Here is a 72,089-nt window from a genome sequence, read left to right on the forward strand (position 1 = left end):
CACATTGCCTTGGAGGACATGGGACTCAACCACATTACAGTCCACCACATTTACATTTCTACCCAAGAGAAACTGAGTCACAGTGAACATCAGAGACAGTCATGGATAGAAAAATAAGTCACAAAAGTACAACCTGGGGAGTGAGGCAACGTCAGTACTATCCATGCTATCTTGGTGATGGTGGTGGTGGTGGTGGTGATGGCATATATACACGCTGAATCTGTTTTATATATTTATATTTTTGGTCTGTTTTTAAAGCACAAGCTGAAATCCTACTCCTCTTTCCCATCAACTTCTTCTTTCTAATAGTTGAACATCCAACAGCAACTCTTGGCTCCCCCAAAGCACAAGGTCTGTAGCAATATTACCATTTCATCATATATGAGAGATGGATTCAGTTCTAACATTCTACGAATTTATGAGCGATAGGTAGAAGTTCTAGGGAGGCAGATTTTTATCTGAATCCAGGTAAGCTAGTTAAGAAACTTCCTAACAGAGCTTCCCAGAACTGGAACAATCACATAAAGTCATGAATCCCTCCTCATTTGTGCTATTCTCAAGATCGCAGCTTCCATAGCTAATAAACTACAGAGCCTCAGGAAGTATTCAAGCATTTGGTTAGTTGTCATGTGGAAAAGGCATTAGATTTATCTTATTTGCCCCCAGAAGGAAGAATCAGGAGCAATAAATGGGCCAAAGTTAGAAGGAGGCCAATTTCGACTTGATGTCAGGACAAAAAAAAATCCTTTCTAGCAATTATTTCTGTCCAAAAGTGGAATAGGATGCTTCAAGAGGAGGTGGGTTTACCCTCCATGGAGGTCTTCAAACACAGTTTGATAACTACTTTATGGATTTATTATAGTGAGGATACTTTGTGTATATGTTGGACCAGATGACAGCTGAAGAGCCTCTCAACCCTCATATTCTAGTAGTCTGTGATTCTGGGAAGATTGACCACTAGGCGGTAGAAATTGTTGACCATAGCCACTTGTGAAATTTTCTATTAGGGCCCATGAGAATCTCTGTTAGGGTCAATAATATCCACAACTATGGTATGATGGATATTTTAATGTATTAAGGAAGTGAAAAAGTTTATTTTCTCAAAGGCAGAAGGGTAGAGGAAGCATGAGAGTGCAACAGTGAGGAAATACCAGGAAAAGAAAAAAGGAGCACAAAAGGCGCAATAGATGCCAGAGACAACCAAACTATGCCCACGTTCATTGTTTGAAAGGTCAACTCTACCTGAAACCTCTTGACAAGTCAGCCTCATTCTCCTAACTTCCTCATTTCCAAACTCCCCACATCTCAGCTATAAATCTCTCCCTTCTCTTTAACCTCATTCATGCATCTCTTTTCCCATATAAACCACAGTTCCACAGATGAAAGCCCATTATGGTGAACCCCAAGAGACAGTCTCCATTCTTTGGCTGCTATGGAAGGTTGGGGTAGCAAATTTGGCTTGTAACAACTGGGCCATTGTGTGAGCCCTTACAATCTCTTTATTACAGAGGACTGTGATGATGGGATAGTCTAGAATGGATTTGGCACCATATAAGATTTTGGGGGACCTGGTTTTAGGGGTTGGTCTATTCTTTCGATATGTAAAATTCTACAGATCCTTCTGGCATTCTCGCCATAAAGAAAAAAAATGCCAAAATGTGAACCAACTGTTTGAATGCCCCAGCATCCTTTCCTGCATTGCTCAAGTGCCTATATCTTGATTATGAAGTTGACAACACATGTCACTTTTTTCCCCCATTTAATAGTTATTACAACACTACATCTGTTGTAAGCAAAGTGGAGCTGTTTACAGACATTATCATATAAGCATTTTAACAAGAACAAATTACTATAAAAACAAGCATTTACTTGACTTTTTTCCCAACTGCTTGTACATTATAATGGCCAAATGTAGATAACCAGTAACAAAGTTGCAAAAGCTATAACCTTTAATTCATTCAGGTTTCCCTCAAATAAAATAGTTAAGCAAGATAAAAGTAAAAATAGAGCTACTGCTTACCATTTATGCAGATTTTCTTTATTCAGATCTTGTCCTGTTCATTTTATCCATGAATCCTTACAGCTTCAATTCAATCACAAGAAGCAAACTGCTGGACAAGTGTCATTTTCCCCCATGAAAAATGTTTCTTGTCTTGCAAGGTGTCCCTCTGCCTTCAACTTCCTTAACAGTTCTCTATCATGGTCTTGGTCACAATCCTGATGTCTTTCTTGTTCTCTGCTTCTCTTTCATGACTATCTCTACTACAGGATTTGTGACATTGGCTGGATTTACTGTAGTCCCTCTCTTGATTGTTCACCTCTTGATCCAGAACTGTAAGATTTGGACTCAATTCCATGAAGGCAATCCTACAAGGAACTAATAAGCACTTTTCAATGATCATCAGCAGAAATTGTTTAATTAAGTAAATAGCAGTTACCAATGTCTCAATAGCACTCCCATAATCACCAGCACTGGTATCAGACACAGCTCCTGAAATGGTACTGCTCAAAACTGTCCTGTTTCTATTCATGACTTCTTTAAACTCTGCTTCACTTAAAAGCATTCTTGTAGCATCCATTTCTCTTCCAGGTGGCCCATAGTAACCTCTATCATATAGAGGAGGCCAGCCATGTGGGCTGGCAGGTGGCAGACCCCAGCTGTCTGATATTGGCATGCCACTTTGGGTTGGTGGGGGAAAGAAAGTTGGGTTCACGTGTGGAGCTGGTGGAGGGAGAGCACTTGGAGGTGGTCTAGGAAGATGTGAACTAGGAGTAGGCATGAGGGGTGGCCCCAAAGGGCCAGGTAGGTGGGTGGGAAAGAGGCTGGAGGCAGAGGTGGTCTGCCCCTAGGTCCTCCAGGCCCTCCCAGTCCACCAGGCCCTCTACCTCCTGGTCAGGTTCTTTTCCTCCATTAACTGGAACTCCTAATCGAGGTGATTACCCTTCACCACCAGTTCTTTTTCCAGAACAGCCTTTGGGTGGCCTCCATTGGGTCTACTTTCTTCTGGTCTTCCACCTCCAGTGGACAAGATTTGGTGCTGATCCTTTATCTACATCATTGCCAACAGATGGTGGGAGAGCATCCATGTAATCGAGATCTTCTGGGGCATCTCCATTATTTGCAGTTGGAGAGATGGCAATATCATACAAATTAATCTGATCATGCCCACCGTCTTTAGCCTTCTGGGTTGAACTCCCCCACATCCATGTGAATGTCTCCATGATCCACACCATCCACCATTTTTCCTTGGCTGTTGCAGTCACCTCCAACAATTTGGTCCACAGCAGCCCACATGTCACTTTAGCATCTAGAACAGGTAGGAGGAGGAGTGGTGAAATACGCTCTTTTATGTTTTATTTGTTTTTCCCCCAAATACTACAATGAAAATGCTGAAATGGAATAAAAAACTCTTCTATGGTTGGCTACCTGATTAATCCATATAAACACTGATATATTCGCATCTTTGCAGTTAATATACTTTAGATTTATGGTCTTATTTGATCCTCATAATGTTCCTGTGAGGAGGCTTGTATACTTACTCTGAAACAAATTTCATCAAAACAGAAACACTGTTCTCCAAAGAATTCCTTCCTTTGTTCCATAATCAAATGACTAATTCATTTTTTGTCCTGCCATTTTAGGATTTTGGATTTCTTAGGATATACTTGCTATGTGAGCCAAATGAAGCCAAATATGGTATGGATCATTTGTTTTTCAGAGAGCCTCCATCTATGAAACCCCACCTCCTCCAGGACATTTTCCCAGATTAAGTGAAGGAAAATGGCATGAGATCCCTCCATTCTGTCCATCACTCACTGCCTCCCCAGGGCAATCCTGACTCAAGCTTTCATCTCAGACACTTGGGCATGTGCTTTCATTCGTAGACGCCCTCTCTGCAAGTATTTGTGCAAATATGTCCTTCAGCATAAAGGGCAGGCAGGGGTCAGCAACTTTTTTTTTTCTTTTGGAGACTGGGATTCTGTATCTTGATCAGGCTGGAAGTACATGGCCATTCCTGGGCCGAATCCCAGTACTGATTATCACAGAAATTTTAACCGGTGTTTTTCTGACTTGAGCTGGGTAGCTCCTCTTCAGGTTGTCTGGTGGCATCTCACCACATTGACATCAGACTGAGCGTGAAAACCCAATTGGCTTCAGCTCTGCTGCAGCTCAGAACTCCTGAAACCAAGGGGAGTCAGCAGCTTTAACCTCACCTAGTAGCAGGGCTCACAGACATTTGTCATTGTGCCTGGTCATGTTAGCAACCTTCTGAAGCATCAGTCCAAGGATACCATCCCTGTGATGACTGAAGAGGAAGTGATATATATCCTCTTTCTGTTATCCGCAGTCCTCATGCTAGTGCCTTGCCCATTATAGATGCTCAAAAAATATGTCCTTATGATAGAGTAGGGTGGATGCTTGCACCAATACCCAATAACCTGAGAGGCTATTTTAAACCCATCTTCCCTTTTTACAACATTTGTAGACAATGTTTCTCACAGAGAGTAGAAGTGTCTTGCCTAGGGTCATACCACCTAGTACATCCGATGAAGATATCTAGTATCTTGTTTAATCCTTAAAACATATCTCTGAGGTAAGTAACAGCAGAAATAAATGTGCTAATTTCACAGATAAAGAAACTGAGAATCAAAATTTATGTGGCTTCCCCAAGACCACATTTGCCTGAAGAATTCAAATGATGGTAAGCCTCTCCATATCCTGAAGAACTACTGTTAGAAAAGTTCTCCATTAAAGCCAAAGAAAGGGTAAGGTCTAGACTAGGGAGTGTCTCTCATTCAGTGGAACCCCACCCACATATACCCAAAACCAGGAGGAAGAAGTCTGAGAAATTATTTGGGTATTATGCATTCAGCCATGCACTCACTTTCAAGTGGAGTGAGGTCAAGAGGACAAAGGTTCGAATCCCACCTTTGACAATTTATTACCTGTGTGATTTTGGGCAAGTCATTTAACATCCTTGGGCCTCACTTGCCTCATCTGTAAAATTGGGGGAAGGGATGTGTTTGATAGATTCTGAGGTCCTTTCCAACTCCAGATTTATGATCCATCCATTCAACAAATATGTTCCCACGCAAAGAACTGTGCCAGGCACTTTTTAGGTTATCAAGATGAATCAGAACTAGGTCACTATTGTCTTCAAGGACATTATGTTCTATAGTCTAATGGGGAAGTTAATATATGTATACTAACTGTAATACTCCTCCTAAAGGAGAAACTAAGACATGTACAAATTACTGTAGTACAAGGTAAGAGGTAATAAATGTCAATCAATAAGCCTTAATTAACTATCTACTATGTGCCAGATTCTGGGAGTATAAACACCAAAATGAAAGAGCACTCACTCTAAAGGAATTTCCATTTGAATGGGAAAAGAACATGAAAACAGAAATACATCCAAAGTAAACAAAAGTTAGTATGGGGGAGGGTAGAGCTGGAGCTGAGATTTGAAAGAAGTTTGGGATTCTAAGGTCATAATAGAAGTATGAGCAAGGTACTTTGGTAGTTCAGAGGAGAGAAAGATCACATCAATTTCAGAAATTGGGAAAGGCTTCTTGGTGGAGGTGACGTTTAGCCTGGGCTGAAGGTTGGGGTAGGATTTTAATAAGCAAAATGAAGCCAGAAGAATATGCCAAGTATGGTAAATGATAAGATAAAAGATCCAGAGGTAAGAGTGGACCTGAGGTGTTCAGGGTTAATAAGCAGACTAGATGACTGGAGTGAGGGTCGATGTAAGGGAATAATCAGCAAAAAAGAAATCCTGAATGAATGATTGATGCCAGATTGTAAAATTTCCTTGAATGATAGATTTAGGAAGTTATACTCTGTTAGGAAATAATGGAGGGTTTTCAGATAGGCTATGCTGTGTGCAGGATACCATAATAATGATTTGTATATACAATCATCTTTAGTAAAGGTTTCAAGGTTATCTTAAAAGATGTTTCCCATCTTCCCAATACTATGGAAAAACCCCAAATGATTCTCAATAGTTTATTTAAACATTTAAAAATCACTAAATTTATTTTTAACTCCTAAAAGTCAACCACTGCTTCTTTGACTATATGTGTGTATGTGTGCATGTATTGAGAAAGAAGAATCAAAATAAATATATATGTATAGATGATATACAGAAGCACCACAGATGGTTTATCAAATGCTTTGTACTTAGATATTGGGTTTTTTCACACTGTTTGGAAAACATGTATAAACTTGTACTTTTTACAGTGCATAAATGCAAGGTACATACAATGATGTCTGAAAATGGTGTTCTTGTTACTTTATTGATATGTTGCTGTGCCATCCAAATCTTCTTCTTTTGATCTGGGAAGCTTAATGTGATGGAGTCATATATGTATAGAATGCCAGAGCTGGGAGAGACCTTAGAAATGTCCTTATGTGCTCTCATTTTGTTGTTGTTTGTTGTTGTTAACCTTTCACTCTCTGAAAGGACCAACGACATCATGAGGATGATGTCTTGACTTGCACCTGACTTGGATTTAAGTGAGGCAGAGCTGTCCAAATTCATCAGCTTCACTATCTCCTCCAGAGTCATCTGAGTCTAGTGGAAAACAAAAGACAACTGGCAATGGCCCAGGATGCAGGTAGTGACCTTCTAAGGTCTTTTCCAGGTCTCAGTTTGTCTGAAGCAAGGCCCATTCAGTGACTATGAGCTAGGTAAAAATTGAAACAAAAGATAGCCTTGTATGCCGTCACAAAGGAATTAGTCTGGGAGGGGAAGACCTTAGTTTCTGGCCAGAACAGGAATAAAATTGCTATTTACATTCATTCTGAGCTATCAAAATCTAAACAGTGACTCTCTCATTTTACCAGAGAGGAAACAAAAAACCAAGAAAAGTGTTTTGCCTCAGATTGCTACAGTTAGAGGCAACCAGGACTTGAAGCAATATCTGCTGGTGTTAGGTCCAATGCAGTTTCCGCTAATTTTCTCTATGATGACTGTACCAGTTATGCTATCTACCTCATCCTCAGATTCAGAGCTGACATCTAAGCTGAGCTCTCCATTTGAATCAGAATCACTCATTTGAACGAAGGCTAAGTTGACCCCCATAATTCCTTCCTGCCCCCAGAATTAACTCATTTTCTGAGCTTTTCATTGTCCCATGCCATCTTTTAAGAGCCAAAGGGTCTACTTCCTCCAGTCTACTTGAAAGAAAAATGGTCTGGCATATTGGAGATGGATTGGTTTCCCTCCTATCCTGAAACTTGCTGAGAAGCGATATGAGTAAATTTCTTTACCTTTCCATGGACTCTTGTTGCTAGATTGAGAACTCTAGAGAAAGAAATGTTCAGGGGAGATGCCACATTTGTGTGCCTCTATAAAGCATAAATTACCTCCTGGGTCTCAAAAGAAATCAAGATATTCTCATTGCTAGTGAACAGTTTTTGGCCTGATAGTAAGTTCATTCCCAGGGTATGATAAGGACAGATTATTGAATAAGTTAAGTAGAACAGTGTAAGAGAATGAAATTTAGATGCATTTAGTAAAGCACTAGGGTATAGGGATCAAAGTGAGGAGCTTTGGATCCAATTCTATGTTGGGTAAATGCAGAATGGGTTCTAAACCTGGGTAGAGGAATGACAATCTTTGCCTATGTAGCTAACTAATTTAGGATCAAGAATTGTTTATCTGGAAGCAGACTTAAAGGTCCCTAAGTCTAATATCTTCATTTTATAAATGATGAAACTGAGGCCTAGAGAATCTAAATGTTCAGCTTGGATTCACACAGAGAGTAAGTATAAGAAAAGGGATTCAAACTCAGACCTTCGTAACTCTAAGTCTAGGACTTTATCTCCTATACTGTCATGATTCTCTATTTACTCTCTCCATAAATTGAAAGCCAGTAATCTTTGACCCTCACAGCCTCACCTGAATGAATAAGGCCAAATGAGATAATGGTTGAGTAGGCTTATTTTTTTTAAAAAAATGGTACAAACAAAAATACTTACTACTTATATGTGTTTACATCATATTCATTCAAGAAGCACTTATTAAGTGCCTATGATATGCCTAACTCTCTCTCTATATAAATATGTCTAGAGAGTAAAAACATATATTATGTGTGTCAACGTATATGTGTAGTCTATAGTACACATACCTATAGATACATATGTTGTGTGTATGTTTTTCTGTTTGTGTATATGCAAATATTATGCCTACATATACATTATGCATATAATAGGTTTATTTCTGAAGCAACAAATTCCCTATGTCTCCCTTCCCCCTCTCCTCCACCCACCATCTTTCTAGTTCAGGACAAAGGCAGGCACTCTCAATCAAATAAGATTCTTCAGAACTCCATAGGCTGGAAATGGGATAAAACGTTGGTATATAGAGATAATTCAAGTGTGTGTACATGCATATATACACATATATGTGCACATACCATTTATATATATATGCACATTTGCATGTGCATACAAATGCACATGCAGTTACATGTGTAATACACATACACATGCATATAGAACATTATGTTTATATCTATACACATGTTATGTATATACACTATTATGGTATTATATATGCATGCATATATGTTTGTATATGTTTATGCACAAATACATACATGTATATATTTATGCGCACATACATGCATGTATATTTATGCATACATGTCTGCATATATGTACATGTGTATGTTTATGATATATACCCCAAATTCTATCCCATTTCTAATATGCAGAAATATTAAGAATCTTATTTTGTTAGGAGCCTTTGTCTCTACCTAGAACTAGAATGATGTAGGATAGAATGGAAGAAGAGAAGTCCTTTAAAGCTTAAAAAGACAGCCTTAGTCCTACTTTAAAGAGTAAGGATTAAATATGGGGAACCCATTACTCCAGAAACAAATATTTGTTGAGCACCCACTACGTGTAAACACTACTAGGAAGTGGTACGCAGAAAAATATAAATAAGTTCAAGAAAAGTCAAAAAATATTCATGGCCAACAAGAAATCTATGTTTTGGTTCTGATTTTGTACTAACTTGCTTCATTTCTCTAGGCTTTACCACTTAATCACTCCATATATCAGTTATGTTATTTGTATATGTCTCTGTGATAGCTCTATAATTGATTTAAGGGAATCTAGAGATACTTGAGGGCAGCTAGGTGACACAGTGGATAGGGTTCCCATCCTGGAGTCAGGAAGACTCATCTCCCTAAGTTCAAATCTGGCCTCAAGACACTTAATCAGCTGTGTGATCTTGGGCAAGTCACTTAACCCAGTTTGCCTTAGTTTCTTCATCTGTAAAATGAACTAGAAAAGAAAATGGCAAACTGCTCCAGTATTTTTTCCAAGAAAACCCCAAATGGCGTCACAAAGAGTCAGATACAACCAAAAAATGGCTGAACAATAACCACCACCACAACAAGAGATGCTTAAATTATGAACTTAACCATTCGATGTTGATGTCAGGAAAGATAACCTTGGTCTTCCCTAAATTTCTTCTAATGTTCTCATCAAAAACAAAAATTATTGTTTGGGATAGACTATTGAGATTATCTCAGAGAGTATTTATGATGTTTTTTATGCCATAAAGCCTAGAGGCAGCTGGTAGCACAGTGGATAGAGATCTGGGCCTGGAGTCAGGAAGACATCAGGTCAAATCCTGCCTCAGACAGTTAGTAGCCCTGTGACCTTGGCCAAGTCACTTGACCTCTTTCTGTTGCAGTTTCCTCAACTGTAAAATAGGAGTAATAAGAGTACCCACCATAAGGACCAAATGGGATGATATTTGTTAAAAAGCCTGACATACAGTAGGTGCTATATAAATGCTTATTCCCTTCCCATGACTAAGAGATTTCAGCATTAAAATTTGTTATTTCATCCCTTCTGACTCTCCTGAGTCCCAAAATAGTCATTTCCTAAAGACTTCTTCCTGGAGAGAAGTAGAATCAGTGGTCACCGATGGCCAAATAGCACAGACCAGCTCCTTGGCTCCCTTCCGTCTATAGATAGATACAGACCTATGTGATTCCTTCCAAGGAATGTATGTCCTCTTTGGAACAGACAGACAAGACAGGGCTCAGCAGACCAAGTCCCAGTAAAATTCTAAAAGAAACCTGCAAACTCACACCACCAAAAAATATAGGACAGTAATCCAAAATTGCAGATGAAGAACTCCTTGGGTTACATGGTCCTCTGAACCTTCTAACTCTTTTTTTACAGGCACGTTATTTATTTTTATATTTTTTTAAATTAGATTTTTTTTTATCTTTAGTTTACAACACTTAGTTTTACATGTTCTTGAGTTTCAAATTTTCTTCCCTTTCCTCCCCCACCCTTCCCCCCCCCCAAGACGGCATGCAGTCCAATATAGATTCTACATAAACCTTCACATTAAATTTATTTACACAATAGTCAAGTTGCAAAGAAGAATCATGACCAATGGGAAGAATTATGAGAGAGAAGAAACAAAACCAAAAAAGAGGAAAAAAAGAGAGCAAATACTTTGCCTCAATCTGCATTCAGACTCCACAGTTCTTTCTCTGGATGTACCTAGCTTTTTCCATCCTGAGTCCTTTGGAGCTGTCTTTGGCCTTGTATTGCTGAGGAGAGCCAAGTCTACCAAAGTTAGTCATCACAGAATCAATATGTCTGTGGTTGTGTACAATGTTCTCCTGGTTCTGCTCCTCTCACTCAGCAGCAGATCATGTAGGTCTTTCCAGGTTATTATGAAGTCTGCATCTTCCCCATTTCTTATAGCACAACAGTATTCATTACATTCATATACCACAACTTGTTCAGCCATTCCCCAATTGATGGGCATCCCCTTGATTTCCAATTCCTTGCCACCACAAAAAGAGCAGCTATAAATATTTTTGTACATACAGGTCCCTTTCCCACTTGTGTGATCTCTTTGGGCTATAGCCCTAGGAGTAGTATTGCTGGGTCAAAGGGTATGCACATTTTTAAAACCCTTTGGGCATAGTTCCAAATTGCTCTCCAAAATGGCTGGATGTGCTTACAACTCCACCAACAATGCATTAACTGAACCTTCCAACTCTTGAAGAAAACATTTAGAGTCCACACAACTAGTAATTGTCTGAGGCCAGATTTGAATTCAGGTGCTCTGTCCACAGGGCTACCTAGCTGTCCTATCAAGGCAGATAGGCAACTGCTATGTATCATATGGAGAATTGCCTGGGTCACTGAGAAGGTAATTGAATTGCCCAGGTTCACTCAGTAAGTATGTGACAGAGGTGGGACATGTCTGCAATGGATTTTTTTACTTCAATCTCTTTTATTTGTTTTTTTAATACTATTTTATTTTTCCAATTACAACTAGAGACTATTTTAAAGCTCACTTTTGAAAGATTTTGAGTTCCAAATGTTTTCCTCCCTTTTCCCTTCTGCACTCTCTAAAAAGGTGAGAATTTTAAATAGGTTATATACATGCAATCATGTAAAACATACCCGCATATTAGTCATGTAGTGAAAAAAGAAGTAGACCAAAAGGAAAATGAAAACATGAAAAAGATAAAGCTAAAATAGTATGCTTCATTTTGCATTCAGAATTCAAGAGTTTTTTCTCTGGTTGTGTATAGGATTTTCCATCATGAGTTTTTTGGAATTGTCTTGGATCATTGTTGCTGAGAAGAGTTAAGTTATCCATAGTTGATTATCATACAACATTGCTGTTATTGTGTGCAATGTTCTCCTGGTTCTGCTCATTTTGCTTCACATCAGTTCATGTAAGTCTTTTAAGGTTTTTCTGAAATCCACCTGCTCGTCATTTCTTACAGTACAATAGTATTCCATTATATTAATATACAACAACTGGTTCAGCCATTTCTCAATTAATGGACATCCCTTCAGTTTCAAATTCTTTCTGCAATGTATTCTTATAAATTATTGCCTTGATGATGAATGGAAAGCATCATTGGATGAATGTCTTTTCCAGTTATAGTATCAGAGCTGACTCTCTTCCTCCATCCTATTTGCATTTTCTCCATCCCAGCGTGTCCAACAGCTCCCCATCCTGCAAGACCTTGATTGAGAGGTGGGCAGGGGGAAGGGGAGGGTGAAAGAAGCATAGAATTGGCCAAGTGCAGAATCCAGAACTTTGTATCATATGTGTGATAAATGGTCATCATTGATAACACAGACTTTCCAAATCTCCGGAGAATCTATCTCAAGAGAACTCACCCAGTAGGGCCCTTGTTTCCTGAGATAAAGCATATATTTCAGCATGATCAGCTGGATCTTCTTGCAGACTAGGGAATGTTTGGGGCTCCCTTTGCTTAACTTTTGACCTTGGTTTCTCTGGGTGTGTATGTTCACCCCTGACAGAGTTACTTCTCCAGATTGATTCCTGGTCTCCCATCCCAGGGACCTATAAAGCAGAGAGATTCATAGGATAATAGATTTTGAGCCACAAAGGATCTTAGAGGCCCTGAAGTCTGATCTCTTCATTTTAGAAATGAGGAAAGTGGTTCACAGACAGTTTAAGCAGCATACCTAGGGTCACAAAGCTAAGAAGTGTCTAAGGCAAAATTTGAACTTTCTTCCTTACTCCAAGTCTAGTGCCATATATACTTTCCCATGCTGCCATGAGATGGCCATTTATATGAAATGATTAAAGGGAGCAAGGGCATTAAACTCAATTTACTTTGTCCTGCTGGTTCTATGGAATGTATGGATTCAGTTATCCCCCTAATACCTAGATTGTGCTCACTACATAATGCCTCTGAAAAATGGCTCACTGATGGCAACTCTTAATTATTGGTTATAGGGTAACAGAAATCTGAATGAGTTTGAAGCCAAAAGACTCAGGCTTCCATCCCAACCCAAATATTTCCCAGCTCTTTGTATACTAGGCATGATCAAGACAGATGAGTTTTCTCACCTTTTTCCTATCCCTATTTATCCTCAGGAGGAAGTGATGAACAGAAAAGAAGAATCCTCACTGAAACCTCTAGAGAGACATAGAGAATACAGGCAAAGGAAACCTAGGTATTGCGACAGTTACCATGTGTCATGTGGAAGCCCCTATTCTTTTGTCCTCAAGATACTCAGATCTCCATTCTGCTGTTACACACAGAATGAAGGAGGAGGGGAAGGAGGGGAGACTAGTTCCATAATCCCCATCAGACCTCTGTAGCTGGGCTTCCCTTTCCCTGTAACCTGCAAGCAATCCCACCACTGATGGAGTGATATTGCTTTCAGATGCCTCCTGCAGCTGTCAAGATCCATGTGAAGTAAATGCCCCTTGTGTGGTACCAGCCAGCTCCCCCTAATATCCCTCCCATTACACTGCTAATTAGGGAGAAGGATGATCCCCAGCTTGAATAATCAGCCGCTGTATAGTCGAGAGTGAAGTAGTGCTGAGGTCCTACTTTCCACTGGCAGATTTCAACAATGCCATACTTTGGAATTACCCTGGAGCCTCCCAATTGCTGTCTTTTGGTTTAGATTAAACCTTGAGATAGTTTGCCAAGTTTCAAACCCACCCTAGGCTCACGCATTGTATGTTTTGAGCTGGACTTGAACTTTATGAGGTGCAAGTTAATTTGCATTTGGCAAAATGCAATTTCCTGTTTCTAAGAAAAAAGGCCTTAAAAGATTTATTTAAGAGACACAAATGGCTTCCTGGACATCAAATAGCTCTTACAAAGCAATATTTTAATAAGTTAAGTGTAAATGAATTGAAAACATATGGATTCGATTTCCCTTGAACTACAGATGGGTTTAAAAATTAACAGGGAAAATGGCTTGGCACAGGGACTTTAGGGTTTTCTCTAACCAAAACATTTAGGAAAATAGATCAAGATGTTAGACAACCCCCCCCCCTAACTCACCAGGGTTCCCCCAGCCACGATTGTGTATTTTCAAGATTCTTGCACTCTAAACAAGAGGAGAATTTTAAATTAGCTCCAACTGGTAGGTCTCTCTTCTCCTTTGCTTCTCTCCTCCATTTTGTCATCTTTCTCTTCTTTCCTCTTCATTTTCCTCTCCTCTCTCTTCTTCCTCCCTCTTTTCATCTCCTGTCTTCTCTGTTCCTCTCTTCTCTTCTGTGTTCCTCTTTTCCCTTCCTTTTTTATTCTTCTCTTCCTTTTTTTCTTCTCCTTCTTTCTCTCCTTTCTCCATCCTCTCCCTCCCTCTCAAAAGTGCTGAGGTGGTAGTTTCCTCCTAACTTCCGAAAAGTCTCTCCTTGCATTTGGATTCTATCCTCTCCATGTGGCAACTCCAACATTCCAGCTCAGGGGGGAGCATCTGGGTTGCCAGCTCACTCTGCAGCCCATCCTGATCAAAGCCTGGAAAACTCCTCCCTACTCATCTCTCCTCCCTCATCTCTGACCTTGATCTAATAAAAGGAGTAAGAAGTAAATAATTCCTAGTCAGTCAATTTCTACCATCACACACATTCCCTCCCTTGACTGCTATCACATTCTCTCTATATAGACATTACCTTATGACCCCACATTCTCTCCTTCAATCTGCACCAAGTTCTCTGTTCATATACCAACCATACCTCCATTTCCTACCTCTATCCTCAACCCTATTATTATCCCTCTTAGTTCATAACCTTCCCACCCCAATTCCCTATTATTTTATTTGGAAAAAGCAAGGGGGTTCTTGAGGAAGTCTTCAAAAAGTCTAAATTCATTGTCATTATCTTCATCATCCTCACCCTCCTTCTAGCAGTCATGTTTGATCTTACTCCAATCAAAAACTGTGACACTTATTAACCTGTTAATAATAAATAATAATAGGTGCTTATGATACAAAAATGAAAGATGAGACATCCTTGAATTTTACAAATTTACAGTCTAATTAAGGGGACATAACATGTGCACAAAAAGTAATCACAAGACACTTTGTACATGTGATGTGAGAGTGTAAACTCCTTGTGTGCAGGGATTGTTCCTTTCTTCTTTTTTTTATTGTGTGTGTGTGTGTCTTTGTGGTCTCAGCCACTAGCAGAGTGTTTTACAAATGACAGATGCTTAATAAATGCTTTTGATTAATTGATTGGTTGATTGGGCAGAGGAAAATTCCAGAAGAAGGGTCCTAGGGAATTTAACTGGCAGATAGATACCTACTCAGTCGAGGGGTGGGAGGGGCAGATAGGAAAAGTTTTATAGAGAACGAAATACCTGAAGTGGATCTTGAGGAATGTAAAATTTTCAGTAGGTAGAGCTGAAGAGGGAATGGGTTCCAGGAATGGGAGACATACTGTGAAAATTTATGGAAACATGAGAGTGGAGGATGAGTCCATGCATTAACTAGCAAACCAGTTTAGCTCATGTGAAGTGTATAAAGGGAAGTCATGTAAAACAAGACTGCAAAGGTAGGTAGGGTACAGATTACAAAGGTCCTTAGGTATAAGGCTAAGGAGATTGTATAATGTGTTGGCAGCAGGGAATCACTGAAGGTTTTCCAATAGGAGAGAGGCATATGTGTAGCTGAGGATTAAGAAGATTGTTTTTGCAGTTCTGTGAAGGATGGATTGATTGTAGAAGGAAAAAGACTGCAGATTGGTGGCTATGTCAATAATCCAGGTGAGATGTAAGGAAAGCTGGAAATAGAATCACGGTATGGTGAGTCCAGAGGAACAGGTAAATAAAAAAAGGAATATAATCAACAGGATTTGACAATGAATTGGATATGTGGCGCAGGTCAGCTAAGTGGTGCAGTGCATAAAGGGCCAGACCTAGAGTCAAGAGGACCTGACTTCAAATTTGGCTTCAGAAACTCACTAGTTGTGTGACCCTGGGCAAGTCACTTAACCCTCTTTGCCTCAGTTTCCTCAATTTTAAAATGAGCTGGAGAAGGAAATGGCAAACCACTCCAGCATCTCTACCAAGAAAACCCCAAAGAAGTTGGAATTGTGTTCCTTTCACATTGAATCCCCTGCACATAGGACTATGCCTTATACAGAGTAAGCTCTTTAATAGATGTTCATTCACTTTTATCATGGCAGTGAAAAGGCACAGTGGACAGAGCACTGGGTGGAGAGCCAAAAAAAAAGCTGAGTTCAAACTCTGCCTCAGGACACTTATTATCTATGCAATCCAGAACAAATCTCTCCACCTCTTGAGACTCAATTTCCTCATCTGTAAAGTAGACATAATAAATATCACTTAACTCACAGAGTTAAGATTAAATGAGAAGGTATTAAAAGTACTTTAAATGCTATATAAAGGCTAGTTATGATTTCTTGAATTGGACAGAACTGAACTGAATTGAATAATATGTAATGTGTTACATAGATCCTGCACAATTTATGAATCAACAAATAATTATTTATTAAGTGCCTACTATGTGCCGGACACTTTGCTAGCCCCTCACCCCAATTTTTGAAATTCTTATTCATTAAAGCCTAAAACAGATGGCAGATTTTCCTTGATGCTGTCCTGATTGCCCCAGACTCTGAAGCCCATTGGATATGATTGTTATTTGTATATTCTTATCTAAACTTTATATCAATTAATCTCCACCCCGCCCTCACAGTGACCTATTCAGTATCTAACATAAGGAACTAGGTGTCCCTAGCAGGGCTTAAGAGTTAGGAAGACCCAAGTTCAAAGTCTCTATGCCTCAATTTCTTCATCTATAAAATGAAGAGTAATAATAGTACCTATATTACAGGGTTGTTGTGAGGATCAAATGAGATAACAGCTTTAAATGATTTTGTAAACCTTAAAAGTGCTATACAGGTTGTCCCAAAAGTTTTAGTGCAATTTTATCATTAATAATTTCAGGAATGTGCTACAAATTTACCTCCTACTGAAAATATACTTATTAAATTTCTCTTATTTAGCTTTGCTAATTTTTCAATTTAATTTGGACAAGATAAGGGAGCTTGTCATTATGCATACATGTGTATCAGTTTCTAGATTACATTTGCTCAGACCGGTGAATCTGGGGTGAACACAGGAGGTTCTCTTGGTTGGCCATCTTGGTCACTGATCTATCTCTATTAGACTATTTCCTTTGGGGCTGCTTCCAAACTGTCACATATGCTCCAAAACTTCATTCTCCAGATGACCTTAAGGCTAGGATTACATGTGCAATGCTTAGAAATCAAAGCTATTATGCCATATAAAAATACTCTAAATCACTAGAGAAATGCAAATTGAAATAACTCTGGGGTACCACCTCATAACCATCATATTGGCTAAGATGGCAGAAAAGGAAAATGACAAATATGGGATATGAGAAAAATAGGTACACTAAGGCACTAACTATTAGGGCATCTAGGTGGAGCAACAGAAAATCACTGGGCTTGGAATCAGGAAGATTCATCTTCATGAGTTCAAATCTGGCCTCAGACATTTGCAAGCTATATGACCCTGGGCAAGTCACTTAACCTTGTTTGCCTCGGTTCCTTATCTGTAAAATGAGCTGGAAAAAATAAATGGCAAACCATTCCAGTATCTTTGCCGAGAAAACCTCAAATGGAGTCCCAAAGAGTCAGACATGAAATGACTGAACAACAAAGATACTGTTGGTAGAGCTGTGATCGAAGCCAACCATTCTGGATAATAATTTGGAACTATGCCCAAAAGAATGTAAATTGTGCATACCCTTTGACCCAATAATACCACTAGTAGCTCTATAAAAAGTAACATGTACAAAAATATTTATAGAAGTTCTATTTATGGTGCCAAGAAATTAGAAATTGAGGGGATGCCCTTCAATGGTGGAATGACTGAACAAGTTATCATGTATGTTCATGAAGGAATACTATTATGCAGTAAGAAATGATGAAGGGGAAGCATTCAGAAAAACCTGGGAAGACTTATATGAACTGATGCAAGGTGAAGTGAGCAGAACCAAAAGGCCAATCTAGATGGTAAAGAAAATTTATAAAGATAATCAATTGTGAAAGGCCTAGTAACTGATCAATACCATGATCCACCCCAACTCCCAAGGATTTATGATGTAACATCACCTCCAGATAGAGAATTGATGGATTCAGAGTGAAGATTGAAGTATATTTTTCCCTTTCCTTATTTTTTTCTCCACCCCCCCCCCAGAACATAGCTAACATGGAAATGTGTTTTTTCATGACTTGATATGTATGATGGGTATCACATTTCTTGACTTCTCATTGGGTAGGGAAGGGGCTAGAGGGAGGAACAGAATTTGAAACTTAAAATAAAAATAAAATTAAAAAAAAACCACAAACGAACAAGTCCAATCCTTTCAGTTACTAAGCAGCAGCCGATGAAAGTCTTTTCAAAGTTTGAAAATTTACTGGAGGGATGTGTAGCAGAAGCCAGTGGTGATGTTACGTTTTAATAATAACATCAATATTTTTTAAAATTGTAAATAACCTTTTAAAAATTTTTGTAACTTTTCAGTTACAGAATTTATATTTCTGATCTTAGTAGAGCTTAAAACTGAACTGTCTTTTGGGATACCTTGTATAAATGCAAACTATTAGTAGTATCAGTAACATTAGCACTTTGCCCTGCACTTAGTGACTACTTAATAAATATTTTTGGAATTAAATAGTTTCCATATGGAAAGAACACTGAATTTAGAGTCAGAAGACTCCTGTTCAAATCCTGGATTTGTATCCATGGATTTACATGGGTTTGGGAAAGTCACTTCTTCACTCTGAGCCTCAGTTTCCTCATCTATAAAATGGGGATAACAAGTGAAAGTGATTTGTAAGGTGTTATATAAATGTTGGTGATGATGATGATGGTGGTGGTGGTGGTGAAGAGAGGAGAGGAGAAAGAGGGGGAGTTAATTTCAATAATTCCAACTTCAACCCAACAGGATAGCCATATAATATATAGAAACAAAACAACTTTTGCTCTTTCCCTGACAGTCCATTGACTACAAGAAAATTTTGAAAGGCAGCCCAGATATAAAAAGAAAGTCACAAGTAATTTAGAATACACCCAAAGTATATCTGCAATAAAACCTTAAAGTGGATATGCAGAAGAAGGTGGAAAAAAGTAATCTTTTGTTTGTGTGTTTGAATGACTATTCTAAAAACTCTAGGATGGGCATCCAGATCTCCAAGTTCCAACTAAATCTGAATTAAGTCAAAGATGAGCAAGGCTCTTTTCTTATTTATATTTGCACTTTCCCCACCCCAGGCTAATTATTTATTAAAGTGATTTCTGATTTCAAATGAACTTGAATTTGTATCTTACAAACACATTTCAAATTCACAGATCTTCTATCTCATATGAAGAAGGCAGTAAACCTTTAATGTGCTAATTGCTGTTAAAAAAGGGCAAAGGATCTTATTTGAAGCAGCAGAATACAGTAGAAAAAATACTAACATATGAATACAGAGAGCTGGATCTTAGTCCTGCAATAAGCTATGTGATCTTGGGCAAATCATTTCACCTCTGAACCTTAATCCATAAGAACAGGGTAGTAAGAATAGATTACAGGTGGGTAATTTTCCTCCCTTCCTTCCTTCCTTCCTTCCTTCCTTCCTTCCTTCCTTCCTTCCTTCCTTCCTTCCTTCCTTCCTTCCTTTCTTCCTTCCTTCCTTCCTTCCTTTCTTCCTTCCTTCCTTCCTCCCTCCCTCCCTTCCTTCCTTCCTTCCTTCCTCTATCTATCTATCTATCTATCTATCTATCTATCTATCTATCTATCTATCTATCTATTTCCTTTATTCAGAAACTAGTCAATGATTGTTCCAAGGAGTCCCCACCAGGCTAAGTACTATCAGCAGAAGTGATATGTACACCATAAGAAAAGTGATTCCATTTACTCTATAATGCAGAAGTGCATTTTAATGAAAAACCTATAGTTCTTTACATTTACCAACATTTAAAAAGAATTATAAATGCAGAACTATGAGCTAAAGCTTCCAAGAAGACCATTGCATTACTTTATATTTTGGTCTCTGATTTCATTAGAATAGTTGTTTCCTCAGTTGTTGCTGGCCATATCTCTCTAGGTTTCATAAACTGAGGTAAGCTGAACAATTAAAAAACCAGTGACCAACCTTTCTGGTACCAAGTTCTCCCAACCTCCTAACTCTGTTAAGGATGGTCCTCGGGAGCAGCCCCAGATGATAGATAGGTATGCATTGTACTGTTCTTGAAGCCTTCCAAGCCTGATAGAACCTGCAACCTGCCAGAAGTCACATTCCATAGGAATAGCCTTCAAGAACTCACAGTCTCATCCATGTCACCATTAGGCATCACATTAGGACTTAAGCAGAAGTACTTCTTTCATAAAATGTCTACATTTGGCATTCTCTTTTTAAGAAAGAGAACCTACAAGCACAATTGAATGACCATTTTTTATCTGCTTTGGAAGAAGACCTTAATGGTCAGTTCCAGGACTGCCATCTTTAGTTTCAATTGGTCTGACAAATGAATATAATTAGCCCTTAGTAATCATGGGTACATTTTGACTTGACTCATATATAAACATGTTAATATATCACGACTCTTGTAATGCATGAGGTACATTTTTATTTCTGTTTTAATTTATGAAATAAAACAAACATTTCCATAATATAATAGAATAAAAAAAAGATGATTGTACGTGAAATTGCGAATCCGTTGTGTACAACTTGCTATTCCTTTTAAATATATAACAAAGTTATTACTTAACTTTTTTCTTTTTTTCTTCCCTTCTCCCTCCTTAGAGGTGGTTACTACTAGATAGAAATATGTGTGTATGTATGCATGTATACATATATATATATACCTATATATACACACAGAGATATATATGTATATGTAAAATCATTCTATATATACTATTTATCTGTTCTTTCTCTGGATGCAGATAACATCTTCCTTCATATGTCCTTTGTAGTTAATTTGGGCATTTATAATAGTCAATATGACTTAGTTGCTCAAATTCTTAAAACAATGTTACTGTTATTTATATACAATATTCCTTTGGTTCTGTTTATTTCACTCTTATTTCATTCAAGTCTATCCATGTGTTTCTAAAATCAACAAGCTCATGATTTCTTATAGCAAAGTGGTATTCCATCATGATCACACATCACAACTTGTTCAGTCATTCCCCAGTTGGTGGGCATCCCTACAATTTCTGGTTCTTCACTATCACATTTAGGTTCTTTTCCTTTTTCCCAAGTCATCTCTGGAAATAGACCTAGTAGTAGTATTGCTGGGTCAAAGGCGATAGGCAGTTTAATAACTCTTCAGGGGTAATTCCAGATTGCTCTCCAAAATGGTTGGATTTTGAGGTGCAAAATGAGGTACATTTTTAAAGAACACAGCAAATTGCTCAAGTTTGCCCGTAGTCGTGAAGGGGAAAAAAGAAGTAGTAACATAAAATATATCTTCCTCTTCCCTTCCTCAAATCAAAGTCATCTTACTCAACTGTAAGCTTGTATTTATCATGTTGTTGAAAGTTTTGTTTAGACTAGTATTCAAAAAGAGCCAACTAGTGGTAACAAAAGGCATACAAATCCTAAAGACTTCAGGCTTTCTATCACAGAAATACATGATTCTTCCAACTCTGGTATTCTATGATTATAAATAGACATGGATTCTATTATTCATTATTATAACTAGATCCTAAGGACAGAAAGGTAAATAGAATAGTAACGCATGAATTTTTTAATTCTTCCCTAGACTCATTTTTTCCTAGCATGGATCTTCTCTCATCTTTGGCAATTCTTTTCCTTAGTGTACTGTACATGGGACAACTCTCATCTTTCCTTCTTAAATAAAAGTATTTTCAGTCAACAAAAATTTATTTTCTCTTTCTTCCACTTCCACCCCCTATATTGGAATAACTAAAAAGAAAAACAGACCACAACAAATATATATGTATATGTATATGTATGATATGTATACATACAATATGTGTATGTATGTATATATATATATATATATATATCTTAGCAAAACAACTTCCTCCATTAACCTTTTCAAAAAAATATGCATCTCATTTTTCATCCTGAGCCTGTTACCTGTCTATCAGAAGGTGCATAGCATGCTTCATCATGAATCCTCTGGAATCATGATTGGTCATTGCACAGATCAGAGTTCCTAAGTTCTTCAAAGCTATTCTTCTTTACAATGTTGTTATGGTACAAGTTGTTCTCTTAGTATTATTCACTTTACTCCACATCAGTTTATTCAAGTCTTGCCAAGTTTCTCTGGAATCATCACTAACATCATTGCTTATGGCACAATAATACCCCATTACATTCACATGGTATATTTTGTTCAACCATTCCCCAATTTATAGCCACTCCTTTTGTTTCCAGTTCACTGCCACTACCAAAAGAGCTGCCATAAATATTTTTTTTTAATTTATGGGTACTTTACTCTTTTAAAAAAAATCTTTGCAATATAAGCCTAGTAGTGGTTTTTCTAGGTCAAAGAGTAGGAATAGTTTGCTAACTACTGGGCTATAGTTTCAAATTTCTTTCCAGAAAGACCTGGCCAATACACAGCTCCACCAATAGTGTATTAATATCCTTATTATTGCATAGGCTCTCCAAGATTTGTTTCAACTTTACCAATTAGATGAGTGTGAGGTGGAACCTAGAGTTGCTTTAATTTGTATTTCTCTTATACTGACTTGGAACATTTTTTTATATAGCTATTCATAATTTATATTTCTTCTCTTGAAAAGTACCTCTTCATATCCTTTGATATCAACTAGGAAATTAAGGTTATTCTTCTAAATTTGAATCAATTCTTGATATATCTTGGGAATGAGACCTTTATCATAGAAACTTCCTGCAAATATTTCCCCAAATATCTGTTTCCCTTTTAACTGTAGATACATTGGTTTTGCTTATGCAAAAACTTTTTAAATTTTATCAATGAAAATAATAAACTTTACCTTTTATGATCTTTATTATCCCTCCTTTTGTCATGAACTTCTCCCCTATCCATATCTACAAGATAATTTCTTCCTTGCTCCTCTATTTTGTTTATGATGTTACCCTTTATATCATCTGGAGCTTATCAAGGTGTTTGCTAAGGAATGGTGATTTATACTGAGTTGACAAACATATGTCAAAATTGGTACAAACCTTCTTGTCCACAAATGAATAGTTCCAATATACCTTTTATTCAATTAGCAATCACTTCAGGTCTACAATTCTAGTAATAAGTATAGATTACAGAAGAAGGATTAAAGAGTATGGATTATAGCACTTGCAATGACATTTAAGTAGGAAACAAAATAAACATTATAAATAACATGCCTTGATAATGCAAGGGGATGAAAAATTCACATTGTAAAAATATGAGACGTATCTACCTTGGACAAGTCAATCAACCTCTTTTTGCCTCAGTTTCTTGAACTATAAAATGGATGTTGGTCTAGATGGTCCCTAAGGTCCCTTCTAGCTCCAAATATATTCTCCTATGACCTGGATAGCCAGTCTGTCAAGGTAGTTCACTAACATATGAATCTTGGACAGGTGCTACTGTTGAACAATGAGGGTAGACAAACATTAAGCAAGAGCAAAAAAATGAGCTATGGAACTTTTGGAAATAGTTATAGTAATAACCCCAAACTGTTCACTGCCAAAAAAAGTTCATCTTATTAATGCCAATATCTCTCTTGCCTATAGTGACGCTATATAATTGTGAATCATAAAGCACCAGGATCTAAAAGACTCAAAATTACAAGTAGCCCAAAGGGCAATTCAAAGAAATATTATAGGGTGATTAAGTCTCATATGGAAGAAAAGGCATAAAAGACATCATCATACATAATCATAAAAGGGGGCATGTCAGGAATGAGTGACAATAAACGGACAGCACAAGCAGGTCATTAAAATCTCCAAGATGTTTGTAAAAAAAATAGAGCAAGGCAACTCCCATGCTGGGTAGATTATTTATGACAGACTTACGGAAAAACATGGGCAAGAATAATAAGGACAAGAAAGTGTGGAGCAATTCTGTTCTGCCTAGTGGATGAGTACCTGCAGTGATGAAACCACAGATCTATCCAAGTGTACATGTGTTTGGATGTGTATACATATATACTTACATATACCAATGTGTATATACATACATACATGTGATGTGGCATGATGTGATATAACATTGTATATATTGTATCACATTTTCAGATTGTATCACATTATGTTATATTAATTTGCTATGTATAATAAATTAATTTATAAAATATTCTATTTTATTACATGTCTACATAAATATATTAATACAATGTATAAATATTCTATATAAACATTCATATACATAATACACTATAACTCTCTTTGCCACTCTTCACATGCCACCTTGTATCTCAGTTATTTGTATATTTGACTTCTCTGACCCAACTATGATGTAAGCTCCTTGAGGACAAGAACAATGTCTTATTGATCTTTTATCACTCAAAGCTCTCTAGAGGTGCTTGATGGATGATATTGGATAGATGGATGGATGAATACATATAACCATATGTATTTATATTAAATGCCTAGTTTTTCAATCAATGAGCATTTATTAAGCACTTACCATATGCCAGGTGTTGTGCTAAGCTCCAAGAGCAAAAACACAAGACTATCCCTTCCTAGAAGGCAACAAGTTGCATGGATAATACAAATATCATCCCAAAAATTATTCATATTTGACTTTTATATTTCTCTCTCTATATATGCCACATAATAAAGAAAATTTGATATGCATATGTTCACTATTGCTAAAGTTATAAATGAATGAAGGTGGCTGATCTCCATCCCTAATTCTTTTTTGCCATAATATGAAAACGATTTTTTCTCCTCAATCACTGATAGTGGTGAAGTCAGGGAATATGAAGGCCAATACATGTATTTTGATTTTGATGAAAGGAGTAAGAGAGGCTGGGAAAGGAGGAAGGGAGCTAGTTTCCATAATTCCAAATGCAAAGCAATACAGATAGAAACAAACTTATGGAAATCCACAAATTCTGCTCTGCCACTTAGTGGTACTATGTGGCCACTTAACTCCTACATGACCTTGGGCAGGATGCTAAACATCTCTGAGCCTAATTTTTTTTTTGTAAAATGGGAGAAGAGGTTAGACTAGAGAGATAACAGAGATAACCAGTGTTCTGTTGTGAGAAAACGGGCAATGGAGTGTCCCTCTATCATACTGCTAGAACTTATTAATGTAAATGGCAATTATTGAGGGACACCATGCTATTGTTTTAAAAAACAGAAGACTATATTTGTGATGAGAATACCTTGGTTTTGGATATGGGTGTGGAATTTACTAACTGTATATCCATTGGCAAGTTATTTAATATCTCTAATGTTATTCATAGAACCTACCTAGGTGGACTACAAAAAGAATAAAAATATAAAAGATTTACAAAAAAAATCATTATAATAAATTGGGTTGCATTTGGCTTATTGTTTCTTGCTTATGGGGAAAACTGAGTTGTTAAATATCTCCCTAACAACAAGCTGTCTCCCGTTCTTATCTTAAACTCACTCAAGATTCCTTTGAAGATTTCCGTTGAACAGAAATAACCCTGTCCAACAACCTTCTCTTAATTAACACCAGGCATAATATAAAAGAGGGAAATGTATTCTCAACAAAGATACTGACCACTACAGTGAAGCACAGAGGCCTGGTCAAAGAGAGATTCTCTATGGATGCTCCTTTGTGGATTACATTATGACTGTATCAGGCCCCAAGATACTAAAGAGACTCCAAAAAGAGACCTATAATCACCAAAAGGCCAAAAAGAACAAGTAGATGAGATCACAGATGCATTTGAGTACAACTTAACTTGAGGGGTGGTTGTGATATCAGGGAAAAACTACTGAATGACAACAATAGTGATAGAGGTCAGGAGGAGGGTAATGAGTCAATTTAGGTAGAAGGATAGGAATTATGCTTAGAGAGTAGAGTCTTAAAAATTTTAGATCTTAGAGGTGGTGCAATTATAAGAGATAGTAAGATCAAAAGGTATAACTGTAATGTTTCTCAAGTAGGTTTGAGAAAGAGGTAGAGTTGAGGCAATTTTATAAGTTTATTTTCACAAATATCTCAGCAACTTAAAAACTTGATTCATGGTCTTCCTCTTTACTCTAGCCCCTGCCATCACAATTGGGGTTTCATTATTTTTGTTGATCTTTTATGAAACTTGATCACACATGAACCAAGTTTTTAAGTTGCTGAGATATTTGTGAAAATAAACTGTAAATTGATAGCAACTTGAAAATTTCAAGGGTATAGTCAAGTTTGGCAAGGGAGGAGAAAGGCTACCATAAAATGGTTGAAGTGGAACCAGGGAGGAGAATTGCTTTGAATAGGGTTAAGTACTGGGGAGAAGGTAGGATATAAGTTTAACTTACAGCTAAGGAGAAAAGACTGAATGACTAGAATTGGGGAGCTAATACAACAGAAAATTGTTTGGTATGGCATTGATGGAAGACTTACAGATTTAATCTGCCCCAGAGCAAATAAAATTTAGAATATTCATGTTTTGGTATTATCCTCCAAGAAGTTTCCTTGTCTGGGCTTATTTTGCTCCTAGGTTAAGAGAACCATATTTCTAGGATCATATTAGAGAGTATAGTTATCTGGGCTTGACTCAGGCTAATCCTCTAGTAGTTAAGACCTGAATTTGGAATGACTTGAGACAGTTGTAATCCATCTCACAGTTAACAAAAGAAGCTTTACTTAGCCATAGCAGGGAAAAGATGTTCAGATCAGTGAAGGATGTTCATCCAGGATAAAGCACTGACTCAGATGAGCACAGCCTCTCAGGCTTGTTTATGCTGCTAGTCTATGGACCGAAGCCTTAAGAAAAGGAAATGAAGAGCGGGAGATGTGTATCCTGGCTGGTTTTGCCCATGTAAAGCTATGCCCATTGCCTGAACCTTATTCCCCTGAGCTGATTCAATTTCAAGGGCACTTTCACTATCTCTTAAGGGAAACATTAGTCAAAAAAGGTGGGGAGAAAGGAATGATAGAAGAGGAAAAGTACATGGGATAGCAAAAGGCTGCCTATCTGATAACCACAGCAAGTTGGAAGGCAGAATCCCTGCCCTCAAAGGTTTATTGTCTAATATAAGCAACATGGTTGCAACCCTATATGCGATCGTGACCCACAATTTAAGAAACACTGAAAGGGTCAAGAGTGGAAAAAGTTTAAGAAGCCCTGATATAAGTGAAGCCTTGAAGAACATGCAGATGGCATGGCATTACAATACTAATGAATTTAATTAACTAATAATCCTTTAGAAGTTAATAATACTTTATGACTTACTGTAAAGCATTCACATACAGCATCTTATCTGATCCTCCACAACGACCCTGTGAAATGGGGAGGGGTGGGCCAGGGAGGGCCAGGGCTTGCTAAGTCATATGCACTATTAATGCTATTCATCATCTTTTCTGCCATTTTCTCCATCCCTTCCTTTTCAGAGTGTCAATTACTATAGGTCATAGAGGAATGGCCACGTTTTTGGAAAACTATAAGATCCCTAGAAAAGAGCCTGGGAATGCTCAATACATCTTTTCTTCCACTGACTTCTCCTATTTTCATCGGTCTGCTATTTCCTACCACCATTTTACAGCAAAGCTTACCTTACAGGGTTGCTGCAAAAAATTACACATTCAAAATTATGTAAAGTACCTTGCAAATCTTAAAGCACTTTGTTCATACTAGCTATTATTATTATTATTATTCATCCTCCTCTCCTCCCCCTAAAAGGGCAAAGGATTCAATCTATTCACATAATATAATAGGTTAATCAATAAATATCAGTTGGATGAATGAATGATTTAATGAATTCACATTTGCCCCTGCTGGAGCCCTTTCAAGTCAAAGGAATACACAGTCCCTGTCACTCACATAGGGATAGGTTTCCTTTTTTTCTATTAAGAAGAATCCTATTTGGGGCAAACTCTCCATCAGTACTCTTGTTGCATCCTGCACAAACAGCTTTCTTAATTAAAAGATCTTAATCATGGCAACATTTTTCCTGTGGAATCCTCAGAGAAGAGGAACCAACCCAACCATGATGCTTACGTGAAAAGACCAAGAAAGGTGTCTCCTGTACTTAAGAATTTTCTTTGTAAAATCCCAGAAAGTGTTTGCTTTTCCTCTTCACTTTCATTTCCTATCTCTCCCATTTGTTATCTACCTCTTTCCTTCTCTCCCAATTAACATCTATTTTCTCCCTACCACTTATTTCCCAAACTGCTTTCTCTATACCCCTCCATCTCTCTCTCTCTCATCTCATCTCCCTCTTTCTCTCCCTCTCCCTCCCTCCCTCTCCCTATGTCAGTCTTTCTCCCTCTCTTATTTTCTCCTCCCCTTCTCTTCCCTTTCTTTTCTTCTTCCCACATTTTTAATGTGTCTAGCTAGGATGGCAGGTTATTCTTTTTAAAAACATTTTATTCGGATTTGAGGAAACTTATTTAAAAATTAGCATGTTTCTTTGTACCGCCTGGAGAGTATCCAGGTGATATAGTGCATAGAGTGTTGGACTTTGACTCAGGGAGATCTGAGTTAGAATCCTTCCTCAGACACTGACTAGCTTTTGCACCCCTGGGCAAGTAATTTAACCTCTCTTGGCCTCAGTTTACTCATCTATAAAATAAGGGGATTGGACTTGATGGCCTCTAAGGTCTCTTTCAGTTCTGGTCCCACAATGCTATGAACCTCTCTCTGATGCTCATTAATAATGTCACCCCATTCATCTTCTTCAAGACTCAGCTCATCACCTCCTACGAAAAGCCCTCCCTGACTAACTATACCCCATTCTTATCAATTCTTTAAACTTCACCCTCTACAACTGTGGTTGGCATTTGAATGGGAGCATATTATATCTGGTATTCTGCTTTATACTTGCACTTGTTCTCATTCTTTTGTTCTTTGAGTGTACCCCTATGTATTCTGGCCTATATTGTGAATTACCCCAGAACAGGGATCCAGTTCTCTATTTCTTTTGTATCTTTTCTCTCCCCTTCCCCTTCACCCCAGTGACTAGTACACAAAGTAGGTGCTCTCTATATAGAACAGTTGTTCAGTTATTGCTATTGGAAATGACTGGTTGAGCTGGTGACATAATCCAAGACCACGGTAAGTTTCCAAAGGCCTGCTGTTATAAGGAAAAGAAGACTTAAGCCCATGATTGTCAACCTAAGTTACAAATGCCAAAGGTGGCATTAGGACCAGTTTCTGGTGCCCACTCCCTTCCTCTCCCCTTTCTGCAGTTTCATCTTAAAACCTGCCTATTCATTAACACATTGGTGTATTCACAAATATACCCATCGCCACCATTGAAAATACAATTATACTACCTCACCCTCCATCAGGACAACTGAGAAAACAGGAGTACTTTGGTACACCATTTTAAGTTGACAGCTCTTGACTTAGACCCTAATGGGAAACTTGAAGAATGAAAAAAGAAATGTGACCAAAGTGTATACTGTTGCTTGAAAGCCCTTGACCCTCCACTTTGGTAAAGGAAGGATCAATTGTTTCCTAGTCCTAATTTATTTCCCAGTAGGATGCACTTATTCGGACCTATCCATTATGCACAAGGAACCTCATCATCCCATAAGATCACTTAAGTGTTAGCACTCACTCCTCATTGGTACCCTCTGCCCTGGGATTCCTCTGAATGGAGGGTGGAGTGGAGAGCTCCTCTCAAAATTTCCATTTGAGGAAGTTTCCCAGAATAGCCATCTCTTTATTACCTGCCCAGTCATACTCATTTAGGCTTCTCCATCATGCCCACACACTGAGTACCTTCCCTTCCCTCCCCATGCTCTACCCCTCTGTCTTTTAGCTTTATTCTGTGTGTTGTTTTCCTCCATTAGATTGTAAGGTCCTTGAGGGCAGGGACTATCCTTTATTGTAGTCCTATCCTGAGTACTTAGCACAATGTCTGGCACATAATAGGTACTTGATAAATGTTTATTGACTGACTAATTCCTATATTTCTCTCATCTTGGCAACTCTGACTTTTTCAAAGCATCATTGAAAAGATGGTTTGGGATTTATATTTTTTGAATCATTCAAACCAAATAATCTTGTTATATTTATAACTTGAGATTTTTAAGTCTAAGTCAAAAGAATTTTGTAAAAATAAAATGCATAGTCGGTGGAAGAAAAGGTGGTGACCATAATAAGGGAAAGTTAAACATGCAAGTCCTACCCCACAAAATCCTACTCTGATGCCACATCATGTTGGAGGTGACCTTGGGATATCAAAAATTATGTCAATATAACTCAAACTTTGGTAGGTTCTATAATACAGGAAAAGCTTAAAGCATGCCCTTGGAACAGACTAAGCAACTTTCTGAAGATCATTTTATTTAAGTACAAAAAATCTCACCACCAACACACTGGCCCCTTGGTGATGAATTCTTTGGCCATAGTCACCCATAAAACAAGCAAACAAAAGCATATGTGTGTGTGTGTGTGTGTGCATATACACATATACATACATACATGTATATGTATTGTACATGTATATATATATATATTATGCATGTGTATATGTGTGTGTATGTACACATAATTTCCCCAAGTCCTAGGCAGTCTCCTTATGCTTCCTGAAGTGACTACATTATAGTAGCAGAAAAGGACATGGAAGGTACTAAGAATCATACAATTTTAGACCATTTAGACAATTTAGACTATAAACATTAACTTAGTTCTCAATATTCTAAATGTGAGAATTTTATCCAATGAACAAGTAGACCTGCTTTTAGAAAAACCAAACCCTAACAATCTTGAATAAGTGAAAACAGAAGATCTAAGGAAGTTGAATACACATAAAAAGATGGCTCATGGCTTCTCTTTGGAAAGAAAAATAAGAGAGTCAGTAATGTTGGTTTTATTATACATCCCAAGGCAACAATAAATATAATTCCTTTCATCATTGTTCAGCTCATATTTCAGTTCTCATGGCAAGCATTTGCAAAAAGACCACCATGAAAATAATTGCATTTTATGCACCGATATCTGTTGCATTGGATGTAGTAGCAAAAATCTATGAAGATCTAGATATGACCTCCTAAACTAAATCAATATCTACTCAACGCCCAGTGACTTTAACAGAGAGGTGAGTATAGGGGAGAACAGTGAAAAGGAAAATATTGAAAAATGAGAGAGGTCAAAGGCTTGTAAACTACATATATCTATGCAGTCATGTGCTTCTATGTCATTAAACACTTACTTCAAGAAGAAAATTAAGAACTTCTGTACTTTACTAGCACCAAATCACTTTACAAAAAATGAAATTTATAATTTTTAGTGTATAGGAAATGACTGGTTACTGATATGGGAATAATTTCTTAATCATGTATATATGCAGTGCAACATTGACTGCTTGGGCAAAGATCAAAACCAATATCAAATTAGAAAAAATAATAAAGGGGGATGGAGCCAAGATGGCGGCTGGAAAGCAGGGACTAGTGTGACCTCCCTGCCGAGTCCCTCCAAAAACCTATAAAAAATGGCTCTGAACCAATTCTAGAACGGCAGAACCCACAAAACAGCAGAGGGAAGCAGGGCTGCAGCCCAGGACAGCCTTGATGGTCTCTGGGTGAGGTCTATCCCACACGGAGATGGGAGCAGAGGGGAGCTGTGGGGAGCTGAGCCCAGCGTGAGCTGCACGGACCAACCAGACCAGAAGCTGGGCGGAAAGTGCCTTAGTGCCCTGAATCAGTGAGCTGCAGCAGTTACCAGACTTCTCAACCCACAAACACCAAAGACAGCGGAGAAGGTTATGGGAAAAGATGCTGGAGTGGAAGGAGTTCGAGGTTCAGCTACCAGCCCCGGGGGCAGCGGAGGTGGGGCAGCTACAGCTGTTGTTTCTTCCAGCCCCAGGCCCACCTGGTGGGAGGAATTAAGTGGCGGATCAGAGCAGGAGTGCACAGCCTGCTGAAGATCTAAGCCCAGTTCAGGTTGGGGGTTCTTGGGGAAGGAGCAGTGCTGGTGTGGCAGAGCTGGCACATCCCCCCCAAACATGGAACATAGAACTCTTTAGTTTACAAACAGTCATACCCCGCTGAAAAACTCAAGGGTCAAGTTAGTTGGTTGGGAATATGGCCAGGCAGCGAAAACACACCCAGATTCAGTCTCAGACTTTGGATTCTTTCTTTGGTGACAAAGAACACCAAAATATACAGCCTAAAGAAGTCAACAAGGTGCAAGAGCCTACACCAAAAGCCTCCAAGAAAAACATGAACTGGTCCCAGGCCATGGAAGAGCTCAAAAAGGATTTGGAAAAGCAAGTTAGAGAAGTAGAGCAAAAATTGGGAAGAGAAATGAGAAGGATGCAAGAAAACCATGAAAAACAAGTCAATGACTTGCTAAAGGAGACCCAAAAAAATACTGACAAATACACTGAAGAAAACAACACCTTAAAAAATAGACTAACTCAAATGGCAAAAGAGCTCCAAAAAGCCAATGAGGAGAAGAATGCCTTGAAAGGCAGAATTAGCCAAATGGAAAAGGAGGTCCAAAAGACCACTGAAGAAAATACTACCTTAAAAATTAGATTGGAGCAAGTGGAAGCTAATGACTTTATGAGAAATCAAGATATTATAAAACAGAACCAAAGGAATGAAAAAATGGAAGACAATGTGAAATATCTCATTGGAAAAACCACTGACCTGGAAAATAGGTCCAGGAGAGATAATTTAAAAATTATTGGACTACCTGAAAGCCATGATCAAAAAAAGAGCCTAGATATCATCTTTCAAGAAATTATCAAGGAGAACTGCCCTGATATTCTAGAACCACAGGGCAAAATAGAAATTGAAAGAATCCATCGATCGCCTCCTCAAATAGATCCCAAAAAGAAATCTCCTAGGAATACTGTTGCCAAATTCCAGAACTCCCAGATCAAGGAGAAAATACTGCAAGCAGCCAGAAAGAAACATTTTGAGTATTGTGGAAACCCAATCAGAATAACCCAAGATCTGGCAGCTTCTACATTAAGAGATCGAAGGGCTTGGAATACGATATTCCAGAGGTCAATGGAACTAGGATTAAAACCAAGAATCACCTACCCAGCAAAACTGAGTATCATGCTCCAAGGCAAAATATGGATTTTCAATAAAATAGAGGACTTTCAAGCTTTCTCAGTGAAAAGACCAGAACTGAATAGAAAATTTGACTTTCAAACACAAGAATCAAGAGAAGCATGAAAAGGTAATCAAGAAAAAGAACAAGAAAAAGAAATTGCAAGGGACTTACTAAAGTTGAACTGTTTTGTTTACATTCCTATGTGGAAAGATGATGTGTATGATTCATGAGACCTCAGTATTAGGGTAGCTGAAGGGAATATGCATATATGTATATATGTTTATGTATATATAAGTGAATGTGTATGTATGTATATATCTATATATCTATATATCTATATATATATATATATATATATATAGAGAGAGAGAGAGAGAGAGAGAGAGAGAGAGAGAGAGAGAGAGAGCAGACACAGGGTGAGTTGAAGATGAAGGGAAGATATCTAAAAGAAATAAAATCAAATTAAGGGATGAGAGAGGAACATATTGAGAGAGGGAGATAGGGAGAGACAGAATGGGGTGGATTATCTCACATAGAGGTGGCAAGAGGAAGCAGTTCTGTGGGAGGAGGGAAGAGGGCAGGTGAGTGGGGAATGAGTGAATCTTGCTCTCATCAGATTGGGCCTGAGGAGAGAATACCATACACACCCAATTGGGTATCTTACCCCACAGGAAAGAAGAGGGAAGAAGATAAAAAAGGGGGGGATGATGGAAGGGAGGGCAGATGGGGGTGGAGGTAATCAAAAACAAAGACTTTCAAAAGGGGACAGGGTCAAGGGAGAAAATTCAATAAAGCGGGATTGGTTGGGAAGAAGCAAAATATAATTAGTCTTTCACAACATGAGTATTGTGGAAGGGTTATACATAATGATACAAATGTGACCTATGTTGAATTGCTTGATTTCTTGGGGAGGATGGGTGGGAAGGGAGGAGGGGGGAGAATTTGGAACTCAAAGTTTTTAAAAACAGATGTTCAAAAACAAAAAAAAGTTTTTTGCATGCATCTAGAAAATAAGATACACAGGCAATGGGGAGTAGAAATTTAGCTTGCCCTACAAGAGGGGAAAGGAAAAGGGGATGGGAGGGGAGTGGGGTGACAGAAGGGAGGGCTGACTGTGGAATAGGGCAACCAGAATATACATCATCTTGGAGTTGGGAGGGGAGGGTAGAAATGGGGAGAAAATTTGTAATTCAAACTCTTGTGAAAACCAATGCTGAAAACTAAATATGTTAAATAAATAAATTAAATTTAAAAAAAAAGAAAAAATAATAAAAATGAGAAGTTTCAATGCATGATTGAGGCAACTCCAATATGACCTATTTAAATAAACAGTTGACATTGAAAAATAGGAAATGGATAAAACAACAAATATTAACAGTCTATGACTTCCTTTCCTAAGGAAGATTAATTAATATAAATCAGTTACTGCAGTGAGACCAAAAGAGACTAATTTCCTTCAGCTAATATTTGTGTTTTCTATGAAACAGGGAGGTAAGACAGTCAAGGGTAACATCAGTTTGGAATAAAAATTCATTTGTAAAATCTTATAGAAAAGGATGGTAGAAAATTGTGAGTACTATTTGCTCTATAGGATAGAAAGAAGGTGAGTAGGACATGTCTGTAAAAGGTTTGGCAAGAAACCAAAATGAAACAACTCATTCCAAGGAGAATTAAGGATGAAAATGGTTGGAGTACAACAATCAGAGAAGAATCAAGAAAAGATCTATTAGATATAACAAATTATTTTCTCTATCAATGACAGTGGAGCCACCATATTTGTACTTTATTATCACAATCCCAAAGGGCTGCACGAAGTAGAAATGGAATGAAAGGGGAAAAAAAGACAAAGAGCACCTAGACTAGACCAAGTATACACGGAGGAAGTCTGTACTGAATGTGACATAATTTTGAGGGCATTGAAAGATCAGTTCTCAAGCTATCTAAAAGAGGTAGGGATATCAGACACTTTAAAAATCACAAATCTTATTATTACTCCACACACAAAGAAATTGCCCAGGAAAATATCAAGAACTACTAACCCATACGCCCACTTTCACATCTCTACAAGATATTTATGAAAATAATCTTGCATCTATGACAGTTTGAGAAGATAAAAAGCAAGCTTTTCCAAATGATACTCTTTATCAGATCACATCGTGTATGGCCACAAAATTGCCTTAAAGGTATAATGAATACAAAATCTCAGGAGACTTACTGTGTCTTAACTATAAAAAAGTATCTGATTCAGTAAAATTCCACCTTAAAGTCTCTCTTCCAATAAAGTGCCTCACATGCATGTTAACATTGTTTAAGTCCCTAAAATAAATAACAACAGAGATCATTTTAAACTCCCCAAAATTCAGAAAGAGAATAAGGGAGAAGCCAATGTGGGCTAGAGCAGTTGGGAAAGATGAACTGAGCCTTGACGAATGATTAGAACTTACATGAACAGAGATGAGGCAAAGTCAAAAAGGAGGTAAAAGAGAATCGCTCCAAAAATAGCACAAACGAAAGAACAGAGACAAGAATACACATGTTTCTGGCACGATGAGTTTAGTTACAACTGAACATCCATGTCAAGGAGCTAAGGTTGGTGATTGTAGGATCTAGACTATGAAGAACCTTGAATACTAGACTAAGGAGGTTGGTATTTATCCTGTAGGCAATGGAGACTCCTTAGGGAGTCTCCTTCCCCTGGGAAGGGGTATGGTGGATCATGTACAAACCGACATTTTAGAAAATCCAACCCAGATGAAACCAAGCTATGTTAACAACATGTTCTATCACTCACCCCTATTCTTAGCCCAGAACCTGAAAATGCCCTTGTTTTGGTGGATTGAACATTCAATGCTAGGGTTTTTGGTTTCTGAGTTATAGATTGCTTGGCCTTAAAAAAATACTATTAAGGAAAAAGGCAATTATACCTTTACCCCTTCAGAGACCACAGCTGTATTTATACTTCTTCTCAAGTATTCATTTGCCAGGAAGTCTGGACACTGCCAAATGGAAAGGCTTAGCCAAAGCAAGAAGTAAGCTGCCTGGTCACATAATAAGTAAAATCAACCCCCCTCCTTCTCTATACCTCAAAATTTTTTTTGTATGAATGGAATTGCAGGTGGACTTCGCAGGACAAACCCTGCCAAAATTGTAATGTCTGGAAAATTTATCTTTAGTTCCCTTCACCTCCCCATTCTTTATCCTTTTCCCTCCTCAGTGAAACCTTCTTCCTCATTCTACCCCAGTCTGAGTGATTTTCTGCTGTCTTCTCAAACCCTAATTAAAATGTGTTCTGAGGGGCAGCTAGGTGGCATAGTGAATATAGTACCAGCCCTGGCATGAGGAGGACCTGAGTTCAAATCCAACCTCAGACACTTGATACTTACTACCTGTGTTACCTTGGGCAAGTCACTTCCCCCCTAAAAATGTGCTCGGAGACCCTTTATGCATACTGAGGAATAAATGAGTAAGAATAGCTAAAATTACTACTCCTTCTCAGAGGGATCTAGATTTTCATAGGTACCAAAGCTAAAAGGATGAAGCCTAATCATAGTCAGCAAGTAAATGAGGGGAAGGGAAAGAAGCATTGGTATCCTTGAAATAGGTGGTCTAGTTTACTTATGTATTATGGCCCTGCCATTCTGGGACATTGATTTTTGGGAGGCAGGGAGAGAGGATAGGATAAGTTATAGGTAGAGATCCAATTTTAAAGGATTGGGGTCATAGGTCCAGCTATTACTCACCAACACTCCTCTTCGCCTCCCCATTCCCACTTTAGTGGATTTATGAAATACCTCTAGGATGTATTGGCAGTGCTTTTAGAATCACGGACTTTATAATTAGGAAGGACCTCTATAGATTACCTAGTCCAATGACTTCATGTTATAAATGAAGAAACTGAGGCCCAGAGAATTTAAATTACTTTCCCAAATAAGTCATGTATAAAAGTTTCAGAAAAGCTGCTATGACCTTTCTCTGCTTCCTGGTGGATTTCATTTGGTGACCTAGGTAACCTTGCCAGCCCACTGACTTTTCAGCTTATAACTAGGACTACGGAGCTCTTTCTTAAGGAGAGTTTCTTGATTAGGGACCCATTAGTTGATGCTCCCAGCCTATCATCACACACATGAGTCACATAAAGTTATTTCTATTAGTTCTGAGGGGGAAGAAACACAACATTATAGAGATTCTAGAGCAAGCCAAGAAAATAGCTAGATGAGCTGCATCCAGGGAAAGAAATGTGGGGTCTGAATACAGATTGAGGCAAACTATTTGCTCTCTCTTTTTTTTCCTCTTTTTTTGGTTTTGTTTCTTCTCTCTCATGATTCATTCCATTGGTCATAATTCTTCTTTGCAACTTAACTATTGTGTAAATAAGTTTAATGCAAAGGTTTATGTAGAATCTGTATCAAACTTCATGCCATCTTGGTGGGGGGGAGAGGGGAGGAGAGGGAAGGGAAGAAAATTTGAAACTCAAGAACATGTAAAACTAAGTGTTGTAAACTAAAAATGAAGAATCCAATTTTAAAAAAAGATAAAAAAAGAAAATAGCTAGATGAATCTGAGGCAGTAGGTGGGATTATATCTGTTCCCTTATAGTAATTTATTTGCAATATATTAATTCCCTGTTTTGCCTATAGTAATTTATTAGCAAAGTGACTTTAATCTGGGGTATGATGGAGTCAGCTCAAACAGGCTTATAAGAACCAATTGTTAAATTTTCAGTGTGAACAAGTATACTTCAGAAATCTGCAAATATTACAAGTCAGGATTTGATTTATTGTTTTGTTGGTTGACTCTAGACTTAAGAAAATCTTGAAGAAAATGTTAAAAATGCAGTTTAAATTTAAAAGTATACAGGATGTCCACTTTGGAAAGAGAGTCAGTTATTAAACATTTACCAGCACACTCCCGCTTCAGATAAAAATGAACTAACAAAGGCAGCTTCAAAGAGGGGAAGGAAGTCACAACAGGGAAGCCTGAGGGGTGTATAGAAGGAACAAAAGGTAAGTTCATCCTTTTGCCTTGGAGATATAGATTGTATATACCAGTCTTCTTTAGCCTCAGCTGGTAGGGGGAGATGGGGGACAAACCTCTTTCTCACCTGTTTTCTTACGGACTCAGGCTACAATACTATATATCCCAATCCTTTGATTCACCTTGTGGTAAATTTGCTCTCTATAAGGAAAGGTGTGACTAGGGGACAGAGCATTGGGGCTTGTGGGCTTGGACTCTAAATCATACCTGTGTTATGGCCTGCTGAGTTGGGATGGGAAGAAGATCTTAGAGTAAAAGGGGTGTAGTGGGGAGAGGGGGATTAAAAAGGAGCACTGAACAAGTGCTCCAAGGATCCCTACAATATGCCAAACATTTTGCTAGAAGCTATGGGCATATGTAGAAAATATAATAGTAAAAAATGCAAGCAGAGACAGAGAGACCCACTGAATGTTTCCAGTAGTCCCCAAACCTGTTTAGCCTCTAGGCTTCTTGCTTGATCTTTTCTTTGATATTGCATGCATGAGGGCTGGGTGAAGAAGGAGGGGCAGAGAAGGAGAAATTTTTATCTACAGAGCCCCATCAGTCCTTTCAGGATCAACCTTTCTAGATTTCAAATATTTTTAGAGGATGAAGGTCTCAAATCTGCCTTCCAAGTAGGCATGTAGGAGAGGCTTTTTTTGCCAGAGAAAGAGCAGCAAGTCACTTCAGGCAGAGATCCATGTGCACATTTAGCCTGGGAGAAATATTCTTGTCACATAAAAATCTCCCTATTAATCAAAAATCACATTATGGGTACTGGAATGAAGTTTCCTTTACTACTCCTTAATAATAAGCCTAAGATAAGATAAAATTGGTAATTGCACGTTCTCTTCTGATGGCAAATAATACTAAAGAGGTACAGAAATTTCACTTAAGAGAGTATATTCACTCAGCTAATAGACTTCTATTATGCAGCCTTTACTGATTTTATTCATTACAATTTTTTGCTACCTATGGAAAACTTTAATTGGAAGTTATTTATTACATTGTTCCTGAGTGCTAACTACAGAAGAAAGTTTTCCATAATCAAAAGAGGATTCATACCACCACAGCTTGGCATTTTTAGTCTATGAAACCTGATGAAGCAGACCACCTACCACCCCTCAGGAGGGGGGTAGAGTGCTACTCTTATATGGATGACCTTCAAATTCGTGTCACTGAAAGTTTAAAGACCAGCTTACTGGCTGAAAAATTTCAGCCTAAAAGACAGGTAGTTCTAAAAAGGAATTTCCCTAACAAAGGAGAACAATTAGGAAGGTCACTAATATCTGTCTGTTTTCATTCCAAATACATATTACATTGCAAGATATAGGCTCAGGCGTAAGGTAAGGATTGTACTTCCTACATTATAAAAAAAAAACAACTCACAAAGGAAGGCTTGAGATAGTTGAAAGTGCACTCATTGTCCTGATCAAGGATGCCTCTTGTCATTCGGCTTCCACTGTGTGTGACTCTTAGCCTGCTGTCATCTCCACCCTTTAGCCAAGGTGTCCATTTGTTGACTACTCTTAGGTGTTTTCCAAATATAAGTCCTATGATAGCCTGCTAACCTTGAACCATATCCCACATTCCATTTTGTTCCTCTAACACACATGCGCGTCCTGTCGGCCAGGCAGGGCTCTCAGGCTGAGCAGAACTGCAAGGTCCATAAATGTTTTTGCTGAACCTGGATTTCTGTGTGAAATACAAAATTTGTGAAGTGTAAGCACACTTTCAAATGTGAATACATACCTGCATTCGCAAGTAGCTTATAATCACGGCAGAAGGCCTTATTTTAACAAATAATTGACTTTGGCAATAGAAGCCTAAATACAAACACAATTTTGTTTTTTCTTTTATCAAAGTCAGGCTCCAGTTAGTTTCCACACATGGATAGAATAGAGAAACATTCCTAATTTCCTATTCTACTTATACTTTTGTTTTAAAGGTTAGATGTTAGTTGCTTTTTGTGCTTTATATATACATTAGGTGTCATCTATGTGAAAATTTTACTTCAACTTGATCCCCAAAAATACGAAATGAAAGTGTAATTATGGGCCTTCCTTTCCTCATTTATAGAATGAGAATGTTGAGCTAGATAATCTCTGAGGTCCCCATCAGCTCTATGTCACCTAAATCTAGAGGCCTATGAACCCACATTTCACAGATGAGGTCACTGAAGCCCAGAGAGCTGAAAAGATGGCTTACACAAGATGATCCAAGCAGGAAATAAGTAGCAGGGATGAGCCAAACCTCAGCCATACAACTATAGGTTTAAAACTTTTCCATATTCTATACTTACAAGTCTTTAATATTTTAATATTTCAAAGACTTTTCTACTATGTTAAATTCTGGTTGGAAGGGGAAAGGGAAGGGAACAAGTGTTTACTAAATGCCTACTATGTGTCAAATACTGTGCTAAGTGTTTTGCAAATATATTATCATTTACTTATATGAACTCAGGCAAAGTGAAGTGAGCAGAACCAGGAGACCATCAATGGAATATAGTAACAGCAACATTATACGATGATCCACTATGAATGACTTAATTATTCTCAGCAATACAATGATCCAAGAAAATTCCCAAGGTCTTATGAAAATGCTACCCACATCTCAAGAAAGAACTGGTGGAGTCTGAATGCAGATTGAAGCAGATTTTTAAAAAAAACTTTTCCCTTTTTTGGTTTTTGGCCTGTATTTTCTTTCACAAAATGGATAATACAGAAATATGTTTTATATGACCACACATATATAATCTATATCAAATTGCTTTCTTTTTCAAGGAGGGGGGAGGGAGGGAGAAAATGTAGAACTCAAAATTTTTAAAAATGAATGTTAAAAATTGTTTTTATATGTAATTAAAAATAAAATATAAAAATTAAAAATATACATATGTTATCATTTGATCCTCACAACAACCCTGGGAATTAGGGGTATCCTCATTTTACAGATGAGGAAACTGAGGCAAGCACCATTTAGGTGCCTTGCCCAGGGTCACACAGCTAATAAGTATCTGAGTCTGGATTTGGATTCAAGTCTTTCTGACACAGATCCAGCATTCTGTCCACTGTGCCACCTAGTTATTGGTAACTATTCCTGGTTATTATTGGAGGGAGAGGAAATAGTTACTATACTGGGGAAATCACAGATCCTTAACTATTGGTTATTTCATCACTGTGAGTACATCCTCCACTGTACACTTTCTATGACTTAGTAGGTCTGTAAAAGTTGCTGTGGCCATAAAATTCTCACCCCACAGCCAATGCTAATGAGCCTCTATAAACTTAGCTAAATTGGTCCTCAGACATAAAGTCTTAGTAGGGGCTGCTATGCATTCCACTTACTACTTTAAGAATCTATGGCCAGAGCTGGGATCTAATGGAGGCTATTTTTAGTGGAGATTTCATAAGGTGGTTTCCAACTAATACAATTATATCTTGTAGTAATTTCTAAATAAAATGTGGTCTGATTGCTACAGCTTAAGGCAATGGTTCTCAAAGAGTGGTTTGTGGATCCCTGGGGAATCCCTGAAGCCCTTACACAGGGTCCTGGAGGTCAGAACTATTTTCATAGTAATTCTAAAAACTATTTCATAATAAATCTAAGACATTATTTACCAATTAAACTACTCCTTCCTTTTCAAACTACATTTCAGTGTGAGGCTGAATTTTCTTCATGTACTTCAACCAAAATAATATATCACAGCAGATTGAATGTAGAAGCATATATGAGAATCAAGCTGACTCCTATGAAGCCTAACATTAAAGAGATTTACAAAAATATGTAAAATAATGCCATCCTTATCACTAATTTTTTAATTTAGGGAAATATAGTTATTTTCACAAAAACATGTTATATTTTATCATGTAATATGTTTGCTATTATTTTAATGAATAAATATATAAATATTTTTTAAAAAATAGATCAGCTTTAATGTCCAATATGGTAACTACAAATAGATACAACTCATGCAAGAAAAGTTCTTTGGGGAGCTGTCAATATTTTTTAAGAGTATCAAGGTCACCTGAAACCAAAATATTAGAGGACCGCTGGCTTAAGGTGGTCTTCACATACTAAACTCTGCTAACTGACTCCAATGCTACCACATCACTCTATGGCATGTCTCTCAGAGGATGGCAAAGTTAGAAGGTTGAAGATTCTGTTATCTCTAGTTCCCAAGGGACTCTCGGGAGCTGCCTCACCACTGTGAGCCTCCAGGCTGCCTGTTCCCACCTCTGAAACAGGAACCAGTCATGATCTCATTCAGCTGCAAGTAAAGGAAGTTGATCAACACACCAGAAGATTTATTCAGAGCCAGCTCACCAAATTAAAAATGGGGAACAGTTACATTAACTGAAAATCAAATTGGACATACAGCAAACAGCAGCTATTACTTTCAGTTATTTTGGGGGCCAGAAGTATGGAAATGATCCCATTTTCCTGGCTAGGTCACAGATTCTAATTGGACCCATTGAGAAAACATCTTTTGCATAATCACCCAGCTATTCTGACTGGAGCAACTTCACAGTTCCAGTTCTCAATAAAAGAAAAAGAGTGGTAGTCAAAACCGATGTTATTGAATTATGACCATTTGAATGGAAAAAGGAAGCTAAATATCACCTGGCTTAAAAAGAAAAACTATAGCATTCTTTTCTTCTGGTAATGATTGAAACAATAAGTGCTGGAAACCTCCAGATGGAGAGAAAGTGGCTTAGTCTCTCCCAACTCCCTGTGGCGTGCGCATGAGAACATGGCTCCTGTGTTCTTTGCTTTTTTGTGTTTCTCCTTACCTCCTCTTAGGTGGATGGAATTGGAGATGGCTACAACCTTATAAGCTTTAAAAGATCAGAAGAGCAAGCCACCGGGAGGTTCAGGGACTGGAGTCCATCCTTTATTTTCCTAGCAGCTGAGCCCACGGAGGCCCTGTCACAGCTCTGAGGAGTGGGATCCGAGTCAGCAATGAATTAGCCATAACATGATGACATGTCTTACAGGAAGGGAGTGACACATCCAGCAGCTATGCCACATTAGGAAGTAAATTTGGTGAGGTGAATGATTTATAGCAAATATTTTAATTTGGAGCCTGGGAGTATATTTGTGGGAAAGGGTGCCCCTGATGTTTGGAGGCAGTAGAGGAGGGAGAATGCTTTTTCCTTCTGTTCTTGATAGATCTTCTCAGTAAATGTCCCTTTGTAAAAGCTAAAAATAAATAAAATAAAATAAACTCTAAGTAGTTGTGAAGGTGTAGAGTTAATAGGTAGAATAAATTTACTTCATGCCATCAAAGGTCCATGTTTTTATCACTGTGGCCATTACCTTCTTGCCTTTGTAGTTAGTCTCTAGAGATCCTGTGCCTCTTGAAATTCATCACCCGGTGAGTAACCCACTGCGTGGTAAACTAGCTTCTCTGACTTAGCTAGCCCAGTCATTAGGTAAAATGCAATGTCTGTTGCCAGGCCCATAGTCAGTGCCTTTCTGACTTGGTAAAATTTGCCAGAGCTTGTATTTCACTGGCATAGCTTTTGAAAATCTCTGATCATTTTTCTGTTTAAGATAGTGGTGTTAAGGGTCAAAGAAGATCCTAGTTCTCCCACATACACTCAAGCAAAAATCTGAAAATGGCCCAATATTGAATAATGGTGGAAAGATCCAAAGAGAAACAACAATATACTCTATCATCCATACCAGCACCATGCAAAACATAGTCAGAAGCCTACTGTTGTTGCTGAGTCTTTTTCAGTCATGTCTGACACTTGGTGACTCCATTGGGGGTTTGCTTGGCAAAGATGCTGAAGTGGTTTGCCATTTCCTTCTCCAGCTCATTTTACAGCTGAGGAAACTGAGATAAAGTTAAATGATTTGCCCAGGGTCACACAGCTATGTAAGTGTCTGAGGCCAGATTTGAACTCAGGAAGATGAATCTTCTTGACTCCAGGCCTGGCACTCTATTCACTGTGTCTTCTAGCTTCCCCAAAGAAGCCTGCAGGCACTGGGAAAGAATTGGAAGGAGAAGAAATAGTGTGGAATATTAGGTGGGAAATCCTACTTAACTAAGTAATTCTTTAAAAGTTAGAACTATGTAAACAGAATTTAATAACTCCATGAAACAAGAAATATTGGAATAAAATCAAAAGATTGAAAAAATAGAAAGAAATGTAAGATGCCTACTATTAAAAAATGACTTACAAAATAGCTTGAAAGATAATTTAAGAATCATCTGATTCCCTGAAGATTATGACCATCCCTCCCCCAACAACAGCAAAAAAGTCTTGAATACCAAATTTCAAAAAATCACAAATAAAATTGCCAGACCTGTTTGAAACAAAGAGCAAAGTAAAAATAAAAAGCCACTGGTCACCTCTTGACAGAAAACCCAAAATGAAAACTTCAAGGACCATCATAGCCAAAACCCAGAGCTTCTAGGTCAAAGAAAAAAATACCACAAGTTTCTAGAAAGAGTTCAAGCATCACATTATGAAACAATATTTGACAGCAGCTACTATAAAGAGAAGAAATTTGGTTATAAAATATGCCAAAAGGTAGAAGAAGAAAAAAAATACTTAGAACCAATAAAAACTTGGCCTGCAAAACTAAGTATAATCCTATAAAGGACAAAAATGAGTTTTTAATACAACAGATGACTTTTATACATTTATAATGAAAGAATTGCCAGTGAGTAGAAACTTTAAAATGGAAACACAGGGAAGGCAAATACATTTAACCAATTAGAATAGGCAGAACAATGATGAAAGACTTATGTTACAGAAGGAGAAGAAGCAAATGTTCCTTCAGAAGCCCAATTGTCTTCAAGGGTCAGAAGAGGGAGTTAAATAAAATAAAGAGAGGTTCTAGGGGGTGATTTTATTCAGGTTTTATGACCTTAATAGAGAAAAGAATAAAGAATGGAAAAGGAATACACTAGAGAAGAAATGAGAAAGAAGAGGGTATAAATTTGGAAGGGGTGGAATGAGCCAGCAGCACATAAACCTCAGGCTTATCTGGACAAAGGAGGGTTGAACACATACACGTACACACACACTCACACACTCACATACACACATGCACACAATTTTGTATGAAAATACAGGAAGGAAACCAGCAGGGATAGAGAAAGGGGAATAAGAAATTAAGAGGAAGAATATAATTGAGGAAGAAATAGTCACAAGCAATGCAGATAAACTTTGGAGAAAGTAAATAGAAGGGTAATTAAAAGAAAGAGTAAGAAGTGTTGACTAAGGTCTAGGTAAGGGGAATAGAAGAGTGACAGTTAAGTGAAAGCAGACACCTTCAACTACAGATCACTACTGTTCACATTTCTTCTCTTTCCCCATTTTTTCTTTGCAAAGATGGCAGTAGGGGGCAAAGAGGGAAAAATATTAGAGGATATGATGGGGAGAAATGCACAATTAACAATCATAATCACACATATGGATAGATGAGTTCCCCCATAAAATAGAAAAGTAGCAGAATGCATTACAAAGCAGTATCTAACCATATGTTATTTACAAGAAATACAGCTGAAACAAAGATTCACACAATTAAAATGCATGGTTGGATCAGAGTTTATTAGGCTTCTCACAAACTCTAAAAAGCAGAGACAGTAGTCATGATACTAAGCAATGGTAAAAAATAAAAGATACGTTTAAAAGAGATAAGCAGGAAATCTTCATTATGTTTCCAAAAGCACTATGGACAATGAAATAATATCAATACTTAGTATGTATTCATTAACTGGAATAGCAACTAAATACTTAAAAGAATAAGGAATTAAATCACAAGGAGAATCCATCAATCAACAATATTTACTATATACCTACTAAGAGCTTAGTGTACAGGCACTGTAGTGAGTAAAAATGCAATGACTGCAGCAATCTCTACTCTCAAGGAGTTTGCATTATAATTGAGGGAGGGGCATATAAAATTTGCAATTACTATTCTTAAAATATTTTCAAATTTATTATTTATTTTTAACATTCTTTGTTTTTTAAATTCTGAGTTCCCAATTTTCTCCCTTTCTCCCACTCCCTCCCACACCTACTGAGAAAGCAAGCAATCTATCAACTATACATGTGAAATCATGGAAAATATGTTTCCATATTAGCCATATTTCTAAAAAAAGCAAGAAAAATAAAGTGAGAAAATTATACTTCAATTTGTACTCATAGTTCATCGGTTCTCTCTCTGGCGGTGGATAACATTTTTCATCATGAGTCCTTGGGAATTGTCTTGGATCATTGCATTGATCAGAGTAGCCAAGTCTTTCACAGTTGATCATCATTACAACGATACTGTTACTGTGCACGATGATCTTGAGTTCTCACTTCATTTTACATCAGTTTGTATAGGTCTTGGCACATTTTTTTTTTCTGAAACCACTCCCCGAACCTGTCTTTCTTATAGCACAATAGTACTCCGTCACAATTATATACCACAACCAATGATGAGTATCCCTTCTAGTTGTAATTCTTTGCCACCACAAAAAAGAGCTACTATAAATATTTTTATACATATAGGTCCTTTTCCTTTTTCTTTGATCTCTTTGGGATACAGAGCTAGTAGTGGTATTGCTGGGTCAAAGGGTATAGACAGCTTTATAGCCCTTTGGGCTTAGTTCCAAATTGTTCTCCAAAATGGTTGGACCAGTTCACTACTACACCAGCAGTTCACTGATGTCCCTAAGAAAAATTGCAATTATTGAAGATGTTGTTGTAATTCCTTTCAAATTTACACCAATCTAGCAAAACAGTAGTCAAGAAAGAAGTTAAGAGCTGAGTAAAATTATAGAAAAGTTACATAAGATAATTTTTGTGATTGCTGAATGTTATAGAAAGACATGTGTGTATACATACAATATAGAGATATATAGATATATACATGTGTAGATATATACACATATACATATACACACACAGATATACATATATCACATATGCACATATATATTGTTCTTGTCGATTCATTTTTCAGTTGTTTCTGACTCTTCATGACCCCTTTTGGGGTTTTCTTGGCAAAGATGTTGGAGTACTTTGCCATTTCCTTCTCTAGTTCATTTTTACAGGTGAGGAAACTGAGGCAAACAGGGCTAAGTGATTTTCCCAGGGTCATACAGCTATTAAGTATCTGAGGTCAGATTTGAACTCAAGTCTTTCTGACTCCAGGCCCAGAAATCTATCTATTGTGCTACATAGCTGCCCTACACACACACACACACACACACACACTTAACCAAGTCCCAAGGCACAGAACACTAATAAGCAAATGAGTAAGAAAGCACAAATATCAAATACACCCTTTTCTGACCTGCAAAAAACATTGTAATAAGTAAAGGCTTTTGAAAACAAATTTGGAACTTAGGATATTAGATCTGGAGCTGGAAAAGACTTTAGAGGCCACCTAGTCCAACCCAGAGAAATCTGGATAGTGTAGTAGATAGAATGCTGGACCTGGAGTCAGGAAGACCTGAGTTCAAGTCCAGCCCCAGACACTTACTAGATGGGTGTCCTTAGGCAAATCATTTAGCTGTCATTTGCCTCAGTTTCTCCAAATATAAAATGAGGATAATAATAGTAACAACCTCCCAAGGTCATTATGAAGATCAAATGAGATATTTATAAAGTGCTTAGGACTATGCCTGGCACACAGTAGAAACTATATAAAGGCTAGCTATTTATTATCATTTTTATTCTCCACATCTTACAGATCAGGAAACTGAGGTCAGATACATTTAGTGACTTGCCTGAGATCACATTGGTAGTAAGTATCAGAGGCAGATTTGAACCCAAGTCCCCTGAAAGCAGGAACAGTACTCTTTGCTTGTACCATGCTGCCTCTGAAATGAAAATGAAACAATTTAATCCTTTATTTGTCTTAATCCTAAGGAACTGATAGATCAAAGAAAAAAAAATCAATAGATATTTTCATCCAATGAAATGGCAAATGACAATAAGACAATTACCAAAATTTCTGGAATACAGTCAAAACTATTTTCAGGAAGAATTTTATAACTAAATACATTTATCAACAAGAGAAAGAGCAAATCCAATGAATTAGACATGTAATTAAAAGGAAAAATAGAAATAAAAAATTTGAACTAAACACAAAAATGCAAATTCTGAAAACCAAAGACATTAAAGAAATTAAAATCAATACTCCTATAGGACTGATACATAAAACTGGGATTTTTTTAAAATAATAAAATAAAAGATTAGCTATTTTGATTTTTAAGAGATTAAATGTCCAGCATGAAAAAAAAAGAGAGAGAATTCACAAAAAGGAAGAAAAATAAAGGAATTTAGAACAGGGAAAGAGACGCCTTTCAAAACTATAGATAAAAGAAGAGTTCTTAGCCAAACCAGGGGTACAAACCAGGGGTAACACTGGAGATAAAATTGGAATTTTTGATTACATAAAATTGAAAGCTTTTGCACAAACAAAATTTGTGAAGTTAAAATCAGAAGGAAAAAAAACTGTGAAAAAAAAACTTTGCATCATTTCTCTCATAAAAGTTTGATATCCAAGATTTTATAGGGACCTGATTCAAATGTATAGAAATAAGCCATTCCTCACTATATAAATGATTGACGGATATAAACATACAGTCCTTCAAAGAATAAAAACAAACCGCCATGATAAAAATATTCTAAATTGCTAATAGGTGAAATGCAAATTAAAACAATTCTAAATTCCCACCTCACTAGTAAGTAGAGTGATAGACTTGGAGTCAGAAAGACCTGGGTTTGATTTCTGCCTCTAGCACTTAATAGCTGTGTGATATGAGCATATAACTTAACCTCTCTGAGCCTCAGTTTCCTCACCTGTAAAATGAAAGGGTTATACTAAATCATCTTTAAGATCTGTTCTAGTCCTAAATATGATCCTATGACCCATGAGATTGGCAAAGATTACAAAAATGTTTAATGAAATAATAATGTTTAATGGATTTTAATTTAATTAAGTTTAATCATTTTTAAAAATTTAAGTTTAATGTAATGGATTTTTATTGAAGGGATAGTTACTGGAGCAAATGTGGGAAAGTAGACTAATACATTGTTGGTAGAGCAGTGAATCAATATAGTCATTCTTCAAAGCAATTTGAACCATATCCAAAAGTCACTAAACTGTGCATACCCTTTGACCTAGCAATATCACTAGTAGGTCACATATCCTAAAGTGAGAAAGAGCCCATATGCCCCAAAACATTTATAGCAGCCCTTTTGTTGTAGCAAAGAACTGGAAACAAATCAATTGTCCATCATTTGGGAAAGGATAAATTAAAATATATGAATGTCATGGAATATCATGGCAAAGTAAGAAGTGACAAAAACACAATTTCAGAAAACACTGGAAAACATATGAAATATTGCAGAGGAAAGTGAGCAAACCAGGAGACAAGTCATATAGCAATTATATTATTGTGAAGAGAACAACTTCTCAAGATTTAAGAACTCTGATCAATATGATGACCAGTGAAGACTCCAGAAGATGAAGCATGCTTCTATCTATTGACAAAGAAGTGATAGATTAGAGGCACAGAAAGAGGTACAAATTTGTGGACATGACCAGCGCAAGGTTTTGTTTTTTGTCTATGATTATTTGTTACGAGAGAGATTTGCGGGGAAGGGAAAAGAGACAAGTGTCATTGGGGATAGTGATTCAAAAACAAAAAGAGAGAGAAAACAATTTTTTTTAATATACAGAAGAGTAAAAGAAATTCAGTGGGAGGTAGACAAGCAAAACAGATCTGAAACCAACATGTTGAATGTAATACATATATACACATGTGTGTATATTCGTATATGTGTACATAGATACATGTACATCCATACATATATACACAAATCTTGCATGCATATATGCATGTGTGTGTGTATATATATGTTTTATGTTAAACTAGTTGTACATGACAGAGATTAACAAATTTCTTATGCAATCCTCTATTTTGCTTTTTGTATATGGAAATGTTCATGTTCCTTGGTGTCTATAGAATTTAGAATAATAAGAAATCTTTGAAAAGGTCACCCCATGCCAATGAGGGTAGGAATTTAGTGGAGAAAAGGAAAAATAATTATAATTAAAGTGAGAGTTATATAGTTTAAAAGGAAAGTTAACCATCATCTGGCTTCAGAATAAAACATAAGAAAAGTTGGGAGAAGGTTTCAGATTTATATGCATAAAATGGTATGCATATATTGTATATAAGTAATAGTATGCATGCACCTATGGGGTAACTAGGTGGAACAGTGGGTAGACAGCAGGGCCTGGAGTCAAGAAGACTCATCTTCCTGAGTTCGAATATGGCCTCAGACACTTACTAGCTACGTGACCCTGGGCAAGTGACTTAACCCTATTTGCCTCAGTTTCCTCATCTGTAAAATGAGCTGGAGGAGGAAATGGCAAACTATTGCAATATCTTTGCCAAGAAAACCCCAATGGAGTCACAAAGAGTTGGACAGGACTAAACAACAAAAATACATGCAACCAACTGAATTTATCTATGTTGGTTTAAAAAAAAATAACAAGCATTTATTAAGCACCTACCTGTACCAGGTAAAGTGTTCTGTTCTAAGCACTTTTTAAAAGTGATCTCATTTTATCTTCACAACACTGGAAAGGAGGTATTTTTTTTTCTTATTTTACAGTTGAGAAAACTGAGGCAGACAGAGGTTAAGTGACTTTCCCAGGGTCACACAGGTCAGAGTATTTGAGACCAGGGCACTTGTCTACTGTACCACCTAGTTTCCTGCTAATGGAAGAAAATAGTGGAATTGGTTAACCCAAAATAATCTCTATTTATCCTTGAAAATCATTCTTTTTGTCATTTTTCCCTCAGCAGATTTGTCTTCTCAATTCTTTTTTTTCTCAAAGTGATATTAAGAAATTGGTATTCCCTGAGAATGTGTTGACATGTGGTGAGTGGTAACCCAAAAATGCATGCTGGGAAGAGGGAAGGGAAGAAAGGAAACGGCTCCACAATTGTACATTTATTATAGAAAATTCACATTGTGGATAATTGAGAGCTGATGAGAGAGCTAAGGACAGGAGTCTTGCTGGGACACTAACCTTATCACTCTTTACTCTTTATACTCTACAATAGTTTCAAATGGAAAGAGCTATGAATGGGGAATCAGGACACCCACATTCTATTTCTAGCTCTGGGCTAAATAGCCAGATCACTTTGGGCCTATCATTTCCTCTCTTTGGTCTGGGCATCAGTTCCTCATCTGCAGAGCAAGGTAGTTGTAATATCTATCTATATATCTACCTACCTACTTATCTACCTGTCTTTCAAACAAAAAAAATTATTAAGCACTTACTATGTGCCAGGAACCTATTTACTTAAATATCTATCATCTATTTACCTACCTACCTGTCTGCTTATCTTTCTGTCTTTCTCTACCTATCTATCTACTACCTATCATCTATTTATATTTCTAACTACGTATCAATCTACCTATCATCTATCTTCTGTCTGTTCATCTATCAACTAACTACCTGCTTATCAATTTATCTATCTACCTACCTATCCATCTTTCAGTCAATAAAGTTTTATTAAGCACCCACTATGTACCAGGCACCTACATATCTATCATTTATCTACCTACCTGTGTAGCTACCTATTATCTATCTACTGATCTATTTATTTATCTATCCATAAATATTTACCCTCTCTAAGATACCTTCCAGTTCTAACCAATGGTCACTCTAAAGTCTGTGTCTTTTATTTATTTGTGTGCTATGGCTTTCCTCTAGGTATCTAGAAATAGCTTCTGATGCTTCTTCATAGATGATTGCAAAATCAAGTCAGCCAAATTTGCTGTGTTGGGGTGGGGTGGTGGTGGTACTGAATAATCTGACTTGGCTGTCTGCAGGGATTTGATTATCTTTATCTCAGGTGGGTGCATTCATTGGCAGCAAATATTCCAGAGTGGATAGGTGTTATGTTTATTTGTCTATATTTAAGATGAAACTTAACCTCACCTCCATTCATTCAATCCATCTTGTTGGACAGTTAGATTGTCCTTCCAATGAGAATAATGCATCATCGTTCATCCTGAGGACCACAGTATTCCTTTTCCAGTTATGAACTTTTCCCCAAGCTGTCTACACCTTCTCCCTTGTAACTAACCTAATATGTTTACCTGCTTCTGGCTAGGGCTCAGAACAAAATATGTGGCCAAAGGATAGAGTTTGGGCATGGAGCTCCTAAGCTTGGTTTCATTAGCATTACATGACTCCCTATGGAGCTAATTTGTAGAAAGTTCTGCCCCCTAAGCCTTCAAAGTTCCCTCCCCTTAGCATTTTCATGAGACTTCTAGGTGAATTATGTGGAAGTTTTGACTTTAAACTTTATTAGCTCTAAGCACCTATTCTAATTATTTTCTTTTTTATAAATATATTTAACATCCCTTCTTTAGTTTGAAGGCAGAGAAACTTAAACATTTAATCTCCCAAGCTTCAAAGAAGGGTACAAAGAAGAAAAACCTTGCATTAATCTAAGAGGTGATGCTCTGTTCCCAGCTAGGGAATTGAAAGGATCAGTTGAGCAGAGAAAGAGAAATGGAAGGAGAAGGGAAGACAGAGAATGGAGAAACTGGACAATTTCTCAACTACTCTTGAGTCAAATTTTCACAATATGACTTTGTTATTTTTTTTACATGACTACTTTGAAACTTCAGACACCCCCAAGGACAATTATAAGTATAAATCACTTTCCAAAGTCAAATAAAGGATTGTCAGATTAACCATCGTTTTATTTCAGATGATATAATGTACCTCATTTGTAAGTGTTAAGGTACTTTATAAATTGGTAAATTTTTATTTTGCATTTCTCACAAATTTTCTTACCTAACTACACTTCTTCAAATAATTAGCAAAAGTTAACTATGTAGTCATTTGAGTCATCAACAGTCCTAATGGCTAGCATTTATATAGCACTTACCTGACATTCATATAGACTATATAGTATATAGTATACACGGTAACCAGGGCGGTGCTGGCAAATTTCAACAACCAACCCTTCAGGGAAAAAAATTTTAAATTTTAATTTAATCTGGATTATTAAGGTTTTCCCATCACTTTCTTAAGCCTATACAATCAATACAACAATAAATCGAGTCCTTATTTGTAGCATTTGCTGATTGTCTAGGGCAAATGCTCACACTGACATTTTAACAATCCGCTCTCCTAAGTCAATATGAGCTGGCTCCATCACGAGGGAGGTGCGGGTTACTGACATGAAGTGAAAAGAGAAATGAAACTGTAGCAATGGTGTAGCACCTAAAGTTTCAAGGTCAGAGATAGAAGCCACTGAGTCCACTCAGCCTGTTCAGTGAGGGGTTACCTGTGACCAGTTAAGAACAGAGATTCCTGCCAGAACCAGAAAGCTAAGACCAAGGATACTACCTGCAATGGAAGCTTTGCTCTTCTCCCAAGTCCTGGATCCCAAGTCCATCCCTTGAGTTGTGAAACCTAAGTCCAGAGTTTCTCCAAAATTTATGTATGTTTAGCTTTAAGCCTGGCCTTCTGAAATTATGAGCTCCACCTCCCCTGGCAACTGTTGTTAGTACTCCTTCGCCTGTTGAAAGGGAGCACAGCCATGGGAAACTAAACATCTTTAGACTGTGCATCTTCTAGAACTCCAGACTCCCAGACATACTGTTTGAAGGACTTCCAGGTTTAGAACAACTTGGTAGATTTCTTTTAAAAGTGTATTCATGCTAGCTATTATGTACTGTTTACGTATTTGTATAAATTCCATAAGTGTAAGAACTGCTATGTATGGTATCCAAACATATGTATTTGCTTCTAGTAGAGCCAAAGAAGGCAGTGGAGTTTTCCGGTGGGGAGGGGTTTAAGAGCTAACTTCTGATTGGGTAAATCTGTGATTCTACATATGCTTTGGTGACATTCAAGGCTGCCCTTCAGGGAGAGGGGAGACTTAAAGATGAAAAGGTGATTATCCTCTGAGAACCATAAACAGCACTTACTTAACAATACTTACATTTCTGCTAGGCAAGCAAGTGCATACCACTAGGGTGAGCTGGGGACTAACTAGGACCCAGTCCCCTTTTGCTAAACATGATTAGATAAATAGCTATTAATGCCACCTGGTGGTTAAACACATATTATTATCCCCATTTTACAGATAAGGAAAATGAAACCTTAAAACAAGTGCCCAAGATCAAACATTCCAAACCTCCTACATATGTCTCACCTAAATCCCTCATGCTGTAGCATAAGTACATGTCCTCTTTGAGCTCAGAAGATATGGAGAACAGCTGCTCCCCCCACACTTTGGCTAATAACTTTTCAGAGCCATCAGTTTGGATAGAAACACAATGCTTCTGAGGAATTTTCCCTCCAAACCCTTCTTCAGGAACCAAGAGAGACCCCTTACGTTTGGAAAACGGATGACTTCCTCCCCCGAGCAGCAATAAGGGGCTTCCACCTGAGACGTGGTTACTTCAAAGGCTTCACGCATTTCTGTTCTAGGAGCCAGATTACTTAGATTTCATCCTGCTGCTTCTCCAGATAACTCCACAGTCTGCTGTTGTCTGGTGCCGGCCCCACATACCCCCAGCTTGGGACAGGCCTTGTGTGCACATGCTTGTGTGTATGTGTGTATGTGTTTACGTGTGTGTATGTGTGTGTGTGTGTGTGTGTGTGTGTGTGTCTGGAATAGATCCCATTCCCTGACTTTACACTCAGCCTTGGGGAAGAAGGGGCAGGAAAGAAGAGAATGCAGTCCCTGAGGAAGGTCTTGCATCCCCAGTTTCAGTTTGTAATAAATATTTATGCCCAAGTCACAACAAGCCCTGGAAATGGAGGTCTTAGTGGAAGCACTGAAACTGACTAGGGTACCATCGTGTTAATTACAGGTCTCAGTTGGCCCTCAACAATATAGCCTTGAAGTTCATTTTAAAATGCTTTGTAATGATTATTTTCTTTGCATCTCTTTCAAACGGCCTTTCAAGCAGCTGTTTTCTATATACATTTGGGTTCTGAAACAGACAACTGTTTCTCTTTTAGGAACTTTGTCAAGCTTAACTTGAGATTAATTTGGCTGCAGGTGTCAGATAAGAACTGCAAAGCCTGAGAACCATGTGCAGCAAAGTCCAGAAGCAAGAAGGTTTGTTGGTCAGAAATGAGGGAAGATTGATCGACCTGTGGAATGGTGCCTGAATATCTTTTTTCACCCTCAAAAACAGAACTTGACTGAAAGGTAGTATGAGGTTTGCACGGCTTTTCAGGGCTCATAATAAGCATAAACAAATGATTATATTTGTTGTGGGGAAGGGAAGGGAGAGCAATTTAATTGCAATTCCTCTAGTGACATAAAATCTTGAAAACAACCCCCATAAATCACACCTTGACAGCTACTGTGGTTGTCCAACATTCAACACAAGTGGACTCTTCTTTAAGCTGTTTCTTAAGCTGTCGGCATCAGCAAACATCTGCAGTTCATCTTATCGTTTGAAGAAATATATGAGTTTCTCTGTCCTTTTTTTTTCTTTTGTAGCTTCTGCTCCTTGATTTGTTTGAAGGCCATCTGCTATGTATAAAATTGGGGGTTGCAAGTGAACATTTGGGAAAATGTGCAGGCTGAGGAAAAAAAATGCAAATAGCAAGGATGTTTTCTGTGACTCCATCAGTCCAGACTACCTTCCATTTTAAATTGGGCCTAAGGGTCTTGTTTGTGGACGTTCAGCGAGGTACACACCCCAGTATTTCTGTTTTGATACAATGCCCCCACATACTTCTTTTCCCTTTTATTTAAGAGGAGCCTTAGCAACCCATATTATTGAAGAAGGTCTCAGTCAGTATTTACTAGACTCACCCCAAATAAAAAATGACAACCTTATCTTCTCTTTAGGGTATCAGAGATGCCATAACAATTTTTGGTTGTTTTTAAAAATGTATCAGGACTCCTCCCTAATGACAATTCCCTGCCCCTGGAGATGCCCGGCACTAATAATGAGACCAGAATCAATAAAGATGATTCTGGAGGCCCTGAGAACAAAGCTACCTGTCGGGATTTGACTCCAGCGAGTGGCCAAGAAGACCCCATTCCAGTGAGCATATGTCATGGCATAAAGTTACCACAGGGTGGTAGAAGTAGCAGCTCCTTGTTCCCACTAGGGTATACTTCCCTGAGAACCAGAAAGGATAAAGGAGAAAACTCCAGCAAGAATGTCCTGTAAACCACATCAGCGGCCTCCACTTCTTTCTGAAACAGAGGTGTCCAAAGTGAGATCTGGGTTCATGAAAAAGCCAGATGTTTAAACATTTGACCCCTGGGCTAATCCCTTGCCAGCCATGCCCAGCCACTGTTTCCTCACTGGAAATATAGGCCAGGCATGACACATTGTTGAGGTTCCAGGAGATGGACTTACAGCGTATAGGAAAATTAAGTTAGGAAGAGTATATTGTGGGGGACCAAAGCATAGAAACATGTCCCGATTTTCCAATGCAAAAACCACACTGGAGAGCTAACAACAAATGAAATTTTATTTGAGCACCAGCTTTTCCCTCACCCCAGGCAGGTTTTCTCTGCCTTATTGTGCTGACAGAAGATATGGTGACTATCAGCTCCTAAGGATCCAAACTGATATTTTCTTTCTGTCATTACGGCTACAAGACCTCACTATTCTATTCTCAGCAGTTTAGTGGAAATAAATGTGATGTTATTGTTTGTTGTTGTAATCATAAGGAAGCTGTTTGAAGTTCTAACTAAGCCCTTTCATGACAGTATTCTAAAATTATTATTTCTCCTGTAGCCCCTTCATATGAAGATAAAAATCTAGTAGATCATCTAAACCAATTTTTTATGAGAACGTTTGATTATGTGCCCTGAAAAGATTTAAAAATAATTCTCAACTTTTGTTTGAATTCTTTTTAATCAGGCAGATCTAGTGGTTGCATATATAACACCTGTTCAGAACCAGTCTGTGTTTTCTTTCTTCCTTTCTTCCTTTCTTTCTTCCTTCCTTCCTTCCTTCCTTCCTTCCTTTCTTTCTTTCTTTCTTTCTTTCTTTCTTTCTTTCTTTCTTTCTTTCTTTCTTTCTTTCTTTCTTTATCTTTCTTGTTTTAATTGCTGTGGGCTTGACAATGGTCATACCACAGTTTTATAAAACCTGCCGCAATATAAAATAATGCACATATGCCCCCTTCAAAAAGCAAATGGCTCCCTTCCCCACACCTCACCTTACTCCACAAAAGGGCAGGTAGAAAATCCAAAGAGGCTAAGCAGTGATCCCTTTGAGCAAAGATACAAATTTACCCAGATATGTCAAGCACACTGATTTACAGGGCAAGGAGGTTTTTGGTTTTTTTCACCCTGAAGAGAAAAAAAGGCTTTCTTGTCAATCACCTCTAATAAGCCAAGAAAATAAACTTGCTTGCAGTTAGCTTCTTCTTCGAAAATTGCAATTGCAAGGAAGGTGATTTGAGGAAGGGATTTGGAAGGAGGACAGTGAGTCTTCCCTGTGCCAGAGCCCTAGTTTTCTTCATGGATGTATAAGAAACACTTGTGTTGTAGTGCTATTAAGGGCATGATTTGTTAGTGCACTTTTATGTATGGAGTGCCTGCATCTGGCAAGGTCTACAGCATTACCTCTTTGACAGCTCCAGATGTTGCGAAGATAAAATACCTCCTGTTTGAGGAACTGTGCAACTAGGAGCCTTGATAGGTGTTCTTAATACAGTTTAAAAAGGCATCTGTCTTAAAATAATTTCAACATCTTACTTTTTTCTATTTATAGCTCTGTCAGATGTTTTTGGGTACTGTTGAAATATTTTAGGGAGCTTATATTAACTTCAAGGTAAACTGGTACAGGCAGGGTATACTCAGGGTTTCTTACTCTTCTTTCTTCCCACAACTTTCCCCACCCACCTCCTGACCACTAATAACTGGATATCTTTTTAGAGCAAATAAAAGAGACAAGAAGGAAGCAGTAACTTGGACCAGCCATCCGGGTAAGTCTTTTAAATTGGGCCTATTGCCACAAAAGGGGCAGGCAAGAAAAGTGGGCCCAGTAGAACAAAAGACACATCACTGACCTGGTTTTATTTAAGAGTCAAAACATAAAAGTTGGGAAGAGATAAGGGAAGGCAGACCTGAGACACCACAGGGCAGACTCAATGCTTCCCTCTCAGACCTCATAACTCAATACATTGTCGACCTCTTAAAATAGGAATGGTACTTGACCCTTACTATGGTTTGGGAGCAGCGTCTGAGCTTGAGTTTCCTCGGTTGAAAGCCAATGCCTGAGACCACCCTTTAGCTCACCCTTCTAGCTAGTCCTAGACCATAGCAATATTATTCCTGGGTCATTTAACTTCACTCTCAGGGAAAAGGAGAGAATGGTGCTAAGTTGTAAATCACTCTGTTCTGGAATGGATTTGTACCAGAACAGATCATCTTGAGAATTCCTGCCTTGCTTGACCATGGTAAAGAGATTATGGTATGTAAAATTCAGCTAAACATAGCTTGTTTCGATTTCCTACTTCCCTGGTTGTCTGTCTAACTATGAAAGGTTAAGACCTGGGAGGCAGAACAGGCCATTCCGACCCCAGAAATCTTGCGTTCAGGCAACACCTCCAACTTTAATACTTTCCATACATGGTAATCTGTGTCAGGGACACTTAAAAATGACCTCTGCCCGAGTGGGGAAGGTGTAAGTAAATGAAGCCTTTCATTTGGGGCCTTCGGGTAGTTTCAGTAGCTCTTCCCATGGAGGAAGGAAAACAGTAGGCAGTCAGGCCCCAAGCCTTTATGTGGTGGTCTTGGCTTGTAAATCCTTATTCACTGGCTCCCCGATTCACATCGGTGAAAATATTCATCTCCTCGCTCCAACACAGTAAGGTCAGTGCATAAAATGGGGTGACATCATCCTAGCAGATCTGCTTAGGAAATTCGCCAACCAAAGAATGGTCCATATAGATAATGATTCTTCAAACTCCATTTTCAGTAAGATTCCTGCCTCTTCTCTGCTCCCCCGCCAACTCTATACCACTACAACCGCCCTCAGCACCCCTTCTGAACCCAAAGCATAGTCTAAATGCCAAATAAATAAGGATTCCCTGTTGTTTCCCAAGCTAATAAACTGCATATTTTCACCAGTCTGTCTCACGAGAGGGGATTGCGAGGAGAACAGTAATAGACACTGTCATCGTGCCTGTCTTCAAATCTTTTAAATCACTTTTGGTTTCTGGAATGTAAATTTATCGCATGTGTGTAGTCCAGAGCCCTGTTCCCCCCATGGACATGACTCTTGTGTGTGCGTGGGACTATAGAGATGTCGATGCAGGTGAAAGAACTGGGTGGAGGGGAAAACTCATGGGCTGAAGTGAAGGGTCCAGGCTGCTGCAAACATGGGCAGAGAGGAGAGGGAAAAGACATCTGCAAATTAACAAAACCCGGCTCCTCCGGCCGTGTCATGCATTCGTCTTGCCAAATAAGGTAGAACCAAAATGTAATTTTGATGAGCATTTGTCCAAGCTATTTATCATAGCAAATTATGCAACAGCATTGGCGGCAGGCATTTTTACACAGCTCTCTCTTGTTGCATTGTTAGGATTTCACAACCTGATGCAGATGTTGTAAGCTGCAAAGTGCCCTTTGCTTGACATTTTCGCTGTAATAGTCAAAGTGGTAAGTGGCCCTGAAAGATGATATAAAGAAATCAGAAAACTGAAAAATGAATAGGTGGGGAGAAAAAAAGTTCATTTCTTTCTCTCTCTCTCTTTCTTTTTTTTTTCTCCTCCCCATGTTAAAGGAAGAGTACTGCAAACCATTTTGCTACTGCAGTAATCTGGGCTGCTCTAACTGGGGCAAGGCATTCATGTTTTGTGTAAAACATTCCAATCAGGAAGGTTTAGTAGGTTGATAGAAACTTAATTAAGAATTATTTTCCTCTGCCCGAATGTCTCTGGATGAAAACAAATATTCTGGAAACCTAGCAGTATTTATTTGTGTGCAGTTAAGTCTCCACATGCCCACATCTTTTTTTCTTTTAACTAATCATTTTCTTCCTCTACTTTTCTGGCATCGGACACTCAAGTCCCTCTATTATTGGAAACAATAACACACGAAGGAGCTCTTTATTCAGAACTTGAAGATTTTTAAATGACCCCTTTTGGTCCATGAGGGATATTGTCCTTCACCCTCACCATGCAAATCAAATTATCAAGTAGGCTTTAACATTAACTTTTTCATCTCTTGCCCCTCCTCTTAGCATTCAAATTTGCCAGAAAATGCCCTCTAACTCTTCTCTGTCCCTGTTCTTCCTTCGTGGTAACCCTCACTTGATCTTGTCTGGCCTGTCGCTGTGTGCCAAAAACAGTGATTAAGAAGAATGATGGAAAATGATCAACCCTGAGCTCAAGCCAGTTTCTGAGGGAAAATCAGAAGCCGTCATTTTCCGTGAGTTAGGCCTTTTGCCTTTCAGGTCACTCTGGTCCTGTGGCATGGAGTGGGCCATTCAGATATTTCGAATCAAAAATGCCTGTGACTAACAAAACTTTTCCTTTTTCCCTTTTTTTTTCTTTTTTCTTGGTCAGGCAATCCAGACTAGCTGTCTACAGATAGGCTGCTGTTCCATTTCACTACGTAACCACTCAGCTCTGTTCTTCACTCTGCCAGTGGAGACTCAGTCTCAGATGGTGAGCTACACTACCCCAAACTTGTGGATGAAAATAAAGAATCCTGTATCCCATGTTATAAGGATAGTTTCTAATTTGTAGATATCTCAATAATCGAAGGTCAGGTTTTTTTTTTTGTTGTTGTTGTTGTTTTAGCCCATTTGCACCTAGGCATTGGATACTCCTCAAGCATTTATCCGAACTCATTGTCCACCCATCAGTATTTGAGCTAATGTGTGTTTTTATAAATTTGATTGACAAAGAAACATTCTTTATCTACTTGAAACCCAAACATCCAGATGGAAAGTGAAACATGCAGTTGGTCATCTGGAATATTTGGAAAACATCTGGATGATTGCACGACATGTTTCAATTTTCACCCAGATGCTTGGCATTGCCGAGATGCAGCCTAGGAGTCCTCAGTGAGGAGAGAAACAAAACCCTAATTTACCCAAAAAACACAATCAATACAGAGGAAGCTTTCATTCCTCACTGCTTTACCTAGTTCTTCATATAGTTCCAGGCCCATAACACGTTAGCTTGAATGATTCATTAATTCAAGGGTTTGCCTTTAGGTAGGAATTCCTCAATTATCAAAAACACTGTTCAAGGTGCACCATTTTATAGGAACTAGGTAAACAGTTGACTTTCAAAATAAAATCATTTTTTAAGGATTTTGAGGATCACAGATTTAGACCCTTAAAAGTTATCTGGTTCACCCCTTCACTTTACAGATAAGGAAACTAAGACCTAGAAACATTAAATGATTTGTTCAAGGTCCCAAAGGAAGTTAATAACAGAGTAGACATTTGAACCCAGATCCTTTGACTCAATCTCCAGCAATCTCTACTAAGTGTTTGACATTAATACACGAAATCTTCCTCAGGGTTACAAAGGATTGATTTTGATTAAATGTGTTTCTAAAGCTCTACTCCTGTGCCATCAACCAATAGTTCTCAATGGCTAGACCATGGGCCCTGGGCCCTGGAGTTGGGAGCCCTTAGAGTTTTTGCCAGGTTATGAGTCTATAGTACTTAACCTAGATACATACATATATTACTGTTTTTAATATATATATATATATATACACATATATATGTATATATGGAGAGATGCTGTTGTGATTAAGAAACTACATATCCAGTTAAAAGCACTATTGAATTCATAGGAGCTTTTTGTCCCCATGTATTTTCTCAGTCTACAGACAATACAATTACTATCATAGTCAGGGGTGAGGAGTGGTCAAGAAATATTTTATTATTATAAAAGTATCCAGACCCTTTAAAGGATTGAAAACCACTGGCTTAGACCTTACAAAATACTGGGAAAGCATCATAGTACCATGAAAAATGAAAAGATCTTAGATCTAAGAGGTTTGGGCTTTCTTCCCCAGCCTAGCCACTAATCCAATTATTTGCAACAAATTTTGAGCACTTAAATTCTTCTAGGTGCTGGGGATACCAAATAAATAAATAAATGAACAAATAAATAAATATACGAACACATAGATAGATAGATAGATGAATGAATGGATGAATGAATGAATAGGTAGCTTAATTAATTGAGGTACGTTCCATGTCCTCAAAGAGCTTACATCTTGCTAGAAGAGAAGCAACCTAAACACAGATGAATAAATACAAGGTAATTTGAGGAGAGAGAGAATACTATAAAGAGGAGTATTAGGGAAAACTTTATGGAGGATGAGGCACTTGAGCTGGGCCTTGAAGGAAGATAAAAGTTCTAACAGATAGAAGCAGAAGAAAGAATCTTTCAGGCAGGGAGTTCAGCTTGTATGAATGTCTCATTGGGAGGTGCACTGGAACATGAATGAAGTGACTGTGTGGAGCGGAAAGAGGAGAAGGTTTTGGATAATGTAAAATAAAGCCAGAAAGATAAATGAAAGTGAGTAGAGAGGAGAGCCTTGAATGCCAGGCTAAGTTTTAATGTTCTTATTATTATCATAGTCAATGGAGATCCAATGAAGATTTTTAAGCAGGAAAGTGATGTAATGAGACTTTTCTCTTGGGAAAATTATTTTTGCAGCTCTGAGGAAGATGGATGGAAGAACAAGAAAAGCTAGAGGCCTGGGGTAAGGAACTAACTAGGAGGCTGCTTACACAGTCTAGGTGTAAGGTGCTTAGAGTCTGAATTAGGGCAGTGGCCATATGGATTGAGAGAAGGGAATAAATTCAAGACTGTAAAAGAAGAATCATCAGTATTGGCAATTAATTAGCTATAAGTGTTTAGGGGTATCAGAGTGTCCAAGAAAACTCTGAGTTTATGAAGCTGGGTTACTAGGAAGATGGGAGTACCCCCTACAGAAATAGGGAAGTTGCTGTCTTATCTTAGGTAACTCATTATGTGCCTCAGTTTCTATCTCTCAAATGCAAACAATGGTATCTTCTGATCTTCACTTCCTATAGCAACCATTCATCAGATCTTGTTCATGTTTTCTCTATCTTTCACATATTTTCTCTTTTTCCCACTCACAGAGCCACCACTCTCGTTCAGATATTGGTCACCTCTCCCTCCCTCTCTCTTAATAGCTTTCTAACTTGTGTCTCAGCCTCCAGTCTTCCCCCATGCAATCTTTCATAGGATTGTAGATTTTGAACTGGAAGGGACATAAAGCTCAGTGAGGCCAACCCCTTCATTTCACAGATAAGGAAACTGACAGTCCTGCTGTCATCACCATGGCTTCAAAGGAGCTACCATCAATGACCTGGCCTTTGGTTCTAACTTTGTTGGTGAACTGTGCCCTGGTCTTCACATCTTCAATTCTCTTCATTGTTGTTTATAAGCAGAATGTGAGCTCTCTGGTAGCAGCAGGGAGAGCTGGCTTGAAGACAGTAAAGAATGGACACAGAAAAAAAAAATAACTAATTTACCAACATTGAAATTGGCCTTGAATTGCAACAGAATTATCATTCAATCCATCTATCAGAGAAATATTTAGTGAATACCTACTGAGGGAATAAATGTGGATGTGCTTTAAAAAGTTAAAAATGCTATATACACATTAGGCATGATGATCGTAATTATAGCCAACACTTTAGTACATTTATAATTTCACCTTGTCCTCTGCACTGGTGTACATCACAATCTTTCTGCACACCTTCTCATTCCATGCAGTTAGCTCTTGTCCATGTCCTTCCAAAATCATCTATAGAGCATCTATCCAATGTCCTAAATTCTGTTCAATTCAATAAACATTTATTAAGCATCTACTATATGTCAGGCTCTGTACCAAGCCTCTCTCAAGGTCTTCTGATATTTTGGGGCTACAAGTACAATGTTCAGGCCATCTCCTTTCCAATCATACATGACCTTGTTCTTTATAAGCAATCCATTACTACTGAAATGATATAGCCTTCTCATACCTGCTGGGTCGATTGCCTGCTAGGTCACATGTAATTTTGCATAAAACAATAACATGAAGAATTCTCTGTGCAAAGTCCAAAGGGAAGTGTTACCTTGCACCTATCACTTCAGTTCCTTGAGTCTCTATGTCCTCATTGATGAAATTATTAGATTGAATTAATTGGTGTCTGATGTCCCTTCCAGCTCTAAATATATGCTCCTATGGATCATGGCTTCTTAACCATTTTTCTCTCATGGACCTCTTTGACAGTCTAGTGAAGTCTGTGGACCCCTTCTCAGAATAATGTCTTAAATGCACAAAATAAATAAATTTAGGATTATAAAACAAATTATATTGAAATAAAATAAAATTTTTCACAGACCCCTTGAAATCTATCTGCAAATCCCTTGGATTCTAAAGACCTGAGGTTAAGAAACTCTGCTATAAATGGTGATCTCCTGATTCTCCTGTTTGCAGATAACATCATATTGGTGACATTAAACCCTTCAGACTCTGTAAGAACTTCTCAATATAGACTAGTTATTCTATTGCTATAAATGAGAAGTGCCTAGAAATCTACAGGGGGGGAGAAAAAAAAGTAGGGTAAAAATTCCCATTTCCCAGTTGATGACATGCAGCTGGATGGGCCACCCATTGATTTAGTCTATCCCTGTACATATTATTTTGGATAAGTACTGCAGATAGACAATAAAATGAGCTGAAGAAAGGAAGCTAGATGGACTGCAGCAGGGAAATTACAGTGCTCTCAGTTATCCCAAACTGTTCCCGTACATGTTTAAATGCCCCATCTTTTCAATACCACTCTTCCTTTGGTAATGCTATGTGCACATGAGTCATAGAACACCATGATCTCCAAAGAATCAAAATTGATATGGCAAATTATTAAAAGATCCCTAATAAAAATGATGCATAAGTGGTAGCGGAGTCAGAATTCTGGTAGCTGTTACATTTAGTTCTAAATGTTGACAATAGCCAATCGAGTCCCAAAGAGCTTGATCTACTTAATGGCTTCTGAAGACGAAATCCCTAACCTCACATCCATATTCCATTCCCTTTGACCTTCGTGCCTATAAAGTGAAGCAAGCATGCTGCAGATGAAAGGCATGGAGGTCAGCCAAAGAGGAAATGAAGGGACTTCCTTTCCCAATGACCAATGGGAAAGAGGGAGGAGGCTGTAGTGGAAAGAGCACTGATCTCAAGCCAGAAGACTTTACTTAGAAACCTAATAAATCTCTAATAATTACGAGCTGTGTGACCCTGGGCAAGTCACCAACCCTCTTGGAGCCTCAATTCCCTTCTACATTTACTGAAGTAATATTCTTGACCTCCACCAACTTCACAGGACTATTGAGAAATCACTGTATAAATCTCCAAGTCCCACAGAAACAGGAGCTGTTAAATGTGACATATACTATTCCACGGTTCTATGAAATGGGTGTGTGTAAGAGCAAATATTCAAACAGCTGGTACAACAATAAATCTGATCATGTAGGAAGCTGCCAGGAAGCAGCGAGGCCAAGTTTTCAGGTGCAGTTATGAAAGTGACGTTAGATAAAATCTCTTAAAGGAGCTGTCTTTCTTGGCATTGCAATGTAACTGCACCTAACAATGTGAGTCATTGTAGCAACCCTATTTTGCTCAAAGTAATGAGTCATTCCTATACAGATCACTAGGCATAGCATATGCAGAGCCTGTCTTGGAACCCAGGAAGACCTAGGTTCAAATCCTTCCTCTCACATACTACCCGATATGACAATGGGAAAGTCACTTAACCTCTCAGGGGCCCAGGCAGCTCTCTAAGGCAGCTAGGTGGCGTAATGGATTGAACACAGGATTTGGAATCTGAAAGGCCTGAGTTCAAATCCTGCCTCCTGTATTTACTAGCTGTGTGATCCTGGGAAAATCACCTAAACTCTTAGACCCAATTTCTTTATGTGTAAAATGGAGATACAAAAAGCATTACCTCTGGAAATTGCTGTGAGGATCAAATAAAATGGTATATATGAAATGTTTAGCAAACTTTAAAGCACATAAATGGTATTATTTATACCATATAAAGCAATAAATAAAAGACTATATATTGACAATCTACACTGGTAAAGGGAGTCCCTTCACCTGTGAGCACGCTACACCAATCACAGATCTAGATTCCTTCCCCAACACTCCAGCCCCCCAAGAAAAAACATTATCTTTTTAAACTTTTGTCCAAAAAGAGAAAATTATTATTAAAACCTCAGCTATGATTATTTAACCATAAGGGGAATTTCTATCCAGGAGCATAACTATGTTCATGTATATTCATGTCTACCCATGAAGACTTATAATAATAACATGGAAAGTGAGATTATGGCATTCAGAAAAACCTTGTCATGAACTGAAGAATGGTCAAATGGGGCAGTGCAAAGTGTTTAGGGTTTAGGGCCAGAGGACCTGGGTTCAAACTCTTCTCTGTTACTTGATACCTAGTTGACTTTAGGCAAGTCATTTAATCTCCCTAGGACTCAGTTTTCACATCTGTAAAATTATAGGCCTTCTTGGTATCTTCAAGTTCTAAATCCTCTGATCTGTGTGACTAGTAGAATCTAACCCAATGATGGTGTCCCTTTCAGAAATCATTCCTTTGCTCAAAATACTTCATGGATACTCATTGTTCAATGTGTCCTGTAGGTACAAGATAAAGTCCAAACTCATCAACCTGACATGAGTGTCCCTCCCTTATCACCTCACAACTGAACCACTGCAATAGACTGTTAGTTGCTCTGCCTGCCTCAAATCTCTCCTCATTCCAGGCTATCCTCCACACAGCTGTCGAAGTGATCTTCCTAAAGCACAGGTCTGACCATAAACTCCACAAACTCCAAAGGCTCCCCGTTTCCTCCAAGATCAAATATAAAATCCTAAACATTGTTTCCAGCCCTACCTCACATTACTCTCCTTAGCAAATTCTCCCCTTCAACCAAACTGATTCAAAACCTATGTGTAATCCACCATTCTCTCTCTCTCCCCTCACCCTCCTATATCCCATGTCCAACCAGTCATCAAATCCTGTCATTTCTATCTTCATAATATTTCTCCTATATATTCCCTTCTCTCCTCTGACAATACCACCACTCTCATCCAGTCTGTTATCATTGCAATCCTGGGTTATTGCAATAAACTTCTAAGTTGGTCTCTCTGCCTCAAGACTCTCTCTAGCTCAATCCATTCTCCACTCAGCTGTCAAATTGATCTTCCTAAAGCACACATCTGACCCCCCTTCCCCCCTCTCTCTCACACTCACACATACACGCACACACATGCACATGCATACGCACACACATGCACATGCATACACACACACACACACACACACACACCACCCCCATTCAATAAACTGTAATGACTCCCTGCTACCTCCAGGATCAAAAATAAAATCCTCTGTTTGGTTTTTAAAGCCCCTTGTAACCTGCCCCCTTCCTAACTTCCCAGTCTTCTTCCACCTTATTGTCCTCTACATACTCTTCAATGCAGCAACGCTGCCTCTTTGTTGTTTCTTGTACAAGAATTTCCCTCTCTCAGCTCAGGGCTATTTCACTGGCTTTTCCCCTTTGCCTTGAACTTTCATATCATTTCCATGTCCTGGCTTCCCTGGCTTCAAGTCTTAGCTAAAGTCATACGTCCTATAAGAAGTGTTCTGAGGCTTCCTTAATCTTAGTGCCTTCCTTCTGAGACTACCCCCCAGTTTATCCTGTATACATCTAGTTTGTCTCCCTCATTGGACTGTGAGCTTCTTGAGACCAGGGACTAATTTCTTAACCTTTCTTTCTATCGTACTGTGCTTAGCACAGTGCCTGACACATAGAAGGTGCTTCATAACTGCTTGTTGACTCAACTTTGACTATTTACCAATCCTGCTTGCATTTTCCTGCCTCTGAATCTTTATGTTGTTCTTGGCCCCTGAAATTCCCTATTCCCCCCTCCTTCTCCATCTTCTGAAAGATGGAGCCCAATTCAACTTCCCAAGTCTACTTGAAGCTCTTCCTGACCACCTTAGTCTCAAACAAGCTTTCTCTTATCTCTCTTAGCACTGGCTGGTCCCACTAATTTGTCATTTACAGATAACATTTGGTATTGTTAATTAACTGTTTATACTTGTCTGTCAGTTTACCAAATACTTGGAATGTTCAAGGCCAGGGATTGTGTCTTACGTTGTTTTCATATCCCTTTCAGTGCCTAACAAAGTATTGGACGTTCAGCGGGTATTCAGTAAATACTTGTCTGTTTGGTGGATTGAATTATTGTTTCATTGCAACTCATGACCACTTTTGTTGTTGGTAAGTTCATTGAATATTGTCTTCACTCATCTTTACGATTCTCAACCAAAGTCTTTCTGTTGCCACCAAAGAGTTCACACTCTACTTGTGAACAACTATGAAGAGAATTGAGAATGTGAAGACCAGAGTATGGTCACCAGCAAAGTCAGAACTAAAGGCTAGATCATGAATGGTATTTCCTTCAATCATAGTGATAACAGCAAGGACTTCAAGGATCATTTAGTCCAAGCTGTACCTGAAGAAGAATTTCTTTTATTACATACCAGAAAAATGTTCACCTGTTCTTTGCATGAAGACCCCAAATGGAAGGAAACTCACTATTTCTCGAGGCATCCATGCCACTTTTGTATAACTCCAGTTGTTGGCAAGTTTTTCCTTATATTGAACTAAAAGATAATTCTTTGCAACTTCATTCAGCAAATACTTACTAAGTCTTTACTATGTGCCAGGTACTTTTCTAAGTGCTAAGGATAATTTAAAAAATATATAATCCCTGCCTTCCAAAAGCTTGCATTCTGCTTTTCCTAGTTTATCCTTCTAGTACCAAGTTGGGCAAGACAAGCCAAAAGTCCTCTTTCAAGAAAAATAATACTAATATAGCTAAAATTAATATAGATCTTAAAGATTTGGAAAGTATTTTACATATTCTATATCATCAAATGCTTAGGTCTTATCTTTTCAAAATTAGACATCTCTATTTTGCTCAGCTGATCCCCAATGCCCCTTTTTGTGTACATTTTAACTTGGAAACTCCTTCTGAAAATATGGTGCCCAGAACAGAGCACAATACTACAGATATGGTCTGTCTAAGGCAAAGTAGAGCTATACTATTACCTCTCTTTTTCTGGGCTCTCTGTATAGCCTATGATTACATTAGCTATTTTGGGCTAATGTAACATTGTTGGCTCATAGTTCATTAAAACCCTGAGGTCTTTTTTACATAAATTGTCTTCTAGCCAAGTGTTCTCCACCCTGTACTTGTGCCATTGGTTTTCTGAACCTAAGTAGGATCTCAAACTTAACACTATTAAATTTTATCTTATTAGATTTAGATCCCCAATCTAGCCTGTAAAAATCTATGGGGTTTATATTCTGTCATTCACCATGATAGCTATACCCAGTTTCACGTCATCCAAAATTCTGATAGCAGGTCACCCAGCCCTTATCTACACCATTCTATGTTAAATAAAATTGGGCCCTGGACAAAGCTTTAGGAAATTTTATTTCAGGCCTCCTTCCAGGTTGATACTGACCCACTAACATCCATTCTTCAGTTCTTTTCATTTTTAGACCATGCCAAACCCACCTAATTATAATACGATCTAGGTAACATCTATCTTGTCCCCAAGGTTAGTAGGAGAGACACTGTCAGAAGCCTTGCTAAAATCCAAGTCTGTTATTTCTGTGGCTTCACCAGATCTGCCATTTAAATAACTGTCAAAAAAGAGAAGAAAACTATGCTAGCCTGACATTATTTATTTCAAATGAACTTACGTCGGCTCTTAGTGATCAACCTATTCCTAAGTTCTCACAAGTCAATAATGGATTCCAAAATCTTGACAAGAATTGAAGTAAAGATCATTAGCCTATAGTTTGAAAAATCCACCTTCTTTCCCTTTTTGAAAATTGGAACATTTTCCAATCTCTGGTATTGCAATGCTTCCATTTTCTTTGATTTTTCAAGGTTCACTAAGGGTGATTCTATAAACATGTTTGCAAGTTCTTTTAGTTTCATAAAATATAGGTCAAGCAAGCTAGGTTATTTGAATTCATTGAAGGCATTTCAATGCTCTCTAATAATATATACCATCTCTTCTTTTTATTTTTTGATTCCTAATTAACCATTTTATTCTGTACTTTTCAGTCTTAAAATCATTATCCTTTGTAGAAAAAAAATCAAAATAATATTTGAGTTGTTCTGCCTTCTTTCAGAGTTTCTAACACCTTACTTCTGTATCAATCCATGACTCAACCTCCACTTTCTTGCTCAGTTGGATTTTGAGAGGTTTTGGATAAAGACAGGAGACATGTTTTGTGAACACCTAGACTAATATCACAATGATAGAAATGTGTGGCATGTGTCTAAAATTATATTATAGAAACACCAAAGGTACAAATACCAAATTTGTTTAAAAAATATGATGCATATTATGCAAAAGAATATAAAAATGAAGAAGGGAGAAATAACAATTCTGGAGAAATTATAATGCCTGGTAAAACTATAAGAATATTTTGAAGGCAAATATTTTATAGCAGGCAATGCCCTTCATGACATCTAGAGCATGGTTTAGTAGGAAAGGCTTTGACTTCTGCAATAGATCTGGTTTCTAGCCCTGTCCCTGACTTTAACTAGCTAAGAGACAGTGGGGATATCATTTACTCTTCCTGAGACTCTATCTCCTCATCTGTAAAATGGGGAGAATAATATCTACTCTCTCTGTGCCCCAGGTTTTTTGTAAGGATCAAATGAAATTATGTAAAATCACTTTCCAAACTTCAAAGAAGAATCCAAATGTGAGGCATCATTATCATTAACAAAAATCTTGAATGAGCTATAAATGCCATTATGGAATCCTCTTCCCTAAACATCTTCCAAATAAGACAAGGCCATGTATAGGTTCAGTATACATTAAGTGTAACCTTGTGTAAAAGCAATAGGTTAGAATACATGACTTAGAGCAGTCTCTTAGAACCATCAACTCTTGTATTTGGATGAGACTTTACATATTAGCAGATACTTAACAGCATCTCTAACAAAATGATCATTCAGCCTCTCCTTGAGTATTTCCAGTAACAGGGAACTCATTATCTAATGAAGCAGCTCATTCTGTTTTCAGACTGTAACAATAATGTTGCTAGCAGCCGCTGTGGAGGTGTGAGGCTAATAACAGCAGCACACAGGAGGGCTACTAGATCTGCTTTTCTAAGGAAAGCGACTTTAAGGGATTAACAATCTTACTTGAATCAAACACACACACACACACACACACATATATGTTTCACTTAGTTCGGGGGAAAAGCCAGCACCCTGAACATCAGAGCAAATACAAACAGAAATTACAAACAGAAAATATCAACAGATCAAATAATACAAACCAGTAGACAGGCTTCTAGCTTTCTGTTCAACATCTCAATATATAGTTATCATGGAAGCACCAACATCTGGGTTTTCAAGCTGGGGAGGGATCCTTAACAGCTACCCAAAGTCTCATCTGGTCAAATCACACAACACTCTTCCAGTGAGTAAGAGGCCCAGAGTAAAATGCTAACCTCTGAATATATATACCCTTCTTAGGGCCTGAAGTCTTCACACCTAATTATATCAAAAGGGTGTGGGCCTGGGGCTTCACATCTAGTTAGCAAAAGGGTGTGGGCCTGGGGCTTCTCACCTAGCAAGAATTAATCAAAGGTACTTGATTACTTTAGCATTCTTAAAGAGAAAAACAGTAAAAAAAAAAAAAAGTCCCACCTCAGTTATCATAACACAGACAATGTTTATCTTATGTTTGTCTTTCTCACATTCAACCAATATCTTCTCCCATTGGTCTCAATTCTGCTTTCAGAAGCCACACATGCACAAAAATTTAACCAGTCTTCTTGTTGTTGTTCAGCTGTTTTTCAGTCATGTCCAACTCTTCATGACCCTGTTTGGAGGTTTTCTTGACAAAGATGCTGGAGTAGTTTGCCATTTCCTTCTGCCATTTCATTTGATAGATGAGGAAACTAAGGCACAAAGGGTTGAATGACTAGCTCAGGGTCACACAACTAG

At 38.0% G+C, this 72,089-nt stretch overlaps 1 pseudogene; it reads right to left on the reverse strand.

The window, feature by feature from the left end:
- Positions 1 to 2,094: 2,094 nt before the first annotated feature.
- On the reverse strand, positions 2,095 to 7,061 carry LOC118837053 (annotated as a pseudogene).
- Positions 7,062 to 72,089: the final 65,028 nt, after the last annotated feature.

The sequence above is a fragment of the Trichosurus vulpecula genome, chromosome 2 (assembly GCF_011100635.1).
Source record: "Trichosurus vulpecula isolate mTriVul1 chromosome 2, mTriVul1.pri, whole genome shotgun sequence".
Lineage (NCBI taxonomy): Eukaryota > Metazoa > Chordata > Mammalia > Diprotodontia > Phalangeridae > Trichosurus > Trichosurus vulpecula.